This window comes from Bos mutus, chromosome 28 (assembly GCF_027580195.1).
Source record: "Bos mutus isolate GX-2022 chromosome 28, NWIPB_WYAK_1.1, whole genome shotgun sequence".
Taxonomy (NCBI): domain Eukaryota; kingdom Metazoa; phylum Chordata; class Mammalia; order Artiodactyla; family Bovidae; genus Bos; species Bos mutus.
Window position 1 is genome coordinate 25553804 of NC_091644.1, and position 72089 is coordinate 25625892.

The window sequence follows — 72089 nt, forward strand, 5'->3', positions numbered from 1 at the left end:
TCATCGGAGTAAGCTGCTTCAGACTTCAAACTCAATTCCCATGATGCCCCATTGGCATCCCCTCCGCTCAACTGCCAGATAGCCAGCCCTTTGCTCCCTTACCAAGCAAGCAAGGATCTTCCATTTCTCTATAAGGAAACCAGAACTGAAAAACACGTACCCCAGTGTTCACTGCAGCACCAGTCACAATAGCAAGACATGGAAGCAACCGAGATGTCCATCAGCAGACGAATGGATAAGAAGCGGTGGTACATATACACAATGGAATATTATTCAACTGTAAAAAGGAATACATTTGAGTCAGTTCTAATGAGGCGGATGAACCTCGAGCCTATTACAGAGTGAAGTAAGCCAGAAAGAGAAAGACAAATATCATATATTAACTCATGTATATGGAATCGAGAAAGGTGGTACCAACAACCCTACATGCAGGGCAGCCAAGGAGACACAGACTTAAAAGAACAACTTTAGGACTCAGTGGGAGGAGAGGGTAGGATGATTTGAGAAAACAGCACTGAAAGATATATATACATTACCGTATGTAAAATAGGCAGCCATTGGGAGTTTGATGTATGACACAGGGCATCCAAAGCTGGTGCTCTGGGACAACCTGAAGGCATGGGGTGGGGAGGGAGGCAGGAAACAAATGTATGCCTATGGCCAGTTCATAATGATGTATGGCAAAAACCATCACAATATTGTAAAGTAATTATCCTCTAATTAAAATAAATTAATTAAAAAAGAAAACTTTGACGAAAACTCCTTCTCCTTAGCCATGTCTCCTAGACACTAGGCTTCTCCTTGTACCTTAGGTCAGTCTGCTTTCACGGTCCTAAAGGTTAATAAGCCTTGGACCATCTGGGACTGGGTCAGAAACTATGTTGGTCTGCCATTTTACAGGGGATTCTCCGACTTTTCCAAGCCTAATGAAATCCTACTCACAAGTACAGAAAATCTATTTCCTAGCTACTAAGTCAATCAGACTTACCCAATTCTGATTGGCTTTTTCCCTGGAGAAAGGCATGGCAATCCACTCCAATATTCTTGCCTGGAGCATCCCATAGATAGAGGATCCTGGCAGACTACAGTCCGTAGGGTTGCACAAAGTTGGACACAACTGAAGCCACTTAGCATGCACATTCACACTGGTGTTTTATATTATTCCTGCAAACAGACTTCCCAAACCTGTCCATTAACTCTAATTTCTCCCCACCAATATCTTTACTCCAATTGTTTCAGACAGGACCACCTCTGTTCATCAGAGCAATCTCTGAGATATTCATTTGGTACAGAATTCAGATAATTTCTTCATGACAAGGATTTTTATCTGTCCCTGGATTATGATGCTTTGGAAGCTTCATGTGGTTACTTCAGTTGGTACATAAACACACACACACAAACACACACACAAAACCTAGCCAGAAGTTCTCGATTTCAGCCTCCCCGACCAGAATTGTGATCATAATCATAGTGGGAAAATCCCTATCATGCCCCACTATTAGCTCATTTTTCTGAAGGGAATTAGGATGTTGCTATTCTTCCTCCCCAGGAGAAGTGAAAAGTGTTTGTGTGATCATTTTAGCTACCAGAATGGTAAATTAACACTAAGGACTTCTAAAAATTGGTATTCAAATTCTTAAAACAGCTCTATTTCAAATTTTTTTTTTTTTTTTTGCCATTGACAAACAGCCAATTTGTCTACTCAAAAACCTTTAGTAGTCCCTTCTTATGACATGCAAATAATATCCAAACCCTTAAACTTGTAGCCAAGGTGTGATAAAATCTAACTCTTATCTAATCTACCTTTTCAATATTCCCTGTTTTCATATCCCCCCCAAAAAAACTCCATCAGTCTAATGACTGATTTATGTCCCACAATGGCATCTTTTCCATTTCTTCATTAAACAAAAATATATTCCTACCTTTGTTTACATCTTCCCTTCCATTAGGTCTTCCCCAAACCATTATACCTTGATTCAAAACACAGTACCCCACAAAAAAAAAAATAGCCAAAATCTCACTTCCTTTCTGGAGCTTTCTTAAACATACCAGTCCATGATGCTCATTCTACTAATTAAGTCAGTGTGCAACATTAAACTAAGAATTAGAAAACAGAGAGCCAAACTCATTCACTTGCCAACTATGTGAACCAGGGTAACTCACTTATCTTCTCTAAGCCTAAGTTCTCTTCATCTAAATTCAAGGGCTTGGAACTGTCTCAAAGATCCATCCATTCCAGTCTTAATAAAAAATCTTTGAGCTTCATCAAAAACTTCCAGTTACCCACCCCTGAATAAATTGCCAGATTTTACCAAGTAATAATCCAGGACCCCCAACATGCCCTATGCAATATTTGGGACGTGCTTATAATTTTAAAAACCATTTGCTGTTTATCTTGGTATCTTGTATTTTATCCGGCAGTTCTGTGCATAAGTCCATGTTGAATAATCACCAATTAATTTAAGCTATCTGGAGACAGGGGTTTGTTTTACATGTACCCCAACGTTTCTGGCACAGTATCATATACAGAGAATGCTCACAAGTGCTTTATGATAAATAAGTACCAAGTCTCTCAAACTAAAGCTACTCAATGAGCAAAAGCTCATAAAAATTAAGTGCTTTACCCACTTCTCAATTAAATTTCTTTAAGAAGAGCCTAAACTAAGCTGTACCTTTGCAACTGACTTAGCCCTACCTGATACTGCCTCACCTTACACGGATGCCCTGTAAAACAAGCTTGTAAAGAAGCTCCGTGACCAATTCACATAAATTCCTTACTGCTTACCTGTCCCTCCAGCCATATACACAAAGAGAGCAAAAGCAGTTTCTTTATTACCTGTGCTCAGTTTGTTTATGAGACTCTATATATCTGGCAACTGTAAAAGAGTACCCGTCCCCATTCCCACACTCTTCTCTCCACTTAGTCCAATAGCATATCCTATTTCTGCTTCCCATAAAAATTAGCCCATCTCTCCTTCAGCGTGGAAGGAAGTATATCATTGTTGTGTTCTATTAGGAGGGAGACCCTCTTGTGTCTTAAAATTAAGTCCTGTCGGGTCATTGTCTACATTAAATCAAAAGAGGACATCAGCAACACGTCAGAAGGATAGCAGGTGCTGGGTGGCAAACAGAAGCTGGACCAAAAAGGGACCCATAGTAGGAGTGCAGGATGGGACTTAGCCTTGGCTCTGCCACTATTTCAGTACCTCAGTTTCCTCTTTTGAGAATAAGAAAGCCCAGAGTAAAAATCTAAGTCCCTTTCAGCTTCAGTGTTCTATGGCTTTAAGCAAGACGTACATGGATGCCAACTGAGGATTTAAACTCGACTAGAGGAAATGAGATAAAGACACCATTTACAGCAAATTGCTCTGATATGTAATGAATGCAGCTTCCTCTCCAAGTATAATGGGAAAGTACTGCAGACTCACCCGAATCACTTATTTACCTCAGCAACAGCCCTGCGCAAAGGAGCAGAGGCTCTCAGTGTGTGTTTATTTCTCTCTTGTTTTGATCCCAGGCTGAGGTATGGCAAATAAAAAGACACAGACAGAAATAAAAGAAAGAGACTGAGGCAGAAAAGAGAGGAAACTTAGTTGTAGCTTCAACTATTTACCTTGAATGCTCCATTTCATGGTGTTAATTGGCTTCCTAGACAAGCCAACAGCAAAATTTATTAGGATCTGCCCTGATTCCCAAGATGTAGCTGCCACAGGAAAGCAGTCCCAGACCAAGAGGTGAACATGCTTTGACAAGTGCCAATCCAGCTTATCAAAAACCTCTCTGAATCTATTTGCAGGGTAAGAATAGAGATGTGGATGTACAGAATGAACTTGCGGACACAGAGTGGAAAGGAACGGGTGGGATGAATTGAGAGAATAGCACTGACATATACACAATGTCATGTGCAAAAGAGATGGCTAGTGGGAAGCTGCTGTAGCACAGGGAGCTCAGCTCGTGCTCTGTGATGACCTAGAAGGGTGGGAGGGGGGTTGGAGGGAGGCTCAAGAGGGAGGGGATATATGGATACTTATAACTGATTCATGGTGTTGTACAGCAGAAACATTAGGAAGCAATTAATATCCAATTAAAAAAAATTTTTTTAATTTTTCTCTGGTTTTAGTAAGGAAGAGAATTTTTAAAGAATTAGATGGAAGACACTGTCTTGTTTCAAAAAGCAACAGCAAACAATCTGTGTGCACATTTAAAAAGAAGGATGCAAATCGCCAAAATGCTGGATAAATGGTGAAAAATTCAACCTACTATCTAATTAAATACCTAATCAACTCAAATGTTTAAATATTTGGGGACATATAGATGTAGGCCAAATTTTTCCACTTTTCACTTGGGTGTTCTGGGAGAAGAAACCACATTAATGGAAAAGCATTTGGCAAACTCTTACAGATATTATGATTTTTCAAATAAGCATTTTATGAAGTGAGAATCAATAGGTTCTCACAGCTCTCCAGAGGAGCTGTATGTCATCATCAGCTAAATATCTATTGTTATTGTTTTCCCCACCGAGCATTTGGTAAACTACATTCAATTCTCTTGCAGTTATAATGCCGTCATTAAGTGGCAGACGGGGACCTCTGGGAGCCATACAGTCCAACCCATTGCCCCCAGGCAAGTTCACATGAAGCTATTTGCAAAAACAGTTATGTCAAACCCTAGCCTAAAAGATCCCTCAGTCAAGAGACACAAATTCTCAGAAATATCCCCATGAAAGTACTACATGGACTCTAGAGTCATTTGCATGGATAAATTTCTTGGTGAAAGGTACTCAGGTATATTCTGAAGTTCCTTTGTAGCCAAAGGCTCCCTAGAATTGCATTTCCAAAAACGTGGTCCCTGTGTGTTAGTAGGTGTCCAGTCCAAGAACAGTGCTATGGACAAACAGGTTTGGGAAACACTGGTTAAAGCAAAATCAAATACATTTCTCTTGCTGTTGTAACTTCTCAGAATCTTTAAAGGATTGATGTTTCCCTTACATAATCATGGATACGCTTTTATTTGGGGCTTTCCAGGTAGCACAGTGGTACCACTTTCCAGGTGGCAGGCAGTGATCTGCCTGCCAATCGATGCAGGAGATGCAGGAGGCACAAGAGGCACGGGTTCGATCCCTGGGTTGGGAAGATCCCCTGGAGTAGGAAATGGCAACCCACTCTAGTATTCTTGGCTGGAGAATCCCATGGAGAAAGGAGCCTGGTGGACTCTGGCCCATGGGGTCACAAAGAGTAGGCCATGACTGAGTGCAATGCACAACGCACACCGTTTTATCTGCAGCACCACTGACATGCTGAATGCTTCTAGCCCACTAGCCTCCACCATCATTACCACCACCCCCTCTTTCCCCACCTTCCCCAGATATCCTACTCAGATTTCAGATCTCAGAGCAAACACTTCTCCTCCAGGAAAGGCTTCCCTAACCCCTAGAGGAAGAGTCGACACATCCTTTTTGCCCATGAGCCAAATGCAGTCCACTGCCTATTTTGTGTAACCCACAAGCTAAGAATAGTTTTCACATGTTTAAGAGGTTCAAAACCATCAAATGAAAAATAGTATTTTGTGACATTCAAAAACCACATGAGATTCAAATTTCAGCATTCCTAAAATTGTACTGGGACACGGCCATGCTCATTTATGTGTTGTCTGTGACTGCTTTTGTACTGCAACAGCAGAATTTCCTAGCTGGATTAAAGACCATTTGGCCCATAGAAGCAAAAAGATTTCCTATCTGGCTCCTTAAAGAAAAACCAGTGCCAACCTGTACCATCGACTATATGCTCTCACAGCACTTTTCATGTATGAAACTTACCTCCTGAAAATTTCACACAGAGTTGTCTGATCACTTTATTAACAGCTGTCTCCTCGTTAAATGGTAAGCTCCACAAGAAGGGGGCCCATGACTTTTTTGACCCTTTTATTGGCAATGGTTAGCACAGAACCCAGCACATGGTAAATGTTAATTATGTGTTGAAGACTGAATAAGTAAATACATCCTAAAACTGATATTCCACAAAATACAACTTGGGAAACACTATTCTAAGCATACAGCCTCCAGGCAGTAGACAGAGTAAAGGGACACAGACTTTGCTTGCAGATTATTTCAGCAAAATCATGTTATGAAAGTGGACAAAACCAGCCAAACAAAGGCTTTTTGTCTTGAGGCTGCTCCACCCTAAACAATCTGAAAATTGTGTGAAAGCGTTAGTCACTCAGTCTTGTCCAACTCTTTGCAACCTCTTGGACTGTAGCCAGCCAGGCTCCTCTGTCCATGGAATTCTCCAGGCAAAAATACTGGATTGGGCAGTCATTGTCTTCTCCAGGGGATCTTCCAGACCTAGGGATCAGACCCAGGTCTCCCGCACTGCAGGCAGATTCTCTACCCTCTGAGCCACCAGGGAAGCCCAAAGGAACTATAGCAGACCTGAGTGGGTCAGTGGGTCCTCCAGAATCAAGTGAAGAGACATATTCAGAATCTCAAAGGCCTTGGAACTAGTCAGGAAAGAGCTGGGCCCCTCAGGGGACAGCTGGTGAATAGAAAATATATGAGAGTAGAAAGCATGTAAGAAGAAAAGACAAAGGGGAAATGAGTCAGATGAGACCCCCAGAAATTCATCTGAGACACAATTTATAAGGACTAAAAGTCAGTGAGAAAAACAGAGGCTGTCTCTGGACACCACAGGTATTTGTTGCTGGGCCAACAGGGACGTTGCTCTGTGTGGCCACAGGCTGCATTGCAACCTGTCTAGACACAGCCGTCCTAAAGAAAGAGCCATGTAATTTCCTTCACATTCCAGAAGCTGCCCCCTGCCTCCTTTCCTGTTTGATCCAAATCCCTGCTTGTCTCATCAGGTACTATTTATGAGGTTTAATGCATGGACTTGAGCATTTCCAAGAACTTAGAGACATGTGTCAGCAAGATGTTGTTTCCCTCAGTTTCAGACCAGCTGCATTTGATAGTTATCTGCTGGCCTGTCTCCCTGGTTATCAATGAGAAGACAGGCCTTCCAAGGAAGTATGGAGGAAAACCAACAGGCCCTTCCCGGTTTCAGAAGAATCAGGTCCTTCTCTGTTTCCTCACCAACAAAGAACATTTCTCTTCATTGATTCACTACTGAACAAAGCTTTACTGAGTACCTACTGTGTACCAGACACCACTGAGCAAAATCATCCTGAGCCAGTCAAGCTCACAGGATAATGGAGAAAGCAGACTGTAACCAATCAGACAAATCAATGACTATTTCCAAACTGTGATAAGAACCATGAAGGCACCCTGATCATGTATAACTGGGAGGTCAGCGAGGGCTCCCAAAAGATGTGAAAGTAAATCTGAGAGCTAAAGAAATCATTTTCTCGAGGATCTGCAAAAAAAAAAAAAAAAAAATTCTTGGGCCTGAAACCCCATGGGATTTCCACCTAGAAAACGTCAATCATTGACAAATTTCAAAGCGACTAAAGCAGAAGTGAAGGTAAAACCCTAAGGAAGACTGCCAGCAATGCTCCGTGTTGCTAATGCTGAGAACTAGGCCCTCCCATATTATGCCACAGCCAGAGTGATTGGTAGAAATTGGCCCCGTCTTCTCACAAACTTACCCAGGATCATTATGGTTCTCATTTTATAGATGAAAACGTCAACAAAGGGCTCAGGATTCAGTAAAGGCTGTAATGAAATTCCTCTTTCTGAAAAGATCACGGAGATGGGCTATTTATTCCAGAGCCATTTTAGTTGGCCCCTGAATCTGGAGGAAATAGATTTGTGGATTAGGTACTTCATCATGCAAGATATTAGCAAGCCAAGAGGCATTCACTTGGCTTATCTGGAGCTCCCTCTGTGCACAGAGGCCTTCTCCAAGCATGGAGGGAGCAGAAAGTGTATGTTTTAAGAAATTCCCCTTTCTTTAAAGTCAACAGAATAGGACAGAAAGGAATCTTTCAAGTGATCAGGAAGTTACCAAGGACTATGTGCTTGATGATGGATTATGCCTTCTTTGAAGATCAAAAGTAAAAGCAGACTTACAGGGAATTTCACCTATCTGAGAAAATACAGAGGGCATGTGCGGGCACACACACACACACTGATCAATACAGCCACGATGTGAATGAGAGAGAAATCATAAATGCTGTAAGAGAGCACAGGAAGGTACTAAAGTGGTCAGAAAAGGCTTTGGAATAGCGTTAACTTATTGGGTATTTCGTGTGCACAAACCAATAACCGCAAACCTCTACTAATCACTAACTCCTGTTTTAGACACTGTGCTAAGTGCCTAAACACACTATCTCACAGAGAGAATGAGGGAGGTGTGGCTGAAAGATGAAGGAGCTAAGGCTTGAAAAGCCAAGTAATTTGGTCTACATTTCTCAGTAATTGTGTGGCAGAGCTCAGCGTAGAACTTGAGATCCATTCTTAACCCATCAAAGATCCACCATATCTGCAGAACTGAGTCAAAGAGACTTGTGTGCATGGTTTTAATGCCTCTCAGGATAGCAAGCCTCCATCTCACTTATCACCATTGTAACCATTATCAACAAAGATATTTCTCAGGGCAAAGCTTGGATTCAATCTGAACTGATTTCATGACCTGTGGTTTTAAGTTTCATATTATTCTGTCTTCACAAGAAGCAGTTCAGTTGCTCAGTCATGTCCGACTCTTTGTGACCCCATGGACTGCAGCACATCAGGCTTCCCTGTCCATCACCAACTCCCGGAGTTTACTCAAACTCAAATCCATTGAGTCAGTGATGCCATCCAACCATCTAATCCTCTGTCATCCCCTTCTCCTCCTGCCTTCAATCTTTCCCAGCATCAGGGTCTTTTCCAATGAGTCAGTTCTTCGCGTCTGGTGGCCAAAGTATTGGAGAAGAAGCAAAGAGAACAATTAATACTTAGGTGGATGAACAAAAGGAAGACATTCTCTTATGTATCCATTCATTCAGCAGATCCTCTGTGCCAAGAACTGTTCTCAGTGCTGAAGACACACTGTGAACAAGTCTACTATAGTTTATTCTCTTCCAGAGCTTATATTCCATTGAGAAAAACAGAAAACAAATATAAATATATAATTACATTACACAGATAAAAGACACCTCAGTGCATGATACATGCTAGAAGATGAATGAAGCTGGACAAGGGAAAAATAAGTGTCAGGTGAGGGCATGATCATGCCATTTTGAATACTGTAGAAATTAAAACAAAATATAGACAGAAGCCTCACTAATAAGTGAGGTCAACTGCATAGTATACTAAAGGAAGTCATGAAGTCATGTGAATATCAAGAGGTCGCTCCAGGCAGAAGGACTATCTCTGGCTGCTGCTGCTGCTGCTGCTAAGTCGCTTCAGTCGTGTCCGACTCTGTGCGACCCCAGAGACGGCAGCCCACCAGGCTCCCCCATCCCTGGGATTCTCCAGGCAAGAACACTGGAGTGGGTTGCCATTTCCTTCTCCAATGCATGGAAGTGAAAAGTGAAAGTGAAGTCGCTCAGTCGTATCCAACTCTTAGTGACCCCATGGACTGCAGCCTACCAGGCTCCTCCATCCACGGGATTTTCCAGGCAAGAGTACTGGAGTGGGGTGCCATTGCCTTCTCTGGTTATCTCTGGCATTTTGATACAATTATTCACTTTATTGGAAATCTAAGGATGATCTTCATCCCTTGAAACTGGACAGGTCTTCAGCTGAATGCCCTGGGATGTTCCTTATGAAGAGATGCATGTCTTTGTGACTCTGGGATAATTGGATTGTCACTATTCTTTAGATTTGCCAGGACGAATTCCCTACTTGTTCCAGATCTCCAAAGCAGCCTTCAGAATTCTTTTAGCATTCTTCCCCACAGTCACTTCAATGCATCTGGGGAGTTCTTTCACATGACCTCCTTGCAGAGCATCCTTTGAGAATCTTTTAAAAGCTATAGATTCTCTTCCCATACCTTGAAAAACATGTAGCCTGGAAATTATGCATAATGCTACAGAAGGTAATTCTTTTCACCTACCTGTGGATGCCTCCTGGGGTCTATAGACTTTACGTTAAGGACCTCTATCACTGAACTTCTTTGGTGATGGGGTGGGGGGTCACTCAGCTACTCTCTTTTAAATTACTTATTTGTGTATTATTTTTGGCTGCACTGGGTCTTCATTGCTATGTGCAGGTTTTCTCTAGATGCAATGAGTGGGGGCTTTGCTAGTTGCAGTGCTCGGGCTTCTCATTGTGGTGGTTTCTCTCGTTACAGAGGATAGGCTCTAGGGCACATGGATTTCAGTAGTTGTGGCCCATGGGCTTAGTTGCCCCATAGCATGAGGAATCTTCACGGACCAGGGATCAAACCCATGTACCCTGCATTGGTAGGCAGACTTCTTAGCCACTGGGCCACCAAGGAAGTCCCTCACTCACCTACTCTTACTCCCAGAAAGAAAGTCCTGTGCTACCTGCAAAATCTTCATCATTTATGAAAATGTCTCATAGCCATAGGAAATTCCAGGTGACATGGGAACAAAGCAAAATAAATGCTAGCTGATATTCCTTATAGTCATACTCAGACACCAGACAACTCTGTAATCATCAAAGTAGGAGTCCAGAGGTGGTGATCAGAGTAGAAGAGTGGTTTTCATGGTACAACTCATTGTCCAGGACATACTTTTGTTACTGAAATTGTGACTACTTATGATATTTATGCTTCTGCCTTCTCCATAAAAGGGGATTCCTTGAGGACAAGTGCCAGCAGGAGGGTAAAAGCCAGCTCAAATTAGTGAAACACAAAAGGAAACAACGATATGTTCACATGTGCAATCTAAAGACATTTATGAGTAGGATTGGACTTAGGAACTATCAGAATCAGGGGACTTTAATATTTCCTTCTTTTATCATCTGTCTTTACACTTGCACTCTCTCTCTCTCTCTCTCACACACACACACACACACACACATACACACATCACACCCATATTTGGGTTTTTCCCCCTACTTTTTGACTTTTCTTAGATCACCTGTCCCCAAGAGGAAAAAATGCGGCCACAGACAGCTCTGGGTTTATATCTCAACAACTTTATATCCAGAGGGGGGGAAAGGGAGCTTTGCTTTTTTTTTTAAATTTGAAAAATGTTAGGAAATGCTAGGAAAGGCTTTTAATAAACCAGTTTAAGTCACATGTCCATCTGCAGCCCCAGCTCTACAGCCAGGGAAACGGGTCAATATGATTAGCCAGTACCCAATAACACTTTATGGGAAGGGAAAAAATTCTTGCTTAAGGTACAGATACTATTACTAGAAGGAGGAGGATAATGGATGGATGCTGAGCAGACAAAAGCAATAGCTTTCACAAATAAAAATAGTATTAATAAAACCTAATTATTTCCTACCATATGCTAGATATTGTGCTTAAGGGTGGTCTGTGGATTACCTCATTCATCACTCTGCAAATAGTTGTTTACCGGGTAGCATCATGCCAGATTACAAGCAATCTCGAAATCCAGGCAAAGGAATTCATAACATATGGTAAGAAGTAGAGAGCAAATAAGGATTTTGAGGGAGAGAGTTACATAACAAAAACCGCATTTAAGGGTGTTGATGCAGTAGTTTTCCATCTCTGTCACCAGCTCCCAGTGGATTGAATTGACTGTTCGGGAGTCAGTGAGCAAAAGCCCTGAGAATTTAAACTCTGAATAGGATCTGAGAGTCTTCTTACCAAACACCTTACTTTAAGCCCAAATTCCCCAAGTCTTCATTTTCCTGGCCATTAATCCCTAGCAAGGAATGGGACTAATGATACTGTTGAACTGAGCAGTATTTGCAGAAACATCACCTGTTAATTCCAGGGATCACCTACCAGCTCAGGGGAAAGACAAATATTTCCTTCTGGCAGATAAATGTAAGCTTCAAAGTAGATGTGAAAACAGTGAGAACATTCTGTTATTTTCCTTCTTAACAAGGCTTGATGAAAGCAATCTCCACAGAGGCTGCCTAATTGGGCAGAGAGCTCATCTCTGAGCAGCACTGGCAGAAGGAACCAAGGATGGGTAGCTCCTTCTATCTGAAGGCTACCCTTTTTTCCCAAAGCGGGGGAGCTGCTTCGCCTGCAGTGCACCCCCAACCCCACGCACCTCCAGGGCCCTTCAGGGGACACCTATCAAGTGGCTGTTCTGAATGTGTTATGAACAACTGGCTCCCTACTTCCCTATTTCACAGCACAAACTCTTTGGTTTTCTAATTATCCTACAGGGGAATAGTACTGTTTACTTACTGCTCCTGAAAACAAGCAAGGCTCGCTTCCTGCTGATAAAATGCCCTGAGAAGCCAGTGTTAGTAACTGTAGCCCTTCTGGGCCAACTGATGGAGGCTCAGAGGCCAGCTGCATCCTCTGCCCCCTACCAGGAGCACTTTTGCAGATAGGGACTGAGGAGCCAAATGAACTGTCCTCAGTTCATGGATTCAACCTCAGCCAGGCAACTCACCACACTCCATTCCCCATAGCCACAGACCCCTCTGCTGCCCTCCTCAGTGCCTTGAGATAACCCATGTCCTCCTGAGGCAGGAGGTAGATGGGCCCCAGACTGAGCAGCTGGAATCTATCTGCTGTGGACAAAGATAATGGCAGGAGCAAAGAGGAACTGAGTACTGCGTGGATAAGACATAAAGAGACCACAGATTCCTCATTCTTGAGGTCAAGAAGACCTCCCAAAACACACAAACATAGTAAAGTTCCTTGATGGTCAAAAGTGGTGCAGGGAAGGGGGTGGTGCACCCCATAATGGGTGTTGTCAACCTCCCCATAGGCCTCTGCGCTGGAATCCATCTGGGCTAAAGATGTGGATGCATGTTGGGAGGGATCTAGGAAAGGTCAGTTCAGTTCAGTTGCTCAGTCATGTCGGACTCCTTGCGACCCCATGGACTGTAGCACGCCAGGCCTCCCTGTCCATCACCAACTCCCAGAGTTTACTCAAACTCATGTCCATTGAGTTGGTGATGCCATCCAACCATCTCATCCTCTGTCATCCCCTTCTCCTCCTGCCTTCAGTCTTTCCCAGCATCAGGGTCTTTTCAAATGAGTCAGCTCTTTGCATCAGGTAGCCAACGTATTGGAGTTTCAGCTTCAGCATCAGTCCTTCCAACTAATATTCAGGACTGATTTCCTTTAGGATGGACTGGTTGGAATTCCTTGCAGTCCAAGGGACTCTCAAGAATCTTCAACACCACAGTTCAAAAGCATCAATTCTTCAGTGCTCAGCTTTCTTTATAATCCAACTCTCATATTCATACATGACTACTGGAAAAACCATAGCTTTGACTAGACGGACCTTTGTTGGCAAAGTAATGTCTCTGCTTTTTAATATGCTGTCTAGGTTGGTTATAACTTTTCTTACAAGGAGCATGCGTCTTTTAATTTCATGGCTACAATGACCATCTGCAGTGATTTTGAAGCCCAAAAAAGTAAAGTCTTTCACTGTTTCCCCATCTACTTGCCATGAAGTGATGGGGCCGGATGCTACGACATTAGTTTTCTGAATGTTGAGGTTTAAGCCAACTTTTTCACTCTCCTCTTTCACTTTCATCAAGAGGCTCTTTAAATTTGTCTTTGCTTTCTGCCATAAGTGTGGTGTCATCTGCATATCTGAGGTTATTTATATTTCTCCCAGCAATCTTGATTCCAGCTTGTGCTTCATCCAGCCCAGCGTTTCTCATGATGTACTCTGTATATAAGTTAAATAAGCAGGGTGACAATATACAGCCTTGACATACTTCTTTCCCAATTTGGAACCAGTCCATGTCTAGTTCTAACTGTTGCTTCCTGACCTGCATACAGATTTCTCAAGAGGCAGGTCAGGTGGTCTGGTATTCCCATCTCTTTCAGAATTTTCCATAGTTTGTTGCGATCCACATAGTCAAAGGCTTTGGCATAGTCAATAAAGCAGACGTAGATGTTTTTCTGGAACTCCCTTGCTTTTTCGATGATTCAACAGATATTGGCAATTTGATCTCTGGTTCCTCTGCCTTTTCTAAATCCCACTTGAACATCTGGAAGTTCAAGGTTCACGTACTGTAGAAGCCTGGCTTGAGATGAGTGAGATGAGTGCAATTGTGCAGTAGTTTGAGCATTCTTTGCTCAAAGACAGGTCAGGAGTGGGAAAAAGTAAGATAACTGGCCAAAGGTAAACAAAGACCTGGAAGAACTGCCCTATATAAGTGATTTCATCACCTCTCTGGGGCACTCCTCCTCATTAGTGAGGACGCTCACACCCTTTCTCTCTTGGTGTGTATATCTGCCTTGCTTCTATCATAACTAAACCAACGGTTTCTCTGTATTTTCTCCAACATGTTTTTCTGTGTCTCTGGTAATAAAATTTCTGGCTGTTTTTACAGTTTTTGCCTCCTTGAAACATTCTTGCTCTCAAATGGGACAAGAGCCAAAGGAACTTTGCTTCTAGCCTCTAGCCTTTGCTAAAGCTAGGAGTCCTAGGAGCTCTCCCAGTAGCTAGGAGTCCTGGTTTTCATCCAGGCTCCCCAGGTCCCATTCCTCAGCAAGGAACTAAGATCTTGCTTCAAACCACCACTGGCTGCTCTCTCCATGAGATCACTTCCAAACCTGACTGACTACTACATCAACCAGAGACTTCACCAGAGGAACAAAAGGAATAATAATGCTGATATGTGCAAGACATTTTTTTTTGCCAGATACTTTATACGCATTCTCTAATTTTATTCCCACAATAACTCTACAATGTTCCCCATTGTAGAGATGAGGACCTGAGGCTTAGAGGGTGTAGGAAATTTTACCCAAAGTTAACACAGCTAATAAGGATCATAGCTACTGTCTCTCTGATGGGAAGGAAGGTAGTATATGCCCTCAAACCCTCCACTACACTGCAGCCCATGCAGGGAAGTTTGTCATTGAGAAGAGGGGCGGCAGCTCCACTGTTCTTTCAATCAGTTGATCACTGTGTACTGAGCACTATCATGATGCAAACACTCTGTTGAACCAATATTTTTCATGCTCCCTTGGGCTTCCCCTGTGGCTTATCTGGTAAAGAATCCACCTGCAATGTGGGAGACCTGGGTTTGACCCCTGGGTTGGGAAGATCCCCTGGAGAAGGGAAAGGCTACCCACTCCAGTATTCAGGCCTAGAGAATGTCATGGACTGTATAGTCCATGGGGTCACAAAGAGTCAGACACGACTGGGCAACTTTCACTTCACTCTGTTCATAAACTTCTAATTTGGGTAGGAGACAAGATGTACACACATGACAATTTAATAAAAATACACCAAACAGCAATATAGGATAGGTCATCAAGCATTCGGACAGCAAGGAGATCAAACCAATCAATCTTAAGGGAAATCAACCCTGAATACTTGTTGGAAGGACAGATGCTGAAGCTGAAATTTCAGTATTTTGGTCATCTGATGCGACTCATTGGCAAAGTCCCTAATGCTGGGAAAGACTGAGGGGAGAAGGAGAAGAAGGCATCAGAGGATGAGATCGCTGGATGGTATCACCTACACAATGGACATGAACTTGGGCAAACTTCAGGAGATGGTGAGAGACAAGGAGGCCTGGTGTGCTGCAGTCCATGGGGTCGCAAAGATTCGGACACAACTGGGTGATTGAACATCAAGCAAGAATTCTTACCTTGGGGATTCATATGAACAAGAGGACAAACTTCCTCATTTGATCAATGAACAGATGAACCAAGCATAGTGGATATAAGCAGACACACAGAGTAAGGAAGCAGTTGTCCTTCGCTTATTACTCCTATGCCCTGTGTCCACAAAACTGGATTCTAGGCAACTGAAACGTGGTGCTATGGAGAGTTCATAAGCCTGGGAGTCAATGTAAATGGCTCTCCCATTAATGAACTCTGGGGATTGAACCCCAGCTTCTTCTTCTATCGAATGCTGGGCTGGGCTTCCATGGTGGCTCAGCAGTAAAGAATTCACCTGCCAGTGAAGGAGACATGGATCTGATCCCTGATCTGCGAAGATCCCACAAGCCATGGAGCAACTAAGCCCATAACTATTGAGCCTGTGCTCTAGAGCCTGGAAGTCACAACTACTGGGCCCACACGCCCTAGAGCCTATGCTCCGCAACAAGAGGAGCCACGGTAATGAGAAGCCCAGGCACTGGAACTGAGAGTAGCCCCCACTTGCCACAACTAGAGAAAAGCCCACACAACAGCGAAGAACCAGCACAGCCAAAAATAAATAAATGAATAAAATTATTTTTAAAAATCCAGGACTTAGAGTGTGATTTAAGCTAGATGGTAAAGAATCTGCCTGCAATGCAGGAGACCTGGGTTCAATCCCTGAGTCAGGAAGATCCCCTGAAGAAGGAATGGCAACCCACTTCAGTATTCTTGCCTGGAGAATCCCATGGACAGACCAAGTGGTTGCAAAGAGTCAGACACAGCTGAGCGACTAACACTTTCACTTTCACCAGAGAAACAGAACCAGTAGAAAATAGATATTGAGATCCACAGCAAGTTATTCACATATAAGACTGTGGGGCCTAGCTACAAGTCTGAACTCTGTAGAGAAAGTGAGTTGAAACTCTCAGGCACAATCTAAAGCTGCAGCCCATGGGAGGAATTTCCTCTTCTTGGAACTCTCTTAAAGCCTTTCAACTGATTAAATCAAACACACCAGATTATCCAGGATAATCTCCTTTACTTCAAGCCAACTGATTACAAACATTAATCATATCTACAAAATACCTTCACAGCAACCCCTTGGGTGGTGTTCAAGTAACTGGGGACTGTAGCCTAGCCAAGCTGACACATAAAACTGACCATCACAGACCCCATGGTGTCTCCCTTTCTTTGTATTTTTTAGAACCTGTGATTCTAGTAGTAACCAAACTGTGCAACAATGTGTCATTTTAAGGGCTAGATCCAGGCACAGATACACCAAAAGAAGCTCCTCCTGAGTAGTTGGTTCAGAGGTCACCAGCTTACAAGGATGCTAACCTAAGAGGCAAGATGCAAAGACATGCATGTTGCTGCAGCCAGGCCTCCCTCCCTGACAATCAAGGTTGGGAGGAAATGCTGCTAAACAGGAGTTTTTCTTCCAGAATGCCATTGGCAAACTGTCTGTCCACCATGATTCAACCCTAAGCAAGGACTTTTAATAAGCCAATTATTTGCTCAAGCAAATCGGGGTGGGGGGGGCGGGTGTGGTGGGGAGGAGGGGGACTCAAACTTAGTGCAGAGACCATTGTGATTCATGGCATTTATCCAGGACTTAGAATCACAGAAATTTCAGGCTGGAAGGATCTTAGAGATAACCTTGTCCTACCCACTCATGTCACAGATAATGGGATTGAGAAGCAGAGAGAATCTTCTACTGTAACCTCAAGAAGCTACTGAGAGTCATAGTCAGGACAAAGGGTCCTTCCTGATTCCCAGCCAAAGCTCTTTCTGCCACATCTCCCTCCAGCAAGTCAAAGAAATGTATACAGACTTAAAATGCAAGCCTTCCGTTTTCCCAGCAAAGCCTGCAGTCCAGCTCTTTACCGCTGGCATTTACTCTGACAGGTATCAGTAACTACAAAGGTGTACTACAAAGTACACCATTAACACCAGATGACAAACTCTAAAATTGTCTTGTTTTTACAACTGTCACTTTTTAAGAGGTGAATGACCTTTCTCTGGTTTTTTAAAAACCTCTGGATTTCAGCTAGTTCAACACCTCCACACTGCCTCCCACAATCACTTGCTATGAAAATGTCATTATTCTATTTTGAAGAGGCTATGGTAGTTGTGCTTCTTTGGTAATAACTATGTTTTCTGAAAAAAGGGAAGCAAAAGTCATGAAAACCAGAGATGGAGAAGCTTTCCTGGGTCAATCATGCTCCTACTGTGCACCAGGGGAAAAGACAGCAGAAAATACAATGTTAAATCCTTGGGCAAAGATGGCATCCCCCTAGCTCTGTGGCTTTATTTTGATCCAGGACTGAGAGAAATATCTTGCTACCCATTTCCAAAGACTGCATCCAACAGCCCTTCACCTGATGAACCACCTAATTTAAGAGACAGGAATGGTTTCCCCTCTCCAATACCCAGCTCCAAATTCTCTTTCCCAAATCCTATTAGTTAGGAATCTTTCAATTCGGTTCAGTCACTCAGCTGTGTCTGACTCTTGCAATCCCATGGACTGCAGCACACCAGGCCTCCCTGTCCATCACCAACTCCCTGAGTATACTCAAACTCATGTCCATTGAGTCAGTGATGCCATCCAACCATCTCATCCTCTGTCATCCCCTTCTCCTCCTGCCTTCAATCTTTTCCAGCATCAGGGTCTTTTCAAATGAGTCAGCTCTTCACATCAGGTGGCCAAAGTATTCGAGTTTCAGCATCAGTCATTCCAACAATTATTCAGGACTGATTTCCTTTAGGAGGGACTGGTTGGATTTCCTTGCAACCCAAGGGACTCTCAAGAGTCTTCTTCAACACCACAGTTCAAAAGCATCAATTCTTCGGTGCTCAGCTTTCTTTATAGTCCAACTCTCACATCCATACATGACTACTGGAAAAGCCATAGCCTTGACTAGATGGACCTTTGTTGGCAAAGTAATATCTCTGCTTTTTAATATACTGTCTAGGTTGGTCATAACTTTCCTTCCAAGGAGTAAGCGTCTTTTAATTTCATGGCTGTAGTCACCATCTGCAGTGATTTTGGAACCCAAAAAAATAGAGTCTGCCACTGTTTCCACTGTTTCCTCATCTATTTGCCATGAAGTGATGGGGCCAGATGCCATGATCTTAGTTTTCTGAATGTTGAGCTTTAAGCCAACTTTTTCACTCTCCTCTTTCACTTTCATCAAGTGGCTCCTTAGTTCTTCTCCACTTTCTGCCATAAGGAATCTTCAGTAGCAAGAAATAAAAGTGTGTGGTGAGATTAAGCAAACAAGGAGATAATATGCTGGGTTTAAATTTCAAAAATCCTAAATAAGGTGACCATGTATTAAATATCTGTGACAGTTTTACCCTAAGGACAAACCAATTATGAATGGTATTTTATTTTTCCCTAGGAAATGACCCTAAGAAGAAAGAGAGAAGGAAAGAGTTTCTTTCCCCCTGTTCCTGGCTTGTGTGTGTGTGCTCAGTCACTCAGTAGTGTGCGATTTGCGACCCCATGGACTGGAAGTCGCCAGGCTCCTCTGCCCATAGAATTTTCCAGGCAAGAATACTGGAGTCGGTTGCCATTTCCTTCTCCAGAGGATCTTCCCAACCCAGGTTCTTGGCTTATGTAAAGGTAAAGAAACCCACACAGGATGTGGCCAGTCCAAGTAACTTCAAAGCAATAAAAGGCCTCTTTAGCTAGGCATATTTCCTTTATAAGGAGTATGGCAAATTTATTAATAAGACTCACAGATGGCAAAGATAATCAGCAACTGCATCTGCCATTGGTGATAAGAAGTACTTCTCTGGTTGCAGTGCCTGGCACCACGTAGCTTGCACTATCCACGGCCTGTTTAACAGGGGTAGAAGCAAGGTAATCATTCTACCACAGATAAAGAAAGATCAGCTGGTTTTCTTTTTCATAACTTAATGCTTGTACAGTCTCTTTCATTTAAATGTTGCACAGCCTATCCTCTAGTTGGTAAGTCAATTGTCTTGAGATGGTGCAGAGTGAAGCAACTGTGTAGGATCTCCACACAGGCTGTGGGATTGCTGTGTTTCTCCCCAGAAGCTGTGACACGTCCCGGCAGCTCTCAGTAGGGATGCGTATAGAGCAGTAGCTCAGAGCACAATATCCAGTGTCTATAGCAATACTATGTGAGTCTATGTCCAGCTCCAAACTCAATCAAGTGTGTGGCTCATACAAATTACTTGACTTCTGGACTCCTTGTTCTTCTTATCCATGAAATAGGAGTAGTAAAAGAACCCATGTCACAGAGCTCTTGTGAAATTTAAATAAGATAAAGAATGCAAAGTGCACAGTAAACATTCAATAAATATTAATGATTTTTCTGGGTCAGAGCCTCCCTAACCTTCTTCGTATCATGACAGGCATTTTGGGGGAAAAAATGTTGTTTGTATGGTGAGCTGGGAAATGACGAGATCTCCCCCCAACCCCACCAACTCCAGGGACTGAAGGACTCTATTTCTACCACATCTGCAACCCACTCACCACTGGCCAGTTGAGAAACTCTCCTCCCACATGGGATGTTTACTTTGTTTTACAGATAGCATGTCTCTCCGGACACTGTATCCACCCCTAACCTAAACACTCTACATTTGCACCCAACACTCTTTTCTTCCTAGGCAGTTACAAGAAATCATGTTTTTCACTAGCATAAATAGAATTCTCCTTTAAATTGTCCAACCCATACAATGTGTCTACACAACATATTATCATCATCATCAACTATTAGAGTCAGGAAGATGAGGGAAAATTCTGGCTTAGAACTTCTATTCCAAACCCCTCCTTACCATTTTTAAATATACACACTGGCCAAGGAGGAGGCAGAACCCAGTAAAGCCTGAGGCTCAAGCACACCCATCAGACCTCCAAGCTACCTTCATTCTGTCCAGGCACTGCATCATCTATCTTCAGGCTGGCTGTCTTATCTGTTGGTCACAAGGCAAATATGGCTGAATTTCCATCTTCAAGTTCACATTATAACATTGCAAACTTTCTCTTGATTCCAGCTCCAAATTTCTGGAGAGAAAACTTGGTTGGACCAGCTGAACTCAGTTGCTCACCTAGTATAATCTGTGTAACCAAGGAAGCAGACAAATCCAGTAGAGCTCAGCAGCCAGGCCCATTCCCAGGACACAGGGCGGACATTTGGGAGAAAGGTCAGTTCACAGGGAAAGAGAGGGTCACAGACCCGAGGGACAAGTCCATTACTTTGTCCATTGCGTTGGCTATTCTGTCATCAGAAATTCCCATCACAAGTCATTCCTTTAATACTCTAAAGTTCCTTGTTAAAAGTGTATTGGTTTTCTAGCATTATAATATTCAAGATATTTTCAGTCATTCTTGACATGGAATAGAAATGTTTTGTCCAAGGTGGGGGCCAGAATGTTTGCAGAGTAAAAGGCAGTGTATAGGGAGAAGTTCTCCAGTGCAGAGTATCCTGAGAAGTTGGAAAGCTCTCTAGATACATGTAAGGAAGCTGGGAGTTAGAAAATAAAAAGAAGAAAGGGGTGGCAAGGAAAATGATCATGTAAACCTCGCTGATAAGTCTGTCTGCACCAGAGCTGTTCAAGGGCCATGTAACTAAAAGGTGTTTTAAAACCAGCATTAACTAGTGACTCCAGTTCTGTCCCCAAAACTGGCTGAAGTGACAAGTCAGAGCTTGGTGGAGGTTAGAATTTTTCAAGTTCTATAGAATGGCAAATTTAGCTACAGGATCATAATTCCCAAGTGAAAAACTAGAACACATAGTCAGACAAATAATTTTTGTGCAATTTCAGAGTGATGAATGAGGCAGTCTGAAGAATGTACTTTGAACTCAAATATTCCAAATGCTCAAACATTCAAAGTTTCTAGGTATTTCAATGGTCTATGGGAAAATAGGGCTTCCCTGGTAGCTCAGCTGGTAAAGAATCCACCCACAATGCAGGAGACCTGGGTTCGATCCCTGGGTTGGGAATATTCCCGGAGGAGGGCATGGCAACCCACTCCAGTATTCTTGCCTGGAGAATCCCATGGTCAGAGGAACCTGGCTGGCTACAGTCCATGGGGTTGCAAAGAGTTGGGCACGACTGAGTGACTAAGCACATGGGAAGATAAATAAATTAGATGTATGCAAAAGGTAGAGACAATTTAAGAAAGGGAATATTGAATCTGTTCTCAATTTTAAGGAATAATATAAAAAAAACCAGCAATATATTAAAGAAGAAAAAAATTTCAAGGGACTGATTGAGGTTATGGTCTTTGGAACTGGAATTCACCCCAGACTATTAGTTAATGAGCTGATATTAATTAAGAGGTTATAGAGTGCTTTCCAGTGAGGTTTTTCTTTCCACTGCAATCAGACAATATTAATTTGACTTATGATGAATTAAATGAGTTGTTTTCAACCTTGAAAACAACTTAGTTTCTAGTATCTTCCAACATAATATGAAGCAAGAGATGCCTTCCATCTCCCAACAACCCCCTTCAAAAACAACAAACACAGGGCTTCCCTGGTGGCTCGGTAGTGAGGAATCCACCTGCCAATGCAGGAGACACATGTTCTATCCCTGATCCGGGAAGATCCCACGTGCCGCACAGCAACTAGCCTGTGTGCCACAGCTACTGAGCCTGTGCTCTAGAGCCTGGAAGCCACAGCTACCAAAGCCCGCACACCCTAGAGCCCACGTTCATGACCAGAGAAGCCACTGAAATGAGAAGTCCATGCACTGAAACTAGAGAGTCGGCCCTAGTCTCCACAACCAAAGAAAAGCCTGTGCAGCAACGAAGACCCAGCACGGACACAAGTAAATAAAAATTTTTTTTTGAAACCCACAAAAACCGTCATTGTCATTTCACATGCAGCACCTAAATAAAAATATTCATGTAACTTTTGCAGAGAATTCACAGTACTCACTTTATCAGTGAAGATTTGGATGCAAGTAACAGAAGACAATTTCCACTTACTTAAGGTGGAAACAGGAAGGCAATAAGAGGCCACTGGGCTTCCTCAGAGGAGCCAATGACAGGTGCTTCCATCCGCTACCATAAACCAGAAAACCAGAAAGCGGAAAGGAATAATTGTCTCTCACCATGTCTTGCGTCATTTGCCTCTTTCAACAACTAGGTTTTCCCGACCACAGGTGGAAGATGGTCACTCTACAGCTTTTATGCTTACACTCAAAAGATATGCTAGTACTGAACTAAAATATCTCAGTCTTATTTCCAAATTTCCAGGAGAGGAAACCTAATTAACTTGTATTGACCCAACTCTGGTCCAGTCATCCATATCCATCTCTCAGTTTTCCCTACTACCTCCACAGCAATCTTATCTTCTGTTTATATTTTGAGTTGTAAGTTCCTCAGGTTTCCTTTCTCCATCTAGCTGACATCTCTCAATCTTTCAGAATTATCTCACAAGTTTCTGTCCCACTGATAGTATTCTTCCTTGTTATCCATTGTGTTCTTGGAAGTATCTCCTTTATATCATTTCAAAGGAATTCTGTTCCAGTGAAGTGAGTTTGGATAACCTGTCTTCCCCCTTAACATAATCATCCTATTTTTCCCATCTATTCCCCTTCACTGTAACACTTCCTTTCAGTCAGTCAGTCAGTTCAGTTCAGTCGCTCAGTCGTGTCCATCTCTTTGCGACCCCATGGACTGCAGCACGCCAGGCCTCCCTGTTCATCCCCAACTCCTGGAGTTTACTCAAACTCATGACCATTGAGTCAGTGATGCCATCCAACCATCTCATCCTCTGTCCTCCCCTTCTCCTCCCGCCTTCAATCTTTCCCAGCATCAGGGTCTTTTCAAATGAGTCACTTCCTTTAATCTAATACTACATCAAAGCATAACTTCATGGATGTCACTTCCCAGATCAAGTCTTCAAAGACTTCCAATGGCTGAGAGTACAAATTCCCTATCCTAAAATTTAAGATAATTCATGATTTGGTGCAAATGACTCTTTCTGGAAAACTATGACTATTTGTCTTATTGAACCCAATTCTCCCTTTTAGACAAAGTCCCCATTTCCTACTCTTCCCCTAAATAGCCACCATATTCAAGCTTTTGTGCTTCTGTAACTTTGCTTGTCTCCTCTGTGCCTTATTGCTCATGTCAGTTCTAAGCCCAATGATCCTAATCCTACTGACTTTACAACACTCTGAAAAAAAAAAAAAAAAACTGACATCCTCTTGAACCCCTCTTACCCTCTCAGGTCAATGTCATATCTCCTTTCTGATAAACCCATAGAACACTGAACAAATCTTTCTTTTGAAATTTATCTCCTCATACTTTTTTCCTTTTTGTGACTGATTAACATGTTATCTCTTTCTCATAAAATTGTAAGCAAATTTTAGGGAATTTCTTATTCATCTTTTGCATCATTTGGTAAAGAATCTGCCTGGAATGCAGGAAACTTAGGTTCAATCCCTGAGTGGGTAAGATCCCCTAGAGAAGGAAATGGCAACCCACTCCAGTATTCTTACCTGGAAAAATCCCATTGGCAGAGGAGCCTGGTGGGTTATAGTCCATGGGGTCTCAAAGAATCAGACACAACTGAATATTTACCCAAATAGAATTAAAGAAACATGCAAGATGGAAATTAAGCCTTTGTTTAGACTTAACCCCTTTCTTACATTCTTTCAATACTTCTACTACATTGCATTACCACATAACTTTATAATAAGCTATACTTCACCAAAGTCTTCCCCCGTGGCTCAATGGTAAAGAATCGCCTGCGTTGCAGGAGACATGGGTTCAGTCCCTGGGTTGAGAAGATCCCCTGGAGGAGGGCATGGCAATCCACTCCAGTATTCTTGCCTGGAGAATCTCATGGACAGAGGAGCCTAGTGGGCTACAGTCCATAGGGTCGCAAAGAGTCAGACACGACTGAAGTGACTTAGCACATGCACACCCATACTTCACTAAACTTGTTTTACATATTGGAATCCTTATTTTAACCAAGGTTAATAAAACCAAGATCCGGGTGTTTCGCTTCTAGAATAGTTGCTTATCCAAAGAAAAATAATTCAGTAACTAAAAATAATTTCAATCCCAAATCCTTAATTGCTCTCTCATAAAGCACAAATATACAGTCCACAGCACCATAAAAAATATAAAAATTACTTTTCTCTTTCATCCATTTCCATCAAACCTCACAGCTACTCCGGAACATCTCTATAGTCCCCACATCCTCTTCAAGCGGTTTCACTGTTCAGTTCAAAACTGCTTTGCTTCCCTTAACATCCTCTATCCTGAGCCAGAGTTGGGTCAAGAGGTGTTAATCAGATTCCCTCTCCTAAAAATTTAGAAGTAACACAGAGATATTTTAGTTCAATACAAGCAGATCTTTTTTTTTTTTTTAAGTAACATACTTGCATTTTATTTTATTTTTTTAATTTATTTATTTTAATTAGAGGCTAATTACTTTACAATATTGTATTGGTTTTGCCATTCTTTTGAATGCAAATACATTTCACTTGTCATGGGAGAAGCCTATTTGACAAAAGAGAACTCTCCTCCAGTAAGAAAGAACACTTCTTCAGAAGGTAAGAAAGAAGTGGGCAGGGGAATGGATTAATAATTACAAAATTCTCTTAGCCAAGGAAGCCTTTTTATATAAATAAAAAAAAAAAAAAAAAGACCAGGAAGCCTTTCAAGTGAGTTCAACTGGCTCACCTGAAAAAAGTTCTCCCCAGGAAAGACTGGACTTTGGTTTTTGTTTTTTTTTAATATCCCAGGGTGTCTCATTGCCTTAGTCCAAAAGCTCTGGCGTTACAGGCAAAAGCCTGAGATGCTATGATAAATGGCAGGGCACTGAGGCAGCCCAATTTCTCCTACCCCTGTGTCAGGGCACCCCCTTCACTGGGCTCGCCCCTGCAGGAAGCCAGCCTCTCAGCCCTTGTGTGCTCTTACACAATTGACCCTTTTTAGCTCACCCAGTTGTCTAATGCACTTTTTTTTTTTAATTTGAATTATTCCCCTCAAAAGCTTTCTACTCTTATACTTTTTTACTTTTAGCATGTTAGTTATTTCCTGTGCTTAATTTTTAATCTCATCTACTTTCATACTTTTAACTTTTCAGCCAATTCCCTCTATCTTAATCTTTTATCTCTTTTACTTTCATGAGTTTAACCTTTTTTCTCATTGGCCTATAGCCTTTTCTCATTTATTTTAAATCTCACCCACTTTATCTTTTTATTATTTTTTTAATGTTTAACCTTTAATCTTTATTTGGCATTTCATTCTTTCATACTTTTAACTTCTATTTCCTCTGTCTTCATTTTCTTATTTCTCTGATCTTACTCCCAATTTATGTCTTCTAAATATCTATGCTTCTTCATAAAATAATGACAGTTCCCTTTTCTTCCTGTTCTACCTTTCTATTTTAAATTTTTTTTTCTTTTCACAATGACTGGTAAGTGGTAAAGCCAAAGGAATGTTGTCACCATAACAGGGAAGATCAGAGACTTTCTACTTATTCAACTCCAGATCTCCCTCCAACCTGCTCCCCAACCCCACCTGAACCCCATGAACTTCCTAGTTCTATTTACAATGAGTCCCAGAAAATCTCACCTGAAAAAATAGAAAAGCCAATGAGGTAACACTTCCTAGGGCTCTAATTTCCACCCAGTCGGTCCACTTAACTTTCTAGAACTATGAGGTCCTTGCCCCTTGATCTATCTGGGTTATATATGAGGCTCTGTAATCATTACTGCTGTTGTTTGGTGGGTGTAAACGAGGTGCACTTAGAGGCTCATCTGATGTCCTTTCTAAGATAAGAGGAGGGCTTAACATGGGGATAACTCATTTGAGGCCAGTACCCTGCCTCCACCCTCCAGCCAGTAAAACATTTTGTTTGTTTGTCTTTAAATTCATGAAGATGTGCAGAAAGCCAAAATAGAGATATATGGGGAAAAAAATGATGGGCAGAAAGGGTGAGTGGGGCAAGAAACTGGGAGAGGGAAAAATGGCTTAATTAAATTTAAGGCAAAACACATCACGAGTATGCCATGAGTGCGTAGATAATGGTAAGCAAGAATCTCTGTAGGAAGAACTCACCATATGATGCCCTGAACTACTTCAGTGAAGCCCGGGGCCTCCAAGCTATGGAGCCTCCTAACCAACCAACACATTTAGGAGGAGGTCCACTGGGAGGACTGGCCGGAGGGTGGAGGGGGGCGGGTACTGGCCTCAAATGAGTTATCCCCATGTTAAGCGCACCTCTTATCTTAGCAAGGACATCTGATGAGCCTCTCAGTGCACCTCCCAGGCTTCTGCTTTTTCACTTTTCTTATTAGGAAAAAGTTAGTCTTATTTGACATTTTTACAAACAGGGATATTTTGTAGAAACATTCAATTGTTGTTAATTTGCTAGGACCTGTATTGAGAAATGGAGAAGGCAAAGGCAACCCCCTCCAGTACTCTTGCCTGGAAAATCCCATGGACAGAGGAGCCTGGTAGGCTGCAGTCCATGGGGTCGCTAAGAGTCAGACATGACTGAGCGACTTCACTTTCACTTTTCACTTTCATGTGTTGGAGAAGGAAATGGCAACCCACTCCAGTGTTCTTGCCTGGAGAATCCCAGGGATAGGGGAGCCTGGTGGGCTGCCATCTATGGGGTCGCACAGAGTCAGACACGACTGAAGTGTCTTAGCAGTAGCAGCATCAATATTGAGAAAACAGACCATCCCAGAAAATCAAAATCTATGAGAAAAGTGAGGCCCAATTACTCCCAGATTGTGGGCCTAGTATCTTCCTCGAGAGCAACTGTGAGGGAACAAGGATATATCTGCCATTGGACTTCAGGACTCCTCTCTCTGCTTCTTCAAGGGAGAACAGGATGCAATTCTAGAAATGATTTAACTCAATAGTTGTCTTAGCAATAATGGCAATATTCTTGATTTCATGTATTTCTTTTCTATCAGAATTCTTGCCTTGTACCTACTACTGAGGGGCAATTTTCCCATCAGTGGGCCCTACTTCACTGATACAGTGAAGTGGGCCCTACATTCATTGATACAAAACCTGATTGATTATACTGTAATTTCTAACCAGCCTCATGCATTCACATTCCTAGACTTTTCCAGAAAAACTGGACCCTCTAGTGACACTCACCAGCTGCTTGATATCATTCTCCATAGTCTTTGAAAGTGCTTGATTGGCTGCCTCCTTAGTAAAAAGTCTCAATTCAGAAAACAAACAGATAACATCTTTCCAGAACCCATTCAGGTATATTCTGCCTTGGCCAAGACTATCTTGGCTGTCAGAGAAGAAACTTTCAGTGGTAGCATTCAGCACACACTGAGATGTATTTCCTTACATCTGCAGTATAATAACTAAAATTCTCTTCCTGATATTGGAATCCCAAGAGTAGAAACAGTAATATGTTGACACTTTTGATATTTTAATATTATTTCCCTATAAAATATATGAATTTCAAAGCATTTATATCCCCACATACACTGCTTTCCAAGTTTTATCTTTTCATGCAAAGCACACAAAGTACAATTTCAGGTCACTCATTGAGTCCACTAATTCAGAGGATCATAAATTCTTCTTTTCAACCTGAATTTGCTTTCCTGTCTTGAGGTTCACTGTGAAATTGGGTGTTTCTTTGATTAACTTTCTGATATCTACTTGACCCACCTGGAGGGATGAAAAATATCAATACTTGAAGGAAGTCCAATGCAACCCTACCAGAAGCATCAGAAAATAGATTGGTTTCTTTTGAACTTCCTTTTTGGAACAGTTATAATCAACTTAAATAGAAAACTCCTGACCAAATATATCAATGACCAGAACCTGGGGGTGCTGAATAGTGACACATGGGTGAAAATTCACCCATCTTTACCTTAGAAATAAGTATCACATATTGTATCAGAGTTGGTCATCTTTTCTGTTACCATTCTTACGAATGATGCTACAACCTGAGTGTCAATTCTTATCGTAAACATCTGCATTTAGGCAGCAAATATACAGGGATTTGTTCCCATCTGCCTTCATGTACTTTTTTCATATGATCACTTTCCTCTGTATTCCTTTTTTTAAGCTATGCATTTAGTACTTAGTTTTCTATTATTAATTTTTATTGGGGCTTCCCTAGTGGCTCAGAGGTTAAAGCGTCTGTTAGCTGTAAGGTTATTATATAAGGCCTTTACTATGTTGAGGTAGGTTCCTTCTATGCCCATTTTTTAAAGAGTTTTAATCATAAATGGGTGCTGAATTTTGTCAAAGGCTTTTTCTGCATCTATTGAGATGATCATATGGTTTTTACCTTCCAATTTGTTAATACGGTGTATCACATTGATTGACTTAAGTATATTGAAGAATCCTTGCATTCCTGGAATAAATACAACTTGATCATGGTATATGAGCTTTTTGATGTGTTGCTGAATTCTGCTTGCTAAAATTTTGTTGAGAGTTTTTGCATCTATGTTCGTAAGTGATATTGACCTGTAGTTTTTTTTGTGTTGTCTTTGTCTGGTTTTGGTATCAGGGTGCTGGTGGCCTCGTAGAATGAGTTTGCAAGTGTTCTTCCTCTGCAATTTTTTGAAAGATTTTTAAAAGGACAGTCATTAGCTCTTCTCTAAATGTTTGATAGAATTCTTCTGTGAAGCCGTCTGGTCCTGGGCTTTTGTTTTTGGGGAGATTTTTGATCACAGCTTCAATTTCAGTGCTTGTGATTGGGTTGTTCATAATTTCTATTTCTTCCTGGTTCAGTCTTGGAAGATTGAAATTTTCTAAGAATCTGTACGTTTTGTCCAGGTTATCCATTTTACTGTGATATGGCTGTTCGTAATAGTTTCTTATAATCCTTTGTATTTCTGCATTATCTGTTGTAACCTCTCCTTTTTCATTTCTAATTTTGTTGATTTGATTCTTCTCTCTTTTTCTCTTGATGAGTCTGGCTAAAAGTTTGTCAATTTTGTTCTTATCTTCTCAAAGAACCAGGTTTTAGTTTTATTAATCTTTACCAGTGTTTCTTTCATTTCTTTTTCATTTATTTCTACTTGGATCTTTAGTTTCTTTCCTTCTACTAATTTTGGGGGCTTTTTGTTCTTCTTTCTCCAGTTGTCTTAAGTGTAAAGTTAGGTTGTGTATTCGATGTTTTTCTTATTTCTTGAGGTAGGGTTGTATTGCTATCAACTTCCCTCTTAGAACTGCTTTTGCCGCATCGCACAGGTTTTGAGTTGTTGTGTTTTCATTGTCATTTGTTTCTAGAAAGTTCTTTATTTCCCTTTTGATTTCTTCAGTAACCTGTTGATTATTTAGAAATGTGTTGTTTTATCTCTATGTGTTTGTGTTACTTACAATTTTTTCCTTGTAATTGATATCTAGTCTCATAGCGGTGTGGTTGGAGAAGATGCATGATACGATTTCAATTTTCTTAAATCTACTGAGGTTTGATTTGTGACCCAAGATGTGGTCTATCCTGCAGAATGTTCCATGTGACCTTGAGAGGAAGGTGTATTCTTCTGCATTTGGACGGAATGTCCTGAAGATATCAATGAGATCCATCTTATCTAATGTATCATTCAAGACTTGTGTTTCCTTACTAATTTTCTGTTTTGATGTTCTGTCCATTGGTGTGAGTGGGATGTTAAAATCTCCTACTATGGTTGTGTTACTGTCAATTTCTCCTTCTATGTCTGTTAGTGTTTGTCTTATATATTGAGATGCTCCTATGTTGGGTGCATAGATATTTACAATTGTTATGTCTTCCTCTTGGATTGATCTCTTGATCATTATGTAATGTCCTTCTTTTTCTCTTGTAATCTTCTTTATTTTAAGGTCTATTTTGTCTGATATGAGGACTGCTACTCCAACATTATTTTGCTTCCCATTTGCATGGAATATATTTTTCCATCCTCTCTTTCAGTCTATATGTGTCTTTAGGTCGGAGAAGGCAATGGCAACCCCCTCCAGTACTCTTGCCTGGAAAACCCCATGGATGGAGGAGCCTGGTAGGCTGTAGTCCATGGGGTCACTAAGAGTTGGGACACGACTGAGCAACTTCACTTTCACTTTTCACTTTCATGTGTTGGAGAAGGAAATGGCAACCCACTCCAGTGTTCTTGCCTGGAGAATCCCAGGGACAGAGAAGCCTGGTGGGCTGCCGTCTATGGGGTCACACAGAGTTGGACACGACTGAGCAACTTAGCAGCAGCAGCAGCAGGTCTGAAGTGGGTTTCTTGTAGACAGCATATATATGGGTCTTGTTTTTGTATCCATTCAGCCAGTCTGTGCTTTTTGGTTGAAGCAGTTAATCTATTTACATTTAAAGTAATTATTGATGTATATGTTCTTATTGCAATTTTCTTAATTGTTTGAGGTTGATTTTGTAGATCTTTTTCCTTCTCTTGTATTTCTTGACTATACATGTCCATTTAACATTTGATGTAAAGCTGGTTTGGTGGTACTGAATCCTCCTAATTTTTGCTTGTCTGAAAAGCTTTTTATTTCTCCACCAATTTTGAATGGATCCTTGCCAGGTAGAGTAATCTTGGTTGTAGATTTTTTCGCTTTCACTACTTTAAATATATCCTGCCATTCCCTTCCGGCCTGCAGAGTTTCTGCTGAAAGATCAGCTGTTAAATATATGGGGTTCCCCTTGAATGTTCCTTGTTGCTTTTACCTCGATATTTTTGACATTCTTTCTTTGTGCTTAGTCTTTGTTAGTTTGATTAGTTTGTGTCTTGGCATGTTTCTCCTTGGGTTTATCCTGTATGGGACTCTTTGCGCCTCTTGGACTTGATTGACTATTTCCTTTTCTGTGCTGGGGAAATTTTCAACTATACTCTCTTCAAAAATTTTCTCATACCCTTTCTTTTTGTCTTCTTCTTCTGGAACCCTATAATATGAATGTTGGTGTGTTTGATATTGTCCCAAAGGTCTCTGAGACTACCCTCAGTTCTTTTTATTCTTTTTACTTTATTCTGCTCTTCAGAAGTTATTTCCATCATTTTATCTTCCAGCTCACTGATTCATTCTTCTGCTTCAGATATTCTGCTACTGATTCCTTCCAGAGTATTTTTAATTTCAGTAATTGTGTTTTTTGCCTCTGTATGTTTATTCTTTAATTCTCCTAGGTCCTTGTTAATTCTTGCATTTTCTCTATTTTGTTTTCAAGGGTTTTGATCATCTTTACTATAATTATTCTGAATTCTTTTTCAGGTAGTTTGCCTATTTCCTCTTCATTTATTTGGACTTCTGTGTTTCTAATTTTTTCCTTCATTTGTGTAGTATTTCTCTGTCTTTTCATCATATACATATTTTTTATTTAACTTACTGTGTTTGAGGACTCTTTTCCCCAGGATTCAAGGTTGAATTATTTCTTCCTTTTGGTTTCTGTCCTCCTAAGTTTGGTCCAGTGGTTTGTGTAAGCTTCATATAGGCTGAGATTTGTGCTGGGTTTTTGTTTGTTTGTTTTTCCTCTGATAGGCAAGGCTGAGTGAGGTGGTAATCCTGCCTGCTGATGCTTGGGTTTGTATTTTTGTTTTGTTTGTTGTTTAGATGAGGCGTCCTGCACAGGGTGCTACTGGTGGTTGGGTGGTGCCGGGTCTTGTATTCAAGTGGTTTCCTCTGTGTGAGTTCTCACTATTTGATACTCCCTAGGGTTAGTTGTCTGGTAGTCTAGGGTCTTGGAGTCAGTGCTCCCACTCCAAAGGCTCAGGGCTTGATCTTGCTACTAAATCCAACCACACTGTCCTTTTAGGCCCTTTTTAGGAAAAGCAATCGGTCCAGTTGTTCATCTATTTTGTGTGGCAACACTGTGCAACCACCAAGCGATGCCTGGATGGTGAGTTGTACCCCATAGGCTGACTCTCCAGATTAATTTACCCAGGAAGACCTGTTGTTTCTTAATCTGCAAAATAGAGCAGCTATACTTACATCATATGGTCTTCCTGAGGATTAAATCAGATGATATATGTAAGCTGCTTAGCATAGTGGCTTTCATGTAGTAAATGTTAAATAAATGTTAATTATTATTTGACTACAGATAAAGGAAAGTAATGAGTGAAAGATAGCTTCTAGGATTTGAGCCAGGGTGACTGAGGAAATGATGGTGTCAAATTAGATAGATATTCTGAGAATGAAGAAATTAATATCTTATTGAGATAGAGTTAGCATATCCCTGGATGCTATGGGCATAAATTTTAAAATAAAATAAAAGGGAGACATTGCATAATACCTCCTGTGTCATAACCATTTCCAACCATTTTCCCCAGGGTCTACACCCGTTTCATCTGAACATTACTCTTAGATATGCTTTCCATTTGCCTTCATTTAAAAGTTATGTAAAGTTCATTTTCATTGGCATCAGCTCACTTAGGTGCATCTGCTTTTTTTATTTGCATGCTGTTTAATTCCTTTCCCACTTTATTAATGAAAATGCTAACCAAACTCATCCCTTGGGGCTTACCACCAAACACATTTTCCCAAAAGGGGGATATGCTATAATTTATCATCAACCTTTTTTTTTCTCTTCTCAAGTGAGTTTCCAGAATCACAATTGACTTTTTAAACAAAACAATTGAAACTAATTCATGGAGTACATTGTAATCACATCTGCTATGTCTATAAGTGGAAACTGATGTGCAGTAGCTATAAATCCCCAAATCAGAAAGACCAAGAGGGAATAAGATGGTCAAAAAAGAATTTACAGGGAAAAGCCTATAATATTCTATACCTTTCAAAGAGTGGAATAATGTCTGAATCATTCATCTAATCCTGAAACAAAATAGTCTTTAAACTCACGACACACTGTAGATCTTTACTTTTATATATCAAATGTCTTATTTCCTTTGTTTTTAGTTTTATGAAGCTTTTGTTAAAGGTTTTTTTTATTTTTTTACTTCCAATAGCTTGTGCAAGTTGAAGATATTTGCTTAAACTAGATATCATCAAGTAACATCCAGGATTTGTGGATCAACATATGTTCCCCTCTAAAGAGAGTATATACAATCACAGAGGCCTTCCCCAGATTGGGGAGGAAGAGTGTGTGTTCATCAGTCTTGCCCAATTCTTTGTGACCCTATGGCTTGTAGCCCTCTGTCCATAGGATTTGCCAGGCAAGAATACTAGAGTGGGTTGCCAAGAGAGGTAATACTAATATCATAAATAGGAAAGATAATTTTAGAAAGAAAAAGCATGGAGTCAAATTACAAGCTCGCAATTTCTCAGCTTTTACCTGCCCCTAAGGATAGTTCAGATCAGATCAGTTCAGTCGCTCAGTCATGTCTGACTCTTTGCGAACCCATGAATCGCAGCACGCCAGGCCTCCCTGTCCATCACCAACTCCCGGAGTTCACTCAGACTCACGTCCATCGAGTCAGCGATGCCATCCAGCCATCTCATCCTCTGTCGTCCCCTTCTCCTCCTGCCCCCAATCCCTCCCAGCGTCAGAGTCTTTTCCAATGAGTCAACTCTTCGCATGAGGTGGCCAAAGTACTGGAGGTTCAGCTTTAGCATCATTTCTTTCAAAGAAATCCCAGGGCTGATCTCCTTCAGAATGGACTGGTTGGATCTTGCAGCCTCATAATTTCAGATCAACTTGAATAGCTAAGGTGAGAATAAATGGTCATTTTATTCCTCCTCCAGATATAGGTATCCTCTGATGGGCATCCTTATGGCCATCATCAGCTTGGACTGTCCAAATCTTGTCCTCTTCTCAGATTCACAGGGTTCTACAGCTTTATCTTACTCATAGTCATCACTGGAAGGTAGTCAAGTGTCAAGAACAGGCTTCTTTATCTGATCTCTATTGCTTACTGGCTCTCTGAGCCTCAACCTCCACATCTGTAAAATGGAAGTAATGTCTGCCTGGCAATAATGTTGAAAGGATCTACAAATAATAAATGTTGGAGAGGGTGTGGAGAAAAGGGAGTCCTGTTGCACTGTTGGTTGGAATGTAAATTGGTACAGCCACTATGAAGAACAATATGGATATTCCTTTAAAAACTAAAAATATAGCTACCATGTTATCCGACAACTCCATTACCAAAAGAAAACCATAATTCAAAATGACAAATGCACTCCAATGTTCACTGCAGCACTACTTACAATAGCCAGGACATGGAAACAACCTAAACATACACCAAGAGAGGAATGAATAAAGATGTGGATAAAGAAGATACATACATATGATGGAAAATTATTAAGCATGGTTCAGTTCAGTCACTCAGTCATGTCCGACTCTTTGCGACCCCATGGACTGCAGCATGCCAGGCTTCCCTGTCCATCACCAACTCCCAGAGCTTACTCAAACTCATATCCATCAAGTTGTTGATGCCATCCAACCATCTCATCCTCTGTTGTCCCCTTCTCCTCCCACCTTCAATTTTTCCCAGCATTGGGGTCTTTTCAAATGAGTCAGTTCTTTTACATTGGTAGCCAAAGTGTTCAAGTTTCAGCTTCAGCATCAGTCCTTTGAGATTGACTGGTTGGATCTCCCTGCAGTCGAAGGGACTTTCAAGAGTCTTTTCCAACACCACAGCTCAAAAGCATCAATTCTTCAGTGCTCAGCTTTCTTTATAGTCCAACTCTCACATCCATACATGACTACTGCAGAAACCATAGCTTTGACTAGATGGAACTTTGTCGGCAAAGTAATGTCTCTGCTTTTTAATACGCTGTTTAGGTTGGCCATAGCTTTTCTTTCAAGGAGCAAGCATCTTTTAATTTCATGGCTGCAGTCACCATCTGCAGTGATTTTGGAGTCCCCAGAAATAAAGTGTCACTGTTTCCATTGTTTCCCCATCTATTTGCCATGAAGTGATGGGACCAGATATGCCATGATCTTAGTTTTCTGAATGTTGAGTTTTAAGCCAACTTTTTCATTCTCCTCTTTCACTTTCATCAAGAGGCTCTTTAGTTCCTCTTCACATTCTCCCATAAGGGTGGTGTCATCTGCATATCTGAGGTCATTGATATTTCTCCTAGCAATCTTGATTCCAGCTTGTGCTTCATCCAGCCCGGCATTTCGCATGATGTGTTCTTGAAATTGAGTCATTTGTAGTAATATAGATGGACCTGTCTGTCATACAGAGTGAAGTAATTCAGAAAGACAAAAACAAATATATATTAATGACATATACGGAATCTGAAAAAACTTGTATAGACAATCTTATTTACAAAGCAGAAATAGAGACACAGACATAGATAACAAACCAAGGGGGAAAACAGGAGAGGGGATCAATTGGGGATTTGGGGATTGACATATATACACTGTTGATACTTTGTATAAAATAGATAACTAAGAACCTACTGTATAGCACAAGGAATTCTAGTCAATGCTATACAGTGATCTAAATGGAAAAGAAATCCAAAAAAGAGGGGATGTGTGTATACATACAGCTGATTCACGTTACTTTACAGTGGAAACTAACAGTGTTGTAAAGCAACTATATTCCAATAAAAATTTTTTAAAAAAGCAAGGATTCAGTAAGTCAGCTGGCATATGGCATGCCCCAAGACAAAATTCTTGAGAAGGAAATGGCAACCCACTCCAGTATTCTTGCCTGGAGAATCCCATGGACAGAGGAGCCTTGCAGCCAAAGTCCATGGGGACACAAAAAGGCGGACACAACTGAGCAATTAACACACACAAAACAAAATTCCCAGGTGGCACAGTGATAAGAAGCCACCTGCCAATGCAGGAGATGCAAGAGACATGAGTTCGATCCATGGGTTCAAAAGACCCCCTCAAGAAGGAAAGGGCAACCCGCTCCAGTATCCTAGCCTGGAAAATTCCATGGACAGGGAACCTGGCACGCTACAGTTCATGGGGTCACAAAGAGTCAGACACAACTAAGAGGCTGAGCACACACACAAACACACACGAAAGTAAAGAGGTTGGTAATTGGCTCATACCAGGAATTTTCTAAAGATAAGCACCTTAACTTTTTTAAGTCATAAATTTTGATATCTACTATTTCAGAGCTACCTGTCACAAGAAAGCCTGCAATTTAGGCAGTAAGTGAAAGAGAACTGGTAAAATTTAAAAATGAGTCATGGGCTCCATAACCGGTGTTATCTGCCTTCACATTAGTCTAATAAGCACCTAATGATTCTCTGTAACTCAACCAGGGAGAAAGAAAGGAAGGCAAGCATTTCTCACACCATCAAACCTAGGTTTCAAGGGTAAAATGGAAACTTCAAATGAAACAGATATTTCTTTCCAGGAGCATCGAACAATCACGTAGTTTAGCGTCTTTTTCAGAGGAAGGCAATTGAGTTGAACTTCCTTGAGGACATTCTGCTGCAGAAAAAAAAGACATCTATGATACTTTATGCAATGAGCTCTATCAGTCAACTTGAGGCGTGGAGTTAGCAAAACAAGTTGCAGGAAACTAAACACATTCAAAATCAGGCTCAGCTCTGCATACATTCCCCTAAATCTTGGTCCATCTCTCACTGTAGCCCAGCTCTTTTCTTGCAAGGCATCTGGAAGAGGCAGAAAACTAAACAGAGTTTATTAGTCTTTGTACTTCAGATGAAGCTCACTTAAGTTTCTATGTCCCATCTGTTACATATTCAACATTTCCCTTAACTTCCCTTGAAGCAATTCTGATGCTACTGTATTGCAAAAGTGACCTTCCATGAACAGGAAAATAATCTCTGATTTAGTAATCACCTGTTACAGTATCTCTAAAATAGCCATGAGGACTTTATAGATTAAGAAAAGATACACTTCCTCCCTTCTACCCACTATCCCACCCCTCTAGATCATCACAGGGCACTGACTCGAGCTCCCTGTTCTATACAGCATTTTCCCACTGGCTATCTATTTTACACCTGGTAACATATATATGTCAATCCTAAGTGGAGAGGAGATACACACACACATACACACATATAACTGATTTACTTCATTGTACAACAGAAACTAATGGCAATTATACTCCAATATGGAATAAAATAGAAAGCCCAGAGATAAATCCACGCACATATGGACACCTTATCTTCGACAAAGGAGGCAAGAATATACAATGGATTAAAGACAATCTCTTTAACAAGTGGTGCTGGGAAATCTGGTCAACCACTTGTAAAAGAATGAAACTGGACCACTTTCTAACACCATACACAAAAATAAACTCAAAATGGATTAAAGATCTAAACGTAAGACCAGAAACTATAAAACTCCTAGAGGAGAACATAGGCAAAACACTCTCTGACATACATCACAGCAGGATCCTCTATGACCCACCTCCCAGAATATTGGAAATAAAAGCAAAAATAAACAAATGGGACCTAAATAACCTTAAAAGCTTCTGCACATCAAAGGAAACTATTAGCAAGGTGAAAAAGACAGCCTTCAGAATGGGAGAAAATAATAGCAAATGAAGCAACCGACAAACAACTAATCTCAAAAAATATACAAGCAACTCCTACAGCTCAACTCCAGAAAAATAAACGACCCAATCAAAAAATGGGCCAAAGAACTAAATAGACATTTCTCCAAAAAAGACATACAGATGGCTAACAAACACATGAAAAGATGCTCAACATCACTCATTATCAGAGAAATGCAAATCAAAACCACTATGAGGTACCATTTCACACCAGTCAGAATGGCTGCGATCCAAAAGTCTACAAATAATAAATGCTGGAGAGGGTGTGGAGAAAAGGGAACCCTCTTACACTGTTGGTGGGAATGCAAACTAGTACAGCCACTATGGAGAACAGTGTGGAGATTCCTTAAAAAACTGGAAATAGAACTGCCTTATGATCCAGCAGCCCCACTGCTGGGCATACACACTGAGGAAACCAGAAGGGAAAGAGACACGTGTACCCCAATGTTCATTGCAGCACTGTTTATAATAGCCAAGACATGGAAGCAACCTAGATGTCCATCAGCAGATGAATGGATAAGAAAGCAGTGGTACATATACACAATGGAGTATTACTCAGCCATTAAAAAGAATACATTTGAATCAGTTCTAATGAGGTGGATGAAACTGGAGCCTATTATACAGAGTGAAGTAAGCCAGAAGGAAAACATAAATACAGTATACTAACGCACATATATGGAATTTAGAAAGATGGTAACAATAACCCGATTAATACGAGACAGCAAAAGAGACACTGATGTATAGAACAGTCTTATGGACTCTGTGGGAGAGGGAGAGGGTGGGAAGATTTGGGAGAATGGCAATGAAACATGTAAAATATCATGTAGGAAACGAGTTGCCAGTCCAGGTTGATGCATGATGCTGGATGCTTGGGCCTGGTGCACTGGGACGGCCCAGAGGGATGGTATGGGGGGAGGGAGGAGGGAGGAGGGTTCGGGATGGGGGAACACATGTATACCTGTGGCGGATTCATTTTGATATTTGGCAAAACTAGTACAATTATGTAAAGTTTAAAAATAAAATAAAATTGGAAGAATAAAAAAAAAAAAAAAAAAAAAAAAAAATAAAAATAAATAAAATGGTGACAATATCATCTGTCTCATAGAAGAATTGAGATAAGTAAATAATAGTTCTATATAAAAAAATAAAATAAAATAAAAATATAATACAAATAAATAATAATTTTTTAAAAATAAAAGATATGTTTCCCACCCCATTAAAGTTGCCGATAATACAAAAAGTGATTATGCTCCCAGTGAAAGAGGTATTACAAAGATCTGACCCATTCCTGACTCCTCCAGGGTAAGAAATTACCACTTATCAACAGGGGAGGTTTAAGGAGCACTATAACTGGGCCCTTTTCTCTGCTTCTCATAGAATACACTGAAGCAAAAATAAACCTGGGAGGGGCAGGTCCAGCTGACAGGCAAAGATCTCTCTGACATGTGAAGAAAGAATTCTCCTCACAGGATGAAGCTACAGAGTAGACCAAATCATAGTCTCAGTTCTAGCTCTAACAGCATAAAAACCATTACAATAAATCATTTCTCCATGGAAGAATCTCTTGTATCAATATATATGAAGCTGTCAGGAGCCTCCCTTACACACATAAAGGGTACTACATTATACACTGAAAAGGAGTACTACGAAACTAACTCAAGAATGGGAATGACAAATAACAACTACCACAGAGGCTGGGCAGTTCCTAAACAGCAAAGGTCCGGAAAAATTCCTAGAGTAGGATGTTGATTTATTTCTCTTCTCTTCCTCTGTCCCAGGAACACCCATTAATAAATGTCTACTGGTGTTTTATGAGCAGCTCACTTTTGTTGATTTCAGTTTCCATCAGTTCCTAAGACAGAATACTGACTTGTCACAGCTCCATATAATGGAATCATGGAGTACTTTTTGCTTTGGTGCTGCTTACTTTGTATCTACTTACTTAGTTTCAGTGTTCCAAAGTTGCTACTATTAAATAGCTCCTCCTTCCTGATTGGTATATTCAATTTCTGTCCTGCTTTGGACCATCTCACTTCATAAACCTGTAGTTAAAGAAACCGCTGGGAAATGTGGCAACCCCAAAGTTGAGGTGTTTTTTGACAGGGTCATATGTCTGCTCTTTTTGCCAAATGATATTGAAATATTCATGTCATATTAGCATAAGGCACATTCTGTTTTATGAGGAAATGTTGCAGAACAACATCCATAACTGATGCATAAAACACAAGTTTTCTATTTTTACACACAAGAACAGATTCACATATATCACGGGTTTATTACTTGAGGTTCCTCAAGTCACTGAAACTTTCCCTGTGGTATTTAGAACACAACAAACTTAAGTCAGTGTTCTGCAATTTGAATAGTTTAGGTCTTAAAATTTGTATACAATATACCTTAAAAATCTTTTTGTCATTATATAATTTTGGAAGATAGGACATTTAAAAGGAGATGCTGGGGACTTTCCTAATAGCAGTCCAGTGGCTAAGACACTCCCAATGAAGGGACCCCAAGTTCGATCCCTTGCCAGGGAACTAGATCCCACATGCCACAACTGAGGGTTCACATGCAGCAACTAAGAAATGGTGCAGACAAATAAATTTTTTTTTAAGAAGAAGATGCTGTATAGAACAGTCTTTTGGACTCTGTGGGAGTAGGAGAGGGTGGGATGATTTGGGAGAATGGCATTGAAACATGTATAATATCATATATGAAACGAATCGCCAGTCCAAGTTCAATGCATGATACTGGTTGCTTGGGGCTGGTGCACTGGGACGACCCAGAGGGATGGTACGGGGAGGGGAGAGGCAGGGGGGTTCGGGATGGGGAACATGTGTATACCTGTGGAGGATTCATGTTAATGTATGGCAAAACCAATACAATATTGTAAAGTAATTAACCTCCAATTAAAATAAATAAATTTATATTTTTTAAAAAAAGGAGAAGATGCTAAAGTAACCTACAGTGTTTTTTCTTCCCTCGGTATTGACCAGGATAGAGGGTAGGGTCACAGGTGGCAGAATTATGCAAATTGCTTGAGGTTTAGACAGCATATTTTGGCATACTACCTATCACAAATATAAATATAAATGGTATTATGATTTATAATACGAAATAAATATTTGGTCTTTGTCTCAGTAGCTGGCACAAAGCTGCTAAAAGTTGAGATTTCTTAAGCAAGAGCTCAGTTAAGGTTTCTATTGTTACGTTAATGAGGTGACCCACAAATGACTCTAAAGATGGGGGCTGAAGAACCAACCTTGTTGGATTACAGGGTTGAAATTTCAGCTAAGCCCCCTGACCTCCTGGGAGGGGAGCAGGCTGAATCAATCACCAATGGCCAATGATTTAATCGATCATGCCTTGCAATGAAGCCTCCATAAAAACACAAACTACAGGGTTCACAGAGCTTCCAAAGAGGCAGACTAGAACATAACCATGTGCACTGGCCAACTGTACACATCCCTTCCCAACTCCAAGTTTGGCAGCTGTGCAGCAGGGGTAAGAGCATTTACATAATAAAAATCATCAAATACTACAAATCTTCCTTCCTCCCTCTCTCCCCTCTATCCTGCCCCGCCAGCTGCTGAACACTTAGTGACACATTATCAATTGGAGGTGACTATGAATGGTCTCATTCTAAGTCCCAGAATGGGGCTGCTATGTAGGGTTTGCATTTATCCTATTAGTATGATACCCTTGGCACAACTCTACCATCAGCTCCCAGATCCAAATTGATATAAGAAGTTGCACAGCCATGATAGGAGCCATTGCCTCATCTCTGTCATACGCAGGGCAATTAAACACCCATTTCCATGTGTATGTCTGTTTCCAGGCTGATTTAGAATTTATTCCAGAGTTTTCATCTTATAACAAAAGTGTTCTCCTTAACAGTTGTATTTTTTGAAAGGTGAAATGGAACGTACAGATTTCTACTCTGTGCTTCTAGCTTCTGCCATGGATCAGTCTAGTGTGTAAGACACACGTGCATTGAGCAGGGTTCTCGCTCTCTAACAGGTGTGAAATCTGAATGATCATTTAATAGATAAGACAAAAACAAAAATCCATAAGTACTTTAATCTTTGGTTAAATCTGAAAGATAAGCAGTGACAACTCAACTACTTTTCAGACCCTTTGTAGACAACCCAGTTCCAGGGTACAGGGAGAGTACCCCCTGATAAAACAAGGTGTGCTCTGCCACTAACATCCAAGGACTGGAACCTCCTTCTAGCCAAGGTGTCAGGAGAAGCATCATCTCGTGCTGCTGCTGGCAATGGTCAGTCAGTGGGTGGACAACTCCCACAACCTATGCTGAAGTCTGCAAGATACATGAAGCTGCCAGGCCTTGAAAGGGAGGGTTCAATGGCAAATATGAGAAATTAAAGCTTAGATGTGTGAGAAATCAATGTGAAAAATTGAGTCTAAGCAGTCTTGCTACTGAGTGCATGCAGTTTCTTCCAAGATTAGTAGTACTCTTAAGAGTTGAAAAGTGGATTCAACAAATACAGTTGCAGAAAGTACATTTCTATATCACTAGGTAAAGCATGACTTTTCAAAATCAAAAATTATTTAAATTGTTTCTCCACTTTCTGTTTCAAATATTCTTGTGCATATAAAAAATAAGTAATAGCTGTCAATATGTTGGCTCCATTAGCAGAAGAAAAGCTCTGCACACAGATGACACTAGCTTTAGATCAGAATTATTAGGTGCTTCAAATAGAAAATCAATCAACTTAATTCCATAAGAGTTCTCTTTTTTCCATCTAGTTCACAGTATCAAAGTAAAGTTTTGGGAAGTTTCTTCTGTTGAAAGTAAAACATCAGACATTTTTTCATATATTACTATAAACTCAGCTGAAAAGTTCATTTGAGAGGGAAAAAAAAGTATTTTTGCAGGGATAATATAAGCACAAATTTTGGTGTAGCACAGCATGGCAAAAACAATGTTTTTACTAAATTAAGAAACCTTTGGAGCAGAGATGTTCTTGGAATTAGTTATGTTGCACAAGTAATTCATAATTGCCTCCAAATAATGGGATAGTTCTACCCATCAAAATAGAAGCTATAGTTTCTCTTTTATATACAAAGAATAACTGAAGTACAGAATTTTGTAATTAAACTAATGTCGAATGAAAACAAACTTCAGCATGTCAATACAGTTTTTGCAGCTCACCATCGATTGGATTTTAGAAAGCCTTGAGCTTTTATAAAACCACTTTATAATTCAAACTATGTATATTACCATGATACTGATCATTGTAAACATGTCCTTTATATTGTACATGTATTTTGTCAAAACCAGTTTAAATGTTTTAATTAAAAAAACTTAAAAAACACTGTATATCAATTGTATTTCAATTGTATTTCAGTTAAAAAACTTACTAGAGCTTTTACAAATTGCAATAATCAAAGTCAGAGCTTGAACACAGGAAGAAATTAAAATGTTTTTCCTTCAAAGGTAAGGAAGAAATCTAGGAAAGCTCAAAGGGAATTGATGTTTTAATTTTAAAATTCTAAAGTTGGCTTTTAAAAAAATAAAATAAAATAAAGTTGGCTTTATAACATGCCATCTTCATAAGTGAAAAATACTTTGATGGCATATTTACTCCCAAATTGATTAATTTTTATTCTGCAAAATATTAGAAAGAAATTGATAAGGTATATGATTTTGTCATGTTTAAGTTTGGTGAAACAACAAAAACCATTTTTTAAAAAACTTATTTATGAGGCTTCGAACTTGGAAAAATATTTGTTAAATAAATGAGCTCTGAATAGATTCCCCCAAAAAAGTACCTGTCAAAATATTTATACTAAACTTTATACATTTAAATGCAAAAAAATTGAAGGAAAAAAATGAGAATGCTGATCATTTAGCTGAATTCTCTCTTGGTCCAGGTATCTCAGCATCTGTAGAGCAATCATTTTATTTTTTATTTTATTGATAAAAAATATTACAGCCTATCACTAAAAGCCCACTGAATATGACAACAATTTCAATTTTATGAATCATAAAATGCAACTTTGAAGAATATTGCAGGCAATTTATGAAAAACATTTTTAATAATAAGACTGTATTCAAAAAAAAATAGATTCAAGGGATTAGATCTGATAGAGTCCATGAAGAACAATGGGCAAAGGTTCATAATACTCTACAGGAGGCAGTGACCAAAAGCATCCCAAAGAATAAGAAATGCAAAAAGGCAAAATGGTTTTCTGAGGAAGCGTTACAAATACATGAGAAAAGAAGAGAAGTGGAAGGCAAAGGAGAAAGGGAAACATACACCCAACTGAATGTAGAGTTTCACAGGACAGCAAGGACAGACAAGAAAGCCTTCTTGAATGAACAATGCAAAGAAACAGAGGAAAACAACAGAATGGCAAAGACTAGAGATCTCTTTAAGAAAATTAGAGATACCAGGGAACATGTCATGCAAAGATGGGCACAATAAAGGACAGAAACAGTAAAGACCTAACAGAAGCAGAAGAAATTAAGAAGAGGTGGCAAGAATACACAGAACTGTACAAAAATGGTTTTAATGACCCGCATAACCATGATGGTGTGGTCACTCACCTAGACCCAGGCATTCTGGAGTATGAAGTTGTGGGCCTTAGGAAGCATTACTATGAATAGAGCTAGTGGTGATGATGGAATTCCAGCTGAACCATTTTAAATTATAAAAGATGATGCTGCACTCCATATACTAGCAAATTTGGAAAACTCAACAGTGGCCACAGGACTGGAAAAAGTCAGTTTTCATGCCAATCCCAAAGAAGGGCAATGCCAAAGAATGCTCAAACTACCATATAATTGCACTCATTTCACATGTCAGCTCAAAATCCTTCAAGCTAGGCTTCAGCAGTACACGAACCAAGAACTTTCAGATGTTCAAGCTGGATTTAGAAAAGGCAAAGGAACAACAGATCAAATTGCCAACATCCACTTGATCATAGAAAAAGCAAAGGAATTTCAGAAAAACATCTACTTCTGCTTCATTGACTATGTGAAAACCTTTGACTGTGTGGATCACAACAAACTGTGGAAAATTCTTTAGGAGATGAGAATATCAGACCACCTTACCTGCCTCCTGAGAAATCTATATGCAGGTCAGGAAGCAACAGTCAGAACCGGACATGGAACAACAAACTGGTTCAAAATTGGGAAAGGAGTATGTCATGGCTGTATATTGTCACCCTGCTTATTTAACTTATATGCAGAGTACATCATGCAAAATGTTGGGCTGAATGAAGCACAAGCTGGAATCAAGATTGCTGGGAGAAATATCAATAACCTCAGATATGCAGATGACACCACCCTTATGGCAGAAATCACAGAGGAACTAAAAAGCCTCTTGATGAAAGTAAAAGAAGAGAGTGAAAAAGCTGGCTTAAAACTCAATATTCAAAAAACTAAGATCATGGTATCTGGTCCCATCACTTTTTGGCAAATAGAAGCGGAAACAGTGGAAAGAGTGACAGACCTTATTTGCGTGGGCTCCAAAGTCACAGTGGAAGGTGACTGCAGCCATGAAATACAAAGATGCTTGCTCCTTAGAAGAAAAGCTATTACAAACCTAGACAGTGTATTAAAAAGCAGAGACACCACTTTGCCAACAAAGGTCAAAGCTATGGTTTTTCCAGTAGTCATGTACAGATGAGAGAGTTGGACCATAAAGAAGACTGAGTATTGAAGAATAGATGCTTTCAAACTGTGATGCTGGAGAAGACTCTTGAGAGTCCCTTAGACAGCAAGCAGATCAAGTCAGTCAATCCTAAAGGAAATCAACCCTGAATATTCACTGAAAGGATTGATGCTGAAGCTGAAGCTCCAGTACGTTGGCCATCTGATATGAAGAGCTGATTCATTGGAAAAGACCTTGATGCTGGGAAAGACTGAGGGCAGGAAGAAAAGGGGGTGACAGGGGATGAGATAGTTGGATGGAATCACTGATTCAGTGGACATGAGTTTGAGCAAACTCATGTGAAGGGTTTAGTGAAGGGAGATAGTGAAGGACAGGGAAGCCTGGCATGCTGCAGTCCATGGGGTCACAAAGAGTCGGACATGACTGAGAGACTAAACAACAACAACAATTAAAAAAATACATTCTTGAGAAAGATTATAGTGACACAACATTAGAGGTAGATACTGCTAGGAAACTGATCAAGATACATGCCTATCAGGAATAATTAGACTGCTTATATTATTTTCAAATATTTATATTCAGATATTTAATTTAATTAAGCTTTTATTTATTTTTTCTTCTATTTGTTTATTTATTTTGGGAGGCTAATTACTTTACAATATTGCATTGGTTTTTCCATACATTGACATGAATCCGCCACGGGTGTACATGTGTTCCCCATCCTGAACCCCCCTCCCACCTCCCACCCCATCCTATCCCTCAGGGTCATCCCAGCGCATCACCCCTGAGCACCCTGTCTCATGCATCGAACCTGGACTGGCGATCCATTTCACATATGGTAATATACATGTTTCAATGCCATTTTCCCAAACCATCCCCCCCTCGCCCTCTCCCACAGAGTCCAAAAGACTGTTCTATACATCTGTGTCTCTTTTGCTGTCTCGCATACAGGGTTATCGTTACCATCTTTCTAAATTCCATATATATGCGTTAGTATACTGTATTGGTGTTTTTCTTTCTGGCTTACTTCGCTTTGTATAATTTATTTTAATTGGAGGATAATTACTTTACAATAATGTTGTGGTTTTTGCCATACATCAACATGAATCAGCCATGGGTGTACATGTGTCCCACCACCCTGAAAACCCCTCCCACCTCCCTCCCCACCCCACCCTTCTGGGTTGTCCTAGAGCACCAGCTTTGAGTGTACTGCTTCATGCACCAAACTTGCACTGGTCATCTATTTTACATATGGTAATAAACATGTTTCAATGCTATTCTCTCATATTGTCCCATCCTTGCCTTCTCTCACATAGTCCAAAAGTCTGTTCTTTATATCTGTGTCTCTTTTACCTTATTATTCACATATAAATTTTTTTAAAATAGATTTTTGACTGTATAGCTCAGGAAACCCTACTCCATGCTCCGTAGTGACCTAAATGGGAAGGAACTCCAAAAAATGGGGGCCATATGTATACATGTATATGATTCACTTTGCTATACAGTAGAAACTAACACAACATATTCCAATACATACGACATAAGCAACTATACTCCAATAAAAACTAATTTCGAAATTTTAAAAAATAGATTTTGAAAATAGACTTTGAATAATTCTATTCTATATATTCAACAATAAAAATAGAATGATTTGATGATCAGCAAATATTTTCAAACAATACAATTTTAATGACTTCTTAGCGTACCTTTCACTCTTGAAAACTTCAGTCTTTATGATAAATTATATGATCACTCTAGCCATATCCCATTCTAAAAAAAACTAAATAAATGGAATTTCCTATTCTGGGTCAAAGAGTAGGGTAATAAAGAACTCAGACACTAGCATCATTTCCATCTTTTCTTTTTAGTGCATGGTCATATTCAGAGGATTTATTTTTCTTTTAAGCATCCAATGTTTTGAGATTTGAATGTGGTTGAGACTGTGGTGGGCTGGGAGAACTGGAACACTCTGAAAGTAAATTACCAAGGTTATCCATACTAACCACTTAGCAAAAGAATCAGGTGTATTTATTGTATCAGTCCTTCTTAAAGCCTTACTTTTACCCCCTTTTTAAAATTGTTTATTTTGTATTGGACTATAGTTGATCAACAAACAATGGGATGGTTTCAGGTGAACAGCAAAGGAACTCAGCCATACATACGCCTGTATTCTCCCCCAAACTCCCCTCCCATCCTGGCTGCCACATAACATTGAGCAGAGTTCCTTATGCCATACAGTAGGTCCTTGTTGGTTATCCACTTTAAATACAGCAGTGTGCACATGTCTATCCCACACTATCACTTCCCCCTGCCCTTCCCCTCAGCAACCATAAGTTCTTTCTCTAAGTCTGTGACTCTGCTTCTATTTTGTAAGTTCATTTGTAACATTTCTTTTTAGATTCCACATATAAGGTCTGTCATATGATATTTCTCCTCTGTCTGACTGACTTCACTCAGTATCAGTTCAGTTCGTCACTCAGTCGTGTCTGACTGTTTGCGACCCCATGAATCTCAGAACGCCATGTTGCTGCAAATGGCATTATTTCATTCTTTTTAATGGCTGAGTAATATTCTGGGGGTGTGTGTGTGTGTGTGCCATATATTCTTTATCTATTCCTCTGTCAATGGACATTTAGGGTGCTTCCATGTCTTGGCTATTGTAAACAGTGCCACAATGAACATTGGGGTATATGTATCCTTTCGAATCATGTTTTTCTCTGGATATATGCCCAGGATTGGGACTGCAGGAACATATAGCAGCTCTATTTTATGTTTTTAAAGGAACCTCCATGTCATTTTATTTTCCTTGGAAAGAGACAAAACAGTTGGCTGATCACAAAGTTTTCCTTTCCAAATTCCTACCCTCACATCTGGTATGATTAAGTATGGTGAATGACAAAACAGCTGGGGTTTTATTTACTCCATCAAATAACTGCTTAATTCAGTGACAAACAAAAGAGGGTAAATGAGTCAGGGTAATTTTCTGCCTTAGTATTGCCAAAACAACCCATGAAAGAGTGGGTTCCTTGGAAAAGGTGGGAGTTCTGAGTTTCAGTTCAAAGCTTGGGCTGCTCTCAGTTACAGATTAATCCTTGTTATATTATGCTGAAATCCTAAATCCTGATCCTCGGAATGGGATCTTATTTTGAAATAGGGTCTTTGTGGATGTAATTAGCTAAGTTAGGAGGTCTTACTAAAGTAGGGTCGACCCTTAATCCAATACGTGTGTGTGCGTGATAAGTCTCTTCAGTCCTGTCTGATTCTTTGCAATGCTATGGACTGTAGCCTGCCATGTTCCTCTGACCGTGGGATTCTCCAGGCAAGAATACTGGAGTGGGTTGCCATACCCTCTTCCAGGGGATCTTCCCAATCCGGGGATCAAACTCTTGTGTCTTGTATCTCCTGCATTGACAGGTGGATTCTTTACCATTAGCGCCACCTGGGAAACCTAATCCATTCCAACCAGGGTCCTTTGAAGAAGAGGAAAATTTGGACACAGATACAAGTACAGGGGAGGCCTTGTGAAGACACAGGCAGAAACTGGAATGATGCAGCTACAAGTCAAGGAAGCCAAGGATTTCTGGTTATTCCAAGAAGATAGGGAAGAAGCATGGACCAGATTTCCCCTCAGAGCCCCTAAAATAAACTCTGATGACACTTTGATTTCAGGCTTCTAGCTGTGAGATAATAAATTTCTGTTGTTTTAAGCCACTGAGTTTGCGGTGCTTTGCTCAGCATCCCTAGAGACACATATACTATATATTCCCTCTACACCCCAGTTCCCTCTTGCATATAATGGGAACACTAGTAAATATCCACTCTTAAGTTTGTAGTGAAAATTAAAGTAGTTAATGCTTAGGGAAAGCAGTCTGTGTACTATAGAGCGTTAAACCCATGACTCTGACACTCTTGAAGTTAGAGAGCAGTCTTCCAATTGCCATCCTCTGAGATCATTCAAGGTACATGCACAGCTGACCCAAGGAGGTCGATCAGATCCCTCCTAGGAATTCAGAAGCTCTGGTCATTCTCAGCTGGGCACCTGACCTGAGTCACCTTTTTTCCTGTACACTGACAGAAGAGAAAGGCATCTGCAGAAAGGGAAGGAAAAGCAGAACAGAAGCCCCTGGGAGACAGAGACATGAGGTCTCTCCAGAGGGAGACTGAAAAGATGCCTGCCAGCTTTCTCATTCTTGCTTCACATCCTTTCCTCTGAGCTGTGAGCAGTTCATGCCTGCCTTACTTCCTGTGCTCCTTCTCTGTTGCTCTGAAGACAGTATCAAGGAAAAATATAAATACCTATACTGGCACTGCAATGGTAGAATGTAAGAGATTATGATGAGAGATGAGAGAGACAGAGAGACACAAATTAATTGTTTTTAATAGTTTGATGTAAGCAAGCTGTACAAACTCTGGGCTCTATCCCACTGGAACATTACCAAAGCTATAATTATTGTCAATTAGTTAGATCACTTTTATTCATCTTGAAAATAAAATATTTATATGACCTTTAGTCACAGTATTTAATTTTTTGAGCTCTTAATTTCATTGTCTATTAAATGGCTGAACAAACTCATATCAGTGGTCCATAAAATTGGAGGTCTGGAGGTATAGGGGTCTTTGATATGTTCGGTATTTTGAAATAGTTAATAAAACTTTCTAATATATTCGTCACCAAACCCTACAAGCAAACTAGAACATAAAGTTGCTTTGTGTTTAGCTACTCCTCAGCTTGATAATAAGTTAGAATGGCAACTCTATGCCTTCAGTTACTTATTCTAATTAATTTTTGACAAATTTAAAGATTACAAACCATAGAATTCTTAGAAATACAATGGGTATTTCTAATAAGGAAAAAGCTGGAAAACAAGAAATTTCTAAGCTATTAATACATTTTGGCTTTAATATCCCAAGAGTTTAAATTTCTAAAATATGCTGGAATAAGTCACTTAAGAAAAAACAGAATAAGACATAAGTGCTCAAATAGCACAAAGATGGCAAGGGAAAGATCAAGGAAGTCCATTTCAACTTCTAACTTCCCATAGAAAGGTGACTATTGCAAAAACAAACAAAAAATAGTCTCTTCTTGAACCAGGAGTATTTGAGTAAATTTCACCATTCAAAAATTAAAGCAACTGAATTCACTGGTTTTATTTGATCAGGGAAAACCAGATAAATAAAATTTCTCTCAGGTAATGTCTTCTTATTTGTTTTGTTTTTACCCTAGAATAACTAGTCAGCAAAACCTGATGCATGTTGCCAAGGATTGCCCAGCTCTCAAGAAATCAATTCTCTGTGAACCCCTCACAAATCATGTTGCTCTCAAAACAGAAATGAGGACATTAAATTGAAAACACTAAGAAGAAAATTATGGAAGTATATGTTTGTTAAAAACCCTTTACACATGAGCCACATAAACCTTAGGAAATGCTGGTGGAGAAGCAGGAAGGCTAACCGGCTAGTCTCATCAAAAGGAAAATGAAAACCATAAAATCTATAAGTTGATAAGAAATTCTAGAGTCAATACACATGGAGGAATGCTAGAGATGTGCAAGGTTATGGGCAGTGCCACTCAAATGCCTGCAACCCAGAGCTGAAATGAAAGATTCATAATAAATACAAGGTGATTATCACCAAGGAATTACACCCACTGAGAGCTTCTCAGAAACAACACTTTGCCTCAATGAATTTTGTACTCTCCTGGGAGCCTAGTGCACCATTAGGGACAGAGCATAGCTTAATGATCCCTATAAAATCAAAGGGAATTTTTACATGGAATGTAGGCTACTTGACTTATGTAACAATTCAGTGGTTGATATTAGAACCTATAGAAAACCAAGTAAATTTAGTAAAATCCAATCTGGGCCTGTATTTCTGGTCTCCAATCCTTCCCAAGGAAACCAAGGGAGCAGACTTGGAGTAGATAGGAACACCATCCAGTCTGAAGTCGCATTCACAAAGCTCCTGAATTTTAGACATTGATAGAATCCTCAAATGAGATTAGACATAGCCACTAGATACTCTGGGCTTCCCTCATGGCTCAGACAGTAAAGAATCATCTACAATGCAGGAGACCTATGCTCGATTCCTGGGTCAGGAAGATTGCCTGGAAAAGTGAATGGCAACCCACTCCAGTATTCTTGCCTAGGAAATTCCATGGACAGAGAAGCCTGGCAGGCTACAGTCCATGGGCTTGCAAAGAATCAGACACAACTGAGTGACTAACACTTTCACTTTCACCAGCCACTCTGACAGGGTAGAATAAAGAAGACAGTCAAAGGACTTCCCTGATGGTCCAATGGCTAAGACTCTCCACTCTCAGTGCATGGGGCCCAGGTTTGATCCCTAATCAGGGAACCATAGCCCACACGCTGTAACTAAAAGATGTTACATGCTGTAACTAAGATCCAGTGCAGCCAAATAAATTAATTAATTCAAAACATATATGTTTAAAAGATCATCATCATATAACTTATAAGCCTGTGTTTCTTTGCTAGATTGCCTAATGAGTAATTTAGGAATAGTCAAAAGGATTAAAAGCAATTACATATAAGCATTTCTGTTGCAATATCTGTAATCTTCTACAGTTGTCTCTTAATTTTTTTTTTAAATATACCAGTAGCCTCTGAAACTAGTGATGGCTCTATAAGGAGCTTCTCAAAGTCAGGAGAACCGTGAAAATCAAATCTGCCCAAGCCAGAGATTTCTCCATTTTATGAGCCAAGCACTTAGCACATCTACACAAAGAATGTACTGAAGAGGAACAATAGTGTTTTCTCTGAACCCCAAAGGCTTGGCACAGTGCAGGTCATGCAGCCACTCTGAAAACCAGGCACGTCCTCATGTCCACAGCCACCTTCTGAGAAAAGCAGCCATGGGAGATAATTTCTGCGTAGGACATCTGTCCTTCTTGAGACCAGATCATGGCCACAGCTGATTGGCCCAGGGGTCAGTCCTGCAAGGCCAACAGAAGTCCACGGAGTAGCAGAATCTGGCCAGAGGGATGCTCTGTACCAGACAGTGAACAATTAAGCCAGTGGGATTCTCAGGGAGTTTGAATATTGACCAAAGACTCTAGCAGACAAGATAAAATCTCTATAGAAACTAAGGAAAGATAAACTAATTCAGGAATCTGGCTGAGTCTGAGGGACCAAGAGTAAGAGTGACTGTTAAACACTGTTGGTGTTTGACTTTTGTTACCTACAAATCCCTATGTGCAAATCCTAACCCTCAGTATCTTGGAATGTGACCTTGTTTAGATACAGGGTCCCTAAAGAGGCTGCTGCTGCTGCTGCTAAGTCGCTTCAGTCATGTCCGACTCTGTGCGACCCCATAGACAGCAGCCCACCAGGCTTCCCTGTCCCTGGGATTCTCCAGGCAAGAACACTGGAGTGGGTTGCCATTTCCTTCTCCAATGTGTGAAAGTGAAGTCGCTCAGTCGTGTCCGACTCCTAGCGACCCCATGGACTGCAGCCTACCAGGCTCCTCCGTCCATGGGATTTTCCAAGCAAAAGTACTGGAGTGGGTTGCCATTGTCTTCTCCACCCTAAAGAGGCAATCAAGTGCAAATCAAGTCATTAGTGTGGGTATTCATTCAATATGACTGGTCTCCTACAAAAAGGGGAAATACGGAAACAGACACATGCACAGGGAGAAGACCAAATGAGGATAAAGAAGAGACTGGGGTGAAGTGTCTATATGACAAAGATTGCCAGCAAAGCATCAAAACCTAGGGGTGAGACGTGGAACAGAGTTTCTCTCATGGTCCTCATAGGAAGCAACTCTGCCAATACATTGATTTCAGATATCTAGCCTGCAGAAATGTGAAATAATACATTTCTATTGCTTAAGCCACCCAGACTATGAAGTTTGTTGAGGCAGCCTTAGCAAACGAACACAGACACCTAGTGTGCATGTGTGCTAGGTCACTTCAATCATGTCTGACTCTGTGACCCCATGGACTGTATAGTCCATCAGGCTCCTCTGTCCATGGGATTCTCCAGGTAAGAATATTGGAGCAGGTTGCCATTTCCTTCTCCAAGGAATCTTCCTGATTCAGGGATCACACCTGTGTCTCCTGCGGCTCTTGCATTGCAGGTAGAATCTTTACCACTGAGCCACTGGGGAAGGCCCCGTAGGCATGTATGTAGCTGCTGCTGCTAAGTTGCTTCAGTCATGTCCGACTCTGTGAGACCCCAGAGACAGCAGCCCACCAGGCTCCCCTGTCCCTGGGATTCTCCAGGCAAGAACACTGGAGTGGGTTGCCATTTCCTTCTCCAATGCATGAAAATGAAAAGTGAAAGTGAAGTCGCTCAGTCACGTCTGACTCTTAGCGACCCCATGAACTGCAGCCTACCGGGCTCCTCCATCCATGGGATTTTCCAGGCAAGAGTACTGGAGTGGGGTGCCATTGCCTTCTCCGAGGCATGTATGTAGAGCTACTGTTAAAACAGAAACATCTGCTCAGCTCCTTGAGGCAAACTACTTGGCTCCTAAGCAGACTTTCCATCTTCCCTCTTGCTCATGCCTCCCAACAATAATGCCACTGTGGGTAACCTGAGCTTCTCTGTTCTCTGAAACCTGAATGAATTTAGCTAACTTGGTGAGAGTTCAGCAGTGTTTAGGAGTGAGAAAATGAAGCAGTTGGAAACAAGGAAGCTGCTGTTTGGGGGTCTTCAGATCAGAGGATCAGGAAATTTGCAACAACTTTGAAAAAGAGCTTCAAGAGTGTCATTCAGCCAGCAACCTCACCACTTGGCCCAGCTGGAGGGTAGCAGGTAGTCAGGAATCCTACATCTTGACAAGCTTGCTGCTGGGTGGAGAGATCTGATCTCCCAGCCACGGGTTGTTCTCATCCAAGCCCCTCTGTCTAATAGAACAGCTCCTGAAGAAAATAACAGAGACCAACTCCTACTATTCAGGGTCTACAAAGCAATAAATACTCAAGAAGTCAGCATTATCTCTGAGGGGAGGCCCTTTGCTTACCCAAAACAGTTGCTCTTAATGGTGGCCCAGGGACCATATCATGCAAGTACTTTCTGAGTTCTTTCAGCCTTTGCTCGTCTCCTGAAGCTCTTCTCCTACAGCCTGGATTCACTTGATGCCTGGCATGAGGAAAGAACTGGCACATGTCCTGAGTCAGCCATCTGTGCCTCCTCTCCCCACCAAAGTGAGGATGCATTCAAAATACATTATTCTGAAAGCACATTCTCTCCATTGAAGTTCCATTTCAAGATCTGACAATAAAGAGCACCTCCAGGATTTTCAAGCTTGGCAGCAGCTGAATGAAGACTGCTGAACAATGCTCTCAGTGCTTGCCAGAGGAAAGGAAGACTTGGGATGAAAACAGGTGAAAGCTCTTGCAAGCTTTTGAGAGAGACAGGGCCCCATGCCTACTCTGCCTTCTAGGTGGTCCAACTGCATTGATCATTGGTTGCAGTGAATAGGGCGATTCCAACCAGCCCCGGACAAGGTAGCAAGTGAACGTGTGACTTTAATTGCTGCTGATTCAATGTCTAAATTACAATTTTTATATGCAATCCAGTTTTAATTTATGTTCTACACCTTTACATTAAACAGGCTCACCAGAGGACTATTAAGAGAAACAAATAATTTTGAGATACTTTCCTGCTAGACAACATAATGGGCTCACAAGTTTGTCTCATTCTGTCTTCCTAAATTCCTATGAGGTTAAGACTTATCTTAGGAGTAAACCAGCTCAGGAAGGTTAGGTAACTCAGCTAGAGTCACACAGATAGACAAAAAGAACAAGATTTAAACCTAGGCTTTAACCTTCAGACTCTCCCACTGATAGAGGGGAGTACACTTAGTCAATATAGGACTTCTTATATTCTAAGTGTTGTACCCCGGGTCAGGTGGAGGGGTAGAGGAGACTACACAGTGTCAAGGTTTTGAGGTGTCTGTTCTGTGAGTGTCCCTGAGATGTGACACATGCTCTTAGTCCCAAGATGTCACCACCCTTCCAGGCTGCACCCACAGAGGCTGCCATCTATGTTGCTACCAGGCCTCTCCATGCTGCCTACTTTAGAATTCCAGTCCTATTTCCCTATCCCAGCCTTGAAGACTCCAAGAGCCCACTGGTTTCCCACAGCTCTCCTGTGTCTCTCTCAAGGTCAGAGCCAAAAATTGGCCTTCCGTGCCTTTTCTCCCACTATTGCTCTGCCCTGGGTTCCAAAATTATAAAACTCAAGAGCAAAAAATTATCTTTTTCTTTTTCCTTTTCATCATCCTTTCTGCAACCTCCTTTCCTTAAAGCACAGAAGACACACATCTGTGAAAATACACAGGGAGACTGAGCAACTAACCCTTTCACTTCTTTCTCTTTACTTGAAGACATTGTCAGGCGACATTTTTCTCTGCAGGGGCTAAGGCAATCACAACTGGCTTAGTGCCACATTAAAACTTCTTCCACCTGAGCCTTCACCTCTTACATTAATCACTCCCCGTGACTGACATAATTGGTAACCCCCCCAAAAAACAAAATTACGGAAGATGTCCAAGAGGAGTGTATGAGCTCTGCAGTAAAAATGATTGCAAAATAGGTATACCAGTTCCCCTCACTATAGACGAGAATGAGATTCATATAGATGTAAATTGAGATCCATGTGTGTAGTTAAGGTGTGAAAAGGCACAGAATAATAAGTACTCTGCAATTTATTTAAATTGCAGCTTCAGTCACCTGGCTTAATTGGTCTCTAAAAGTTCCGTGCACCTCATATTCTTCCTCCATTGGTTCAGCATGGCCTAAAAGAGTCATCATCATAATAAAAGCCAGTCACTGCTTCAGGAAGACTCCCAGCTAAATGAGATCAAATCCAAATATCAGGAATTCCCTCATGGTCCAGTGATGGAGAATCTGCTTGCCAATGCAGGAGACATGGGTTTGATATCTGGTCTGGGAAGTTTCCAAATGGCACGGGGCAGCTAAGCCTGTGTGCCACAAGTACTGAGCCCACGCCCTAGAGCCCACGCTCCAACAAGAGAAGCCACCACAATGAGAAGCCTGTTCGTCACAAATAGAGAAAGCCTGAGTGCAGCAACAAAGACCCAGCACAGCCATAAAATACATAAATAAATCTTTCTGTTTTTTTTTTTTTAATATCCAAATGTCTGAAGACCTTTCAGGTCACAGGCTATAAAAGCAGAGTCAAATAACCTCAAGAACACAAAGTTTCTGCCCCAGTCTCTAGTCCCTCTGTGCCAAGCCCTCACCTCTACACAAGAAATAAATATCACAAGTGCTGAAAGGCCAGTCATCCTTGCCCACCACAATCACCATGCACTGCCCACTGTAATGATGAGGCTCCTCAAGAAAGAAAGCTCCCCTGCACCAGCCTGCTACAAGTTCCAAAATTCTTGCCATTAATCTCCTTTTGGCTAGAGCACTGCATGTCACTATATTTTAAACAAATGTATAATCTCAAAGTTGCATTATTATACAAGTCATTACCAAGCTATGAAAATCCCTGGTGAAATTAAGCTGTCTAAGTAGCTGCAATAAAAATGAAACCCTTAAATAGGAGAGAAAGAGAGGGAGTAGATCATGAAAGGTAGCAAATTAGGAACTACCCCAGCAGGCAAGGTGGGAGCACATAATTGGGAGGGAGCAGAAAAAGAGGTGCAATACTGAGCAGGAGTAGAGTGGAGAGATGAAGGAAAGGTAACGTAATATGAGAATTAAACGGTCAGAAAGAAATGTGGCCTGGCTCTCTTAAACAGAAAATTAAGCAACATAACTGGCTTTTCAGATCAAGCCCAGAGGAAGCATCTCACTTAAGAAAAGAAGGAAGTTCCCCCAAATCGAAATTTATCATCAGAGTCATCAACTACAAAATGATAAGCAGTTTGGATGATGTTACAAATCTGTCTTCCTGCCAATTCATTTTATCCATTGCTAAGAGAGAAGCTCAAACCTTCAGTGAAATGATAAAAAGGTGATTGCAAAGGTACCTGAACATAATATTTCAAGAGCATTCGTTCCTTGATCTGAACACTGCACTCTGATTAATGTAGCCGTCTTAATCCATTCAGGCTCTAATAACAAAATGCCATGGGCTGAGTGGCTTATAAACACAAATTTGTTTGTCACAGTTCTGGAGGCTGGGAAGTCCAAGATCAAAGTGCCAGCATGTTTGATATCCGGTGAGGGTCCACTTCCTGTCCTCACATGATAGAAGGGCTTCCCAGGTGACACTAGCAGTAAAGAATCTGCCTGCCAATGCAGGAGCCACAGGGGACTCAGATTCGATCCCTGGGTCAGGAAGATTTCCTGGAGGAGGGCATGGAAACCCACTCCAGCATTCTTGCCAGAAGAATCCCATGGACAGAGGAGCCTGGAGGGCTGTAGCCCATAGAGTCACAAAGAGTTAGACATGACTGAAGCATCTTAGCACGCACATGACAGAAAGGTCAAGGGCACTCTCTAGGGTCTTTGTAATGAGGGTACTAACTCCATTCATGAGGACTCCACCTTCATGATTTAATCACCTCCAAATACATCACCTTAGGGATTCATTTTCAACGTATGAATTTGGGGAAAGACATGAACACTCAGCCTGTGGCAGTCGGCTAAGGTTGTATTTGCTAAGAAAAGCCTCAAGCCAGCATCTCAGACTCAACTTCTGATCAACAAAACCCTCAAGACCTTTACACACCTATTCAGGTATCTCCCACCCTGTAGGTAGGCACTTTTACGTTTATCTGTTTGACCTTTAATTTGAACATAATTCTATATACTTGCTTCCACTGTCTGCAGCCTTAGCAGTTTTATTTCGAACCTGAATTCTGTCAGTTCTATATTTCTTAATCTTCCTACATCACCCTGATGTACCACCCTAAACTGGCCAATGCTGCCTTCCTTTCACCTAAACAGGATAAAGCAGAGGACAGAGCCTGGTGGTACAACATCAAGAATTCAGACTGAAAATAATCAAAATTAACAAGTTAATGATAGTTCTACCTGCATTATCATCAACTGTCCTCAACCATGACAAGAATAAAAGCAATGATGGAGAATTCCCTGGTTTTCCAGTGGTCCAGTGGTTAAGAATCCACCTTCCAATCCAGGGAATGAAGGTTTATTCCCTGGTCAGGGAACAGATCCCACAGGCCATGAGGCAACTAATCCAGTGCACCACAACTGAGCCGACGCACTATGGAGCTCGTGCTCTGCAACGAGAGAAAGGCGAGTGTCGCAACTAGAGAAAGCCCGTGCACCACGACAAAGACCCAGCACAGCCAGAAATTAATTTTTTAAATAAATAAAAATAAAAGCAATGATGATGATGGTAATGATAGATGATGACAATCCCTAACATTTATTGATCAGCATACGTGAAGCCCTGTGCCAACTGCTTTAAATGTAATATCTCATTTAATTCCATAACAATAATATTAGGTAGTTTTAAATATTAGCCCCAGTTTACAGTTGAGGAAATGGAAACAGCTGTAAAGAAGTCATATTGCTTGCCAAAGGTTATCCAGTTAGTGAGTGATGAAGTTGGAATTTTAAAAACCAGGCCATCTGCCTCTAGAGAAGGAAATGGCAACCCAGTCCAGTATTCTTGCCTGGAAAATCCCATGGACAGAGGAGCCTGGCAGGCTACAGTCATAGGGTCTCAAAGAGTCAGACACGACTGAAGTGACTTGGCACTGCCTCTAGAGCCTGACTCTTAACCATGCCATTTTGCTGTTTCCATGAGACAGGAGGTTTTACGGGAGCCCTTCTAAAACCAAACTATAAAGGCTGAGAGGCCAATGGTCATATGTAAAAAACAAATGATCTAGAAGAAAGATCCTTGCCCTCCAGTAACGTACAATCCTGTCAGAAGGACAAGACTTAGAAAATTTATTTAGAAAAAAGTTTACGGTCTTGCTAGAAAATGTGAATCAGACCTAAGCACTCCTTTCCAGCTCAGTTCTCTCCAAATTTAAGGTTACAATCTAGAAATTTATAAACTCATACAAAAAAAGGATGAAGGAAATAATGAATAGGCCACCCCCTATGAGGATTCAGTATCTGAGGCCTTCTGGCCTCAGACACCCTGGCCGTGGGCTGCTGTGCCCTGTGGAACCGTGAGGGGCATAAGTCTTCAGACATAAGGGACTGAAGTCTTTGGCATCCCTCTTACTGACAGTTCACACACTGCTTGAGGATGGAGTTTCTCTCAGAAAAGTCCTGCAGTGCCAGAGTAGTTGGGTTTTCTTTAACTAATATCTGAGGTACCAGGGGCTGCAATGCCCAGTCAAGGAGCCTTAAAAGACCTGATCAAGCAAAAGAGATTCCCACTGAAGTGAGTGGCCTGAATTCTTCAAGTCAGATGCAGCAACCCCAGAATTAAATTTCATCAAGTTCAAAAATCTCATTAGCAACCAGATTTATCAATTATTATCTCAATGCCCAAAGATAACAAGTTATTCATGGTCTGTCATCCAAATTGTTTTCAGCCATTAAATGAGAGAAAGCAGCTTCAGAAAGATCCATCTCTATCTCTAATTATGTGACCTGGGGCAGTCACCAGGCCATCTCCAAACAATTGTAATGGTCACGTGAGATAATGAATGGGAATTATCTTGCAACCTGGGAGGTATATAACCAGTTATTACCCTCATTAGATGTTCAGGAACAAATTATTACCTATATTAGAAATAACCCCATACAATGTGTAAACTGCTCCATAATCAAACCACCCACTTCATGGGCCTCAGGGCTTCCTTACACCATCTCATCCCCATCTGGCCTAAGCCCAACACTCCATATCCACACACCACACTCCTCCTCCCCAGGGTATCCAGTATTTTTTTTTATGCCTCTGTCCCCTTATATTAGCAAAGACATGCTACTAAAGAGGCCAAATACTCTTAAAGAAATTTAATATTAAAACACACAGGAAACTTTTGATTCCTATTCATTTCTTATTATCTGACTTTATCCCCTCTAGGCAGAATATCTTAATAACCAAACATTTGCATAATGCCTTGCTTTTTTATGTCCTTGATTCCAACCAATTGCTTTAGAATATCTCCCCATCCCTCTAATAGTATCAAAGTCAATTAACTGATATGTTAATTTTAGGTAACTTGGGATATTCAGAGCACTTTGCTGAACTATTATAAATCATAAGTTAGCAAAGAGAACAGGGCCTCTGGACAAGAAAACAGCAGACATTTTCTCCTCCTGCTCCTTTCATTAGGAGAGTTATTATAGCAATGGGAGGAGTTGTTTTGATAAAATAATCATTTAGGGGTTTGGGAAATATTTATGAAACTTTTTAAATCAGGTTTAGCAGTTTTGTCAATATCCTTGGTCTCGCAAATGTCATGTGTTCAATAAAATCTCCCAGTTCTTTGAGCCAGAGATTCTCGACATCTTTTATCCCAGATTCCAAAAAGTTTCATGACAATTTAAAAGGGCCCTATACCAGCACATCCTGTCTCTACTGCCTGCAAAGCCTGCTACCCGGGAGCTCCCATTCTCCTTTGAAGACGCAGCTGAACCATGACACCCTCAAGCATCTCTCATGACACAGCATCATGCAGACAAAGCTTGGGTTTCAGCGACACCACAACAATTAGAATACTTATCTATTTTTTGTTCAGTCGTGTCCTACTCTTTGTGACCCCACGGACTGCAGTACACCGGGCTTCCCTGTCTTTCACTGTCTTCCGGAGTTTGCTCAAACTCATGTCCATTGAGTCAGTGATGCCATTCAACCATCTCATCCTCTGTTGCTTCCTTTTCCTCTTGCCCTCAATCTTTCCCAGCATCGAGATCTTTTCCAATGAGTTGTCTGTTTTACAGAATTTATAAAATTGTAACTGTTTGTATAAATGAAATTTTCACAAAAGTTTGGATCTTGTTTACTCATCTTTCAGCCCAAAGCTTCCAGCATGGTGCCTGGCAGCTAACAGATCCAAAAAAAATATTTGTTCACATGTCAGAAAGAATGTTTACTAGGCTCTTGAATAAGGATTATCCTGAGAGATATCTCTTTGATTCCAAAGACCATACAAGCTTGAAAATTTTTAAATGGAAGACTAATTAGTGTTTCAATATGCCATACCCTTTTCATGGTAAAATTCCCAGAAGCCCTGAAGGCATGGAAAGATTCCCAAACCCTATGTTTTATCACCTACCTGTGTTTTCCTCTGCATATTGTGATGGCTTGGTGGATATGAAATTGATAAAGAGAAAAAGAGGTAATTGACTGAATAAAATTACCACTAAAAAGTCAGCCCTGAGGATACGCTGCAGCACAGCTCTTATTCATTGTAAGAGTAAATTAATCATCTCAAGCTGTTTACAGGTTCCAAACATTTCCCTGAAATGACCAGTTCTCTATTTTTATCACTCAAAATTGACCTGTGTAAACAGGTCAATTGAGTTTCAGTAATATATTTTATATATATTTTTTCACCCCTCCCCAGGAGAATCCTTCTTGTCCTCCTCCCACTAACACATATCTTTAGCACAGGAATATTTAATAAATTATACTCATCAGATCTTAAAGCTGACAGACTCACAAAGCCGTTCACATACTGTAATTATTCGTTTGCCTCTCAATTGTTTGTCCCCTAGACTGCGGACTCTTCAAAGGCAAAAACTGGTGGCATTAATCTTTATATCCTTTCCAAACACTTTGGTCTGTGGGGTAGCTAAGAGTCGGACACGACTGAGCGACTTCACTTCACTAAGCACTTAGAAAATGTACTTGAATAAATCTGAAAGTATCTGTGGTCAATTTTAATAAAAATCACTAACTTTATTAACAGTTATTTGTTCTGAGATGCAATTTCATTCAATTCTCACAATCATCCTCTGAAGTGGTTACTATGATTGCCTCCATTGTAGAGGTGAAGAAACTGACACCTAAAAAGAGTTAAGTAATTGACCCAAAGCTGCACAGCTACATAACAGAGATGGGACTAGACTTTACTTCAAGACGTCTTCTGTTTTCTAAGCTCAGGCATGTGTTAAACCTCTCTCTCATAATACCTCTATACATTTCTAAAGAGAGTCAATTCCATATTGTTGTTTGGGTGTTTAGAAACTATAAAGGCCAGGCTAAAATAACTACTGTAGCAAACAACAGCCATATTCCAATGGCTTTCATGGTATAGGTTTCTCTCTTATCTAATGTCTGAGGCTCTCGGAGAGGGCAGAGCCACAGGATGGAAGGAGCCTTGGAGTTCTCTGCCTGACCTCCTGTATCCAGTCTGCTGACAGAGAAAGAGAATGGGGCCATGCATGAGAAGTTAGGACCCTTCACACCAAGAGTAATGGGCATCACTATAAGTCACATCCGACTGCCTGGAATTCAGTCATATAACCATGTCAGCTTGTAGGGCAGGCTAGGAAACATGCTCCAGCCATGAGCCCAGGCAGAAAAGAAGAAGGCAGATACTGGAAAATATTAATAGCCTCTACCCAAGAAAACAACAGGACTCAAAATTTAAGCCTAGAATCAAAGCAGTAGAGACCTTTCTCTTCAAGTATCCTGCAAGCTTTCCTTTTTCCATTCCTTCCTCTAAACCATCAGTTCCCAAACTTTTTGGCACCAGAGACCAGTTTTGTGGAAGACAATTTTTCCATGGACTGGGGCAAAGGAATGATGGTTTTGGGATGATTCAAGTGCATTATGTTTATTGTGCAGTTTACTTCTATTATTATTACATCAGCTCCACCTCAGATCATCAGAAATTAGATCCCAGAGGTTGGAGACCCTTGCTCTAAACCATTCTGACCCTTCACCAACTATAGGTTCTCCTACTTCCCTATTCTGATATTACCTAATATATATATATATATATATATATATATATATATTTGCATCTCGAAAATACAAGTGTATGTCAGTCATATTTTGAAAAAATATTTAAAACTTATTTCTTGTCCTATAGACATATTAAGACATATCATTCCCACAGCATAAAGTTGCTTCCCTTCTGGAAGAATTCATTGCCAGATAATTCTTAACAGTAAATTCTCTGAACACACTTAAAATTTAAAAAAAAATAATAACATTTTATTTACTAAAATTGTATTCACAATAAATTAATACAGCAGAGTTAATCTATGGTGTATTGAATGCCAAATACAAGCTAAAACTCATTCACTCATTCATTCAATAAATACAGACTAAACATCTAGTATACTTTGTTTCATCCTGAACCCAAGGACCAAAGGCCCAGCCTCCAAGATACAATACAATTACATGTGATGAAAAGATGAGATGAGATTCCATAAGACAACCTGCAGTCAAAAATTTGTACCTGTATTCCTCCCCAGAAAATGTCCTCAGACCTCAGCAAATCTGGAAGAATATGTTCAAGTTGCCTTAAGTTCCGTCTGTCAGATGTGGACAGAGGGCCATTTGCTATCACCACAAGGCCTCGGAATAACACAACTATAAGACATAGTAATACAACACTGAAACTGACCCATTATCTAAACCTCTTGCAGTCTGCAATTGCCCCCACCAGAGCTGAGGACTGGTTCTTAGTTCTATAAGATCCTCAAGACCAGCAATCACAATTCAAGGGCATCAAGATTGCCTACAATGTCTTTTCTCTTTCCATAAGTCATGAACTTTTTTTGGCTATACCAGGTCTTTGTTGCAGCATGTGGGCTCTTTGTTGTAGCATCTGGGCTTTCTCTAGTTGAGGCACACAGGTTTTATTTGCCCTGTGGCATGTGGGATCTTTGGGCCCCAAACAGGGATCGAACCTATGTCCCCTATGTTGGAAGGTGAATTCTTAAACATTGGACCAACAAATAAGTCCTGAGTTATGGACTCTAGAGTCTGCTGGAGTCTAACTGCCTGTTCAAATCCCAGCGTCTACCACTTATTCACACTTGTCACAGTTTTGAGACAACTGAGAGGTTTGAGTATAGATTATTAAAGAATTATTTATCATTTTGTTAGACATAATCATAGCATGACATTTACTTTTTTAAATGTTCTTATCCATTAGAGAAGAAATGTTGATGTTTGGAATTTGCTTTAAAACATTCTGATTTTCTTTTTTAAATAGGGGAGGAGAGGAAAGCAGGTAAAACAAGACCAATGGCATGGTAATAATTTTCAAGCAGGGTGACAGATACATCCCAGGTTACATGGTTGTTTCTACTGGTTTCTCTACCTTTGAGAAAGTTTGGAAATTCCCAAAATAAAAATAATTTTTAAAAAATGTAGGGACTTTCCTGGTGGTCCAGTAGTTAAGACTCTGTGCTTCTACTTCAGGGGACATGGGTTTGATCTCTGGTCAGGGAACGAAAATCCTGAATACTGAGTAGTGTAACCAAAAAAAAATTAAAGATTACCTATAATGATTTCATTCTTAATGTCACTCTATAAATCCCACTCTTTTCCATGTAAACATAAGCTCTTGAGAACATCATTCTAGTGACTTCTAAGCATTGCTGACCATCAGAAACATCTGGAAATTTATATTTATATAAATTCTATAAATTCCTAGCCCATATTTCAGATCTATTGAATCAGAATCTCTTAGACTGAGGTCTTGGCATCATGATCTTAAAAATATTTCCCAGTTAATTTTCATGATTATGCCCAAGATTTAAGAAGCACTGCATCTTTTAAACTTGTCCAATACTGTTTGAATCTGCATTACGTCCTGATACCCAAGACTTCACACCCTTGACAATCGCCCAGCTCTTCAACAATAGCTACCCTTTTCCCCAATTCCAACCTTTTCAAAACTATTTTTCCTTTTACAAAAGTTTTACCGTGGAGCTGTTCCCTGGTAATTCCAAACCAGAGGCAAGCAGCACTCATTATTGTAATCACTTCATCAGTCTACATTTTAATGGAACCATATTCCCAAACCCTTCTCAAAAACTGAACCAGAAAGTAGATGTTAAAACAAACAAGTTAGTGCTACTTTAAAACCCATTTCCAATCATTCTCACATCCTTAGTACAAATCCGTTAAAACTTCAGAAATCATTAAGGAGCGGCCCTGAAGGTTTTTTGATTGTCAGGAAGTGTTATTGAGATGGATTTGCTGAAGAGATGCTTTATACCATTTCACACTCATGTCAAAGTTTTATGAGATTTCTAAACCGAAGATAAATACTTTATTTTTAACCATAACAATCTGAAGCTCTAACAGGGAAACGAGAAAGTCAAATTGTTCTAAACCTTCACAGAGAAGACGGAATTGCACACTTTCAAGTTAACTGGCTGTGATTCAAATGAAGGACCTCTGAAATAATGAGTTAACAGCCTCAACCAAAATCATGACAATTATATATGCAAAAGGAGCTAACTTTTCCCACTGATTGCTTGATTTAATTTCCTAAATTTGTACAGCTCCATCTCATTCATTCTGTTTAAAAAAAACAAAACAAAACACCTTCACTTATTAACTCCTCTAACATGATCACAAACCTTGACAGGGAAGCTACTTAGAAAAGTGTGTAAACTCTCCAAACTGGAAAGGAATTATCAAGTCCAAACTTCTGACACAAGAATCCTTTCTCTGATGTCATTGACAAAGAGACACTCACAGATTCTGCCTCAAAGTTTTCAAGGAAATAATGAAGACTGACATTTATGTGGCACTTTGCAGATAACAAAGCACCTTCAATCGACTGACTTCACCTAAATTATACTGCAGATGATGACATGGAGATTTTGAGAGATTAAATGACTTGCTAGGATGATACAGCTAACAAATGGCTGAGCCAAGACTTGAATTAAATCCTTAGACTCCAAATCTGTATTTCTTTTCCCTGTTGTCTTCCTGGCAAGGGTCAAGTGAGGTTCTGTTCTTTGCAAAGCATTCCACCACTTCACTGGACAGCTGTGATCATTTAAAAATTCTTGAAGAGGCAAAGTCTATTTCCCTATAACTTTAAAAATTTTTACAGAACCTTAAATAATGCTTACTACATGAAAGACACTATTCGAAGAACCTTCCAAATAGTAACTCATTTAACTCTCAACAATCACATAAAATAGATACTATTATTATCACCACTTTACAGATAAGAAAACTAGAGCTACAAGTAAATGGCAGAGATGGAATCTAAGCCAAATTAAATTAATCCGTTTCCAGAGTTCCATTTCTATCCTGCCTCTAACTTCTCTCATGATGATATCACTCTAGTCTCTGAATCAACACAGAAGAAAACAACTTTTTTTAGTTATATAGTAGCCAGGCAGACACTTGGTAGCTCTCAAATACCCTCCCCTAGACCTGTATCAGTCAGAATTCTATCAGAGAAACTAAATGATTTATAGAACAAGAATTTATTACAAGTGGATAGCTTTCCACAACTGTGGGAAATGGTCTCTGTAATTAGTCTAAATAGTGTCTGTAATTCTCTTGTACTTATGCCTGATGCTTGCAGATATACACTCAAGAGTTGAGATTTGATTAAATTAATAGTCTTTTCTGTCTTATCAAGAGAATTCTTAGGTAAAACTGGCTTTTTTAAAAATCAAAAATTGCATGGCAGTGAAAAATACAGTCACCACAAGCAGAATTGGATGCCATTCCTTTGATTTGTGCTAAGGAGCCAGAAGTTTACCCACTACTGCTTTTGAGCTATCAATATAATGCAAATATCAACACAGTGAAAAAGGAAAATAGCAGCTTAGTATTACTATTATTATGAAAATAGCCTTGAACTTGCAGATTCCCTGAAATGGATTTAGGCACCCAAGGGATTCATGGACAATACTTTAAGGACTCATGGTCTCTAGTATATCAAGTAAGTTCTGACATTCTCAAATTAATTTAGAGTAGGCTACCCTGAGAACCAACTGGAAGCAAACCAACCAACCAACCAACACACACACACACACACACACACAAGCACATGCAATCTGTCTCAAGGCTAAAAAATCCCCATTGCCCACATTTAATTCAATTGGACTAGCACAAAGAATCCCAGTTTCAAAGCAAAAGGAACTACAAGCATAGCTCTGTTATAAGTTACCTATTATATATTTCCCTAGTGTAGACACAAAGGTATTTTTTAGGTAAAAGTGTATCACACCATGTGAAGGAAAAGTTATTACAAGATTAGCAACCTCTATTCCCATTAGAGAACAAAATCATGGCATAGGTCCTTTGAGAAGTCTTTTCCAATATCCTCACTATATTCTTGTTGGTTTCAGTCTACATTTCAAGTATCAAGACCATTTTTATCTCCCAAGGCAACAGAAATGAAAATAAATAAGTGGGACCTAATCAAGCTTACAAGCTTTTGCTAAGCAAAGGAAACCATAAACAAAAAGACAGCCTACAGAATAGAGAAAATATTTGCAAATGATGTGACCAACAAGGGCTTAATTTCCAAAATATACAAAGAGTTCATACAACTTAAAAATAAATGCTATCCAAAAATGGGCAGAAAACCTAAATAGAAATTTCTCTAAAGAAAACATCAGATGGCCAATATGCACATGAAAGATGCTCAAAATCACTATTCAGTTCAGTTCAGTTCAGTCGCTCAGTCGTGTCCGACTCTTTGTGACCCCATGAACTGCAACACGCCAGGTCTCCCTGTCCTTCACCAACTCTCAGGGTTCACCCAAACTCTTGTCCATTGAGTCAGTGATGTCATCCAGCCATCTCATCCTCTGTTGTCCCCTTCTCCTCTTGCCCCTAATCCCTCCCAGTATCAGAGTCTTTTCCAATGAGTCAACTCTTCGCATGAGGTAGCCAAAGTACTGGAGTTTCAGCTTTAGTATCCATTCCTTCCAAAGAAATCCCAGGGCTGATCTCCTTCAGAATGGACTGGTTGGATCTCCTTGCAGTCCAAGGGACTCTCAAGAGTCTTCTCCAACACCACAGTTCAAAAGCATCAATTCTTTGGTGCTCAGCCTTCTTCACAGTCCAACTCTCACATCCATACATGACCACTGGAAAAACCATAGCCTTGACTAAATGGACCTTTGTTGGCAAAGTAATGTCTCTGCTTTTCAATATGCTATCTAAGTTGGTCATAACTTTCCTTCCAAGGAGTAAGCATCTTTTAATTTCATGGCTGCAATCACGATCTGCAGTGATTTTGGAGCCCAGAAAAATAAAGTCTGACACTGTTTCCACTGTTTCCCCATCTGTTTCCCATGAAGTGATGGGACCAGATGCCATGATCTTAGTTTTCTGAATGTTGAGTTTTAAGCCAACTTTTTCACTCTCCTCTTTCACTTTCATCAAGAGGCGTTTTAGTTCCTCTTCACTTTCTGCCATAAGGGTGGTGTCATCTGCATATCTGAGGTTATTGATATTTCTCCTGGCAATCTCGATTCCAGCTTGTGTTTCTTCCAGTCCAGCGTTTCTCATGATGTACTCTGCATATAAGTTAAATAAACAGGGTGACAATATACAGCCTTGACGTACTCCTTTTCCTATTTGGAACCAGTCTGTTGTTCCATGTCCAGTTCTAACTGTTGCTTCCTGACCTGCATACAGGTTTCTCAAGAGGCAGGTCAGGTGGTCTGGTATTCCCATCTCTTGAAGAATTTTCCACAGTTGATTGTGATCCACACAGTCAAAGGCTTTGGCATAGTCAATAAAGCAGAAATAGATGTTTTTCTGGAACTCTCGTGCTTTTTCCATGATCCAGCAGACGTTGGCAATTTGACAAATGCAAATCAAAATTACAGTGAGGTATAACTTCACACCAATCAGAATGGCCATCATCAAAAAATCTACAGATAATTAATGCTGGAGAGGACATGCAGAAAAGGGAAACCTCCTATACCATTGGTGGAAATGTAAATTGGTGTAGTCACTGTGGAAAACAGTATGGAGGTTTCTCAGAAAACTAAAACTAGAATTTCCATATGATTCAGCAGTTCAACTCCTGGGCATATATTCAGACAAAACTTTATATTTCAAAAAGATGCATCCACCCCTATGTTCATGGTAGCGTTGTTCACAATAGCCAAGGCATGGAAACAACCTAAATGTCCACTGACAGATGAATGGATAAAGAAGATGTGGTACACATATACAAGGGAATACTACTCAACCATAAAAAAGAACAAAGTAATGCCATTTTCAGCAACATGAACACAACTAGAGATTATCATACTAAGTGAAGTAAGTCAGAAAGAGAAAGACAAACATCATATATAGATATCACATATGTGGAAACAGACATAGACATAGGAAACAGACTGGTGGTTGCTGTGGGGCAGGGGGTTGGGGAGAGATAGGTAGATATAGACTGTTAGACTTTAACTTCTTTGAGTATAGGGGTAATCTATATTTTTCACTCTTGGTAAGCTCTCTATACCATATAGATAGATAAACAGATAGATAGATAGATAGATTATGCTAAGAGTTTAGTAGAGAGAGCTTACCAAGATTGAAAAATATAGGTTATCCCCACACTCAAAAGAGGTTAAAAATCCAACAGTCAAGTATATATACTAAGAAAAAGAGAGAGATGACAATTGCTATAATGACAGTCCAAAAATCTGCTGAAGGACAGTGATTCTCAACCAGGAGTGACATTACCTTCCAAGGAATATTGGAAATATTTGGAAACACTGTCAGTTGTCACGGCTGGGGAGGTGCTGCTGACAGCTAGTAGCTAGAAGCCACGAATGATGCTAAACACTCTACAATGCACAGAACAGCCCCCTCTCTCCCCACCCCCTCCACAGCAACAAAGAATTATCTGGCACAAAATGTCAATAATGCCAAGGTTAAGAAGCCCTCCTCTAGGAATAGAGAGGAGAAAGTTAACTTTAGTGGAGGGATCTGGGCAGCTTCTTAAAGATAGGGATATTTGAGTGAGACCATGAAGAGAGAAGTAGAATTTTGACAGACAGGGATTCAGAGAGCAAGGAACTACTCCTGACGTCCTGGCTCGGGCTCTATAGTAAAGCACACGTAGGCAGAGAAGGCCATTCTGTCAAATTGACAGGTAGTAGGTAGCCCATTTCCAGTTCCGAATCCTGACATGGTTTTCATTTCAGTTGATTCTGAGTGCTTTAATGTCCTAATGTGTCACTCAACAAAGCCAAAATTAATTGGGGGAACTGAGGTGCATGACATGATGTTAGAGTTTATGAAGGATACTGTTATTCATAATGAGACATAGTTCATGTCCTCAAAGTGTTAACAATAAAAGAGACATATCTATTCACAAATACATACAGCAAACTTAACTTTATTGAAATAAATAAATTTGTATGACTCTATACTGTTCATTAACACCAATCAATCACCTTAAGGAAATTCTTAAGGGTACTTCAACATGCATGAGATGTGCAGGCAAACTCCTACATGCCTTCCAATGTGCGCGTGTGTGTGTGTGTGTGTGTGTGTGCTCAGTCGCTAAGTCTTATCTGCCTCTGCGACCCTATGGATTGCAGGACACCAGGCCTCGCTGTCCCTCACCATCTCCCAGAGTTTGCCCAAGTTCATTTTCATTGAATTGGTGATGCCATCCAACCATCCCTACCTCTGCCATACTCTTCTCCTTTTGCCTTTACTCTTTCCCAGCATCAGGGAAAGAACAGGAGGGGAGGGAATGGCAAACTACTCCAGTATAAGATCTTGCCTTGAGAACCCCATGAACAGTATTTTTTTAAAGGCATGCATTCCAATATAATTCATTAATTTGGTGTAGTTCTCTCTCTTTAGATGCTCCGTAGTCTGTCTCACAAGGTGGTCACAGGAACTCAGCCCTCCCCGAGTTGAGATCATTCATGAGCTTCCTGTGCTCTGTGGTAGCTTTCATTACCCACGGGCTTTATTATTACTTTTGCACACCCCTGGTGATCAAGAACATAGTACCATTGTTAAATCCAGATAGGAAAAATACAAAAAAGAAAAAGAAAAACACAGTCTCATCTTTGGCACTGAATGTTTGTCAGAGCCATTACTGGGGGAGAAATGAATTCTGTTGCTAACAGCATTTTCATTCTGGATAGCCCTAAACATGAGCAGCTGGGCTGAGATTGCCTTTTCAGAGTTCATGAGGGACTTTTACAGCTGTCACATCTAAGCAAGTCTTAAAAACCGTTTCTCGAAGCCAGACTTATTTGAGGCACGCATCTGGTGACAAATGTTGAAAGAATAACAAAACCCTCTGTACTCTGGGTTTCTTGACCTTCATGTTTATTCATGTTTGTCTTCTTCCCATACTCCAATCTCAAAACCATACCAATGGGCTCCACTTCATGTACGCGGCTGGAGACAAACAACACAGGAGGGGCTACGCTTATCTGCCTGACAAAAATCAACCTATTAGAAAGTTAATATGTCATTTGACCAAAGAATGCAGCAAGCAGATTTGTTCAGCTCTCAGCTGGGCAGTGGGTACTTTTTAATTGAACCAAACCTCAAGCACTATTCATTAAATCCCTTTATAATTAACTCTCTATCAGCCAAGTAAATTATTTTTCATAAACTTAGAAAAGTTCAGAACTTACTTTACAGAAAACGAAGATTTCTTTTACAATCCCAATTTCTTCTCC